General features: G+C 36.7%; 1 protein-coding gene across 1 annotated transcript; it reads right to left on the bottom strand.

Moving 5' to 3' along the window:
- Positions 1 to 22,798: 22,798 nt before the first annotated feature.
- Positions 22,799 to 53,822, bottom strand: LOC149064940 (uncharacterized). The gene is made up of 9 exons (XM_089254705.1): positions 53,643 to 53,822; positions 49,863 to 49,937; positions 45,842 to 46,403; positions 41,008 to 41,309; positions 39,809 to 39,994; positions 38,876 to 39,001; positions 33,301 to 33,390; positions 31,864 to 31,926; positions 22,799 to 26,314 (listed from the first exon to the last, which is right to left on the bottom strand). The coding sequence occupies exons 1-9, from the start codon at positions 53,643 to 53,645 to the stop codon at positions 23,153 to 23,155; spliced, it is 4,569 nt and encodes a 1,522-aa protein (XP_089110831.1). The 5' UTR covers positions 53,646 to 53,822; the 3' UTR covers positions 22,799 to 23,152.
- Between the last annotated feature and the right edge of the window lie 7,272 nt (positions 53,823 to 61,094).

Genomic DNA, 61,094 nt, shown 5'->3' with positions numbered 1-61,094 from the left:
TGAGGAAATGGAAGTAAAGAACGAAGAATGTGTCATTATACCCGAGGTCTTTCCGTTTTCTTCGACGTTATAAGTAAGGCTCAACAACGTCACATTCTCTATCTGAATCAGCCAATAACCCTAATTATTGGGGTTGTAGCTTATGTGCCGTTACAACAGAGATCGTTATAACCGAGTTTGACTGTATTTTTCCAACTTATGAATAATTATATTATGATATTATGTAATTATGGCACAAAAAAAAAAAGATATTCATTTCACATGCTTGTCATGTTTTAGGGTATTTCCCGTGAAAAATACATTTTAATTAGTAGTAGCACTTCATTTCTCGCCATTGGCGATTTCTCATTGATCTCGGTAATATTTGGCAGCTCTATATCTTTGGCAGCTCTCTTGCTATATCTTTGGCATATTGTTATCTCTCTTGCTATATTTTTCCCTATCTCTTGCCTATATCTTTGGCAACATTTTCGGAAACAACTGACACCGTCCCGTATTTTTCAGTACTAAAGATTCTAATTTTTCATGCTTTTCATTAGGAAATATGGTAATCTCATATAAAGTGGGAGTAAATCTTTTGAGCGCTATTTAACTTCAAGAACAGACAAGATAATATATAGTATTTCTACAGTTAACGGAACACTTTTGAGAGTATTTATGTGTCCAAAAGGGAAGACAATATGAAATATATTGTAAAACAATTTATTTCTACAGGTTAATTACTTGTTTTTTCCCCGTTCCCTTTTATTTTCATTAGCTGCTAAAAGCGATATATATTTTATAATAAATAAATAATTCTAATAATTATAGAAGTTATGTTTGATGTGACTGTGTCTGTAAACGTATCACAGAGATTCGTTTTCTCTCAGCAAACCGAATGCTAAATGAGACATAAGTATGTGAACTTGCGGAAAATTGCAGTGTCGACTCCATTGATGTGCTCCTGAACATCAATAGTTCCGTCGTGGAGCTAGGGGATGTGGGCCACGGGGAATGTTTATGCGGGCGCAAAATTTTAGGGGAAGAGAAAAAACGAAACCGTTATGAAATTATTTCGACAAAATCACGTTTAGACTCCCGAGAAAAGGAATAGTTACGCTCTTAGTTTTTCCCGGCCTTTCATACTTCAAGTGGGGCTCGGCTGATTGACCTTAAAAAAATTGACGTTATTCTTTTTTTTTCCATTTTTCAATGTATTCCCTCAACAGGTCGATTGCCCTGTTGACAAGTACTTTACTTGATTGAAGGTTAACATAAGCTTGCGTACTCCCAGAAATGCTTAAGAGCACGTTTTTCTGTGTCCCATAGATAGAGGTCTAAAAAGAGGTATGAGGTTTGTGTAACCCTAGAAAAAAAAAAGTCGTACGGCACACTTGTGGAAACTCCTAGAAATGCATAAAAATATACTTAGAAAAACATAACAGGGCTTGCTCACCCCTAGAAACGCGTAAGCATTGCTGTGTTTTTCTAAGTATGTTCTTATAATATTGTATGTTCTTTTTACTCCCAAGCTCTATTATTGAATCTCCAACTATCACTAGTTTTTTATCCAATATCAAACAATATCTTTGTCATTCTCAATCGCATCCTCTTATATAGGTCCAAGGGCCAACAATATTGTATAAATAAATGAATAAATAAATACACTCTTACGCATTACTAGGAGTTCATAGGTGTCGTAAGCCTTTCTAGGGTTACACAAGCCTCATAGGAAAGTCGCGGCGGAGCGATTGCTCTCCCAATCAAAATTTTCCTATTTCCCCTATCCCTCCCCCCCCCCCATATGACTTTTGATCTTTAAAAAACTTGATAAAAAAATTAAGTTTTTCACCTTCTACCTTCATTGACTAAAATGATGAGAGAGAAAAATTGAAAAAGAAATCTCCATTTATACTGTATATGCGCCTCTTGCAGTTCCACAGTGATTGGGTTTGTACTAGTCCTTTAAGAGAAGAAGAAAAGAAAGGAAGTGGAGGTTTTTTCATTATACCATTTTTGAAAATTGATCTCAAGCTCTTCATCTGGAAGTAGATTCAGATCAGCCTCTGTTCTCACCTTTATTACAGGACAATCTTGCCCGCTTCTTGCTGCAACTTTTCTTCCCTCGCTATTGGTCGTTCTCGGTAAAGCTCCTAGAGATATCTTTCATATGTGCCTCAGTTCTGAAGATATGGCGTTCACGCTCATTCTGTTCTCAAAGGCTTCCCAAGAGCTTTGACTAAGGCGCCTTCTGACGAAATTAGGCACAGGAACGTATTGTGGAGAGACCACTGAACCTATGAATTGAAGCTCCAAGAAATACCACCTTTTCTTTGGGCGACTTAGATATAGAACTTGATCTCCTAGAAATACCACCTTGTGTATAGGTAGGAAGGAGACTTGGCTAGATTTATAGAGTGCCTGGAAATGCTACTTTATCTGCAGGTGCCTTCACAAGAGCTACTAGCTTGTGTGTGGCAGTGTCAAAGACTAGGGACAGGTAGGAAAACACAAAAGGGGTTCTGGGAGAGTTTGTTTTAAGGTGGGTGTAATAAAAAACCTATAATCTTGGGTCAATAACGCTCTGAAATGCAGAAAATTATAGAGGAAATTATAGTCATTTTGTACGATAATATATTGTACTATACGTTGATAATGCATAATTTTGTGTTGAAATGTGACTTTTCAGAATTATTGTCTTTTTTCATGGTGTAGTTTCTCTTTTCTTTGACTCATCATTATGCAATACTGTATACAGTACTGTAATGAATCGGAGAAATTATTCCCTGGAAAAAGTTATGACCGATGTATTTGTTAACTCATGACACGTCCAATTGATCCAGTGTTTCTCAAGCTTTTGGCGTCCGTGGACCCCTGACTTCGTTATCGTTTACCCGCGGCTGCCCAAAATAGTAAAAAAAAACCACTTCAGGGAAATGAATAAGCACGCATCAATACACACCAACGCCCCTCAAAAAAGGTTGGCGACGAGCCACGAACGCGACACACACTTTGAGAATCCGTTGAATATTTCCGAAATAAAATAATATAAATGCACTATATATACCAGTGTTTCTCAACCACCGGGCCGCGGCCCAGTACCAGGCCCTAACTCTAGTCAAACCAGGCCGTGAGTGATTCGCCGTTTCATTTTTCCCATTAATATCTCGTTAATTGTGTGTATCACCGGGACTTTCACTTAAGCAAAAGAGATTTACAGAGCTGCGGGCTTTCGAAGGTTGAGAACCACTGATATATACTTATCGAATTTTAAAGCAGAATATTTTAGGTGTTATGCATTTTTATATTTCTCATAACAACACATTGGTGGTCTACGCAGCGCCGTCTTATGAGCATCAAAGGAATTTTTCAGAGCCCCCACCTGTTTAGAAATGCCTGCCTAACAGTTTACTCTCGAAAATTTTAACAAGATCTCATCTTCATGAAGTCCCTTTTGCACTTGAGACTCCTGGACAGCTGGTCTGGAATTGCTCATGTATTACTTGGGAAGTTTAAAAGTAACTGAAGATACATACGCTATTTCAGGAAAAACAAAAAGTTCCCGCGAAATGTTATCTACTCTTAAAAAATTATCTAGTGCTTTTCAATTGCACTTATCCGAGGGCTTACGACGCTTACTAATACCAACTTTGCCGTCGTGTGCAATACCAGAGAGTAAGAGTCTGGTCTTTTATTTACGCTGTCCCTACCACCCACCACGTAGGACTTTCAACTATAACAGAAGGACCAACACTATTCTCGGAAAGTTTACAGCGAACAGAATCTTACTGGAGCAATGAATGAAATGGTAGGGGGATATCAATGATTCACTTGATATCACCTGGTATATTCAGGCACTCGGAGCCTGTAAGAATTCAAAATAAAGAGCTCATGTTCAAGAAACGTTATACTCTGTGTTACTGAGTTTATATTTCATAAATTCCTTCGCAGTTGTGAATTTTCTCTGTAACTACCGTGAGAAGAAATTTCCATTGGCCATAACCGGGCTATATTCCATCCGGATACTTGATCACTGAAGGAGAATGTGTAGCAGCAATTTATCCCAATATGTAGGAAACACCGAAACATCGGCCAATAAAGACGTGTTACAGCTTTATATCTTCTTAAAGAAAAATTCCAAAATTGAGGAGAATGAAAAATGAGAAAATTTTATGGAACGGGTGTTGAAGCGTAACAATTGAAAATTCCAGTTTTTATTTGAGGTTAGAGTGTGTTTCGTATCCGATAATTTCGGTAGGGAACATGAAAGATTCCAAGATCCATACGTTACTTCTTTCAATGGCCAGAAGATGGCAATATCGGTTGGAAGGAAGACAAAATGACTTTTCCTTTCTTGTTATTGGATCGTTGGATTTATCCAATGGCCACCTGAGAAGGAGACAAAGGAAAAAATGGCTTCTCTTATCTTTTTTCCTTTTTCTTGTGACTTTGAGAAAGAGTTGCAAACATTCTTTGTTGAGATTCTTGTTAACCTAATTTATTATATGAAAAGATTTTACGGAAGTTTTCCCCCTTTTTTAAGTTTTCGTTTTCCTTCTTGCAATTTCTTATTAACTAAGTGGAATAATTGGATGTTAATTGGAAATATTTCCGTAAGAAATACTCAGCGGAGAACGAATCTCCTTCATGTTGAGAGAGATTTAGGGCTTCCACCGACGTTTTATTAATTGCAACAACGTGGTTAAACAGACAGAACAATTTGTCGCCAGATAGGAGAGAGAGAGAGTGAATCATCCCCAAATTGATGACCTGTTATAAGTAATCGGCAGTGCTGTCTTAACGCATGGGGTCTCAGAAAAATGAGAAGTAGTTGAATTTTTCGTAAATTTGCCAGTATGGACCTCAGAAAAATCACTTGGCCCGGAGGCCCCTTGCTCTTAAGACGGCCCTGGTAATTGGTGGATGAATATATATGTTTATACGTGTAGAGGTTATCATATTTTATCCACACTATAATCCAGTGTAGACTTTACTAACTTCTAGGTTAAAGGTGCTCACCCTTTTCGGGAGAAGCTAACCACTTCATTGGTTTGAAAACAAGTCACGGACCACTTAAGTGATCTGTAACTGTGCCGGGGATCATTAAAGGGATCTGTAAATACGTCGCGGACCACTGGAGTGCTCAGGCCACTGTAAACAATCACGGGTCACTTGAATTATCTGTAAATTTTTCACTTAAGAGATCTGTAAATGTTTCCGCGGGCTACTCGAATGATTTGTAAATGCATCATTGGCCACTGGATGGGCCATTTCCATGAAAAAGTCAGGACGGCTAAAATTACAGGAAAATACGGTATCTTTTTAAAAAAAAATACGGGTCATATGGTCGGAGGGCCCAGTGAAAAAAAATAGTGGAGCAAGAGACATCTTAACAATTTCGGGATTTTCACCTGATTTCGTGTATTCCGTGAGAGAGAGGGAGAAATCGTTTATCTAAAAACTCCTGCATTATTACAATCTTTTATATTTTAAATGAAAAATATACATCCAAGAAATATAAACAGAATTGAATATTTATTAACAAAAACAATTAATGAAAATTTCGAACTGAAGAAAATTTTAAATTGGCGAAATAAATCATTCCAAGACCAATTAGGAGCTAATGAAAGAAATTCTCTGAGAACTAATGAATATTCAACCTCCATGAATTAAAAAGGAGAAAAATAATTGCCAGAAGATCATTTATTAATTCCAGTAATAATTTCAGAACCCACGAGAATTCATAATGAATTAAAGAAATAATTCCAGAAATATTGCTTCCTAGATGGCAATGCAGAATTCCAGAATTATTTTTATCTAGAAGAAAATGAAGAGAAATCCCAGAATTGATGAAAATTCAAATTTTATGAAAGAAATTATTATTAAGTGCGTGCATATATTACATTAAGCGTGTACCCCGCCCCAAATAAAACGCGGGGTCCGCATTTGTCACACACCCCTATATGCGGCTCTGTATGCTCACTCTACTCCTGAACATGTTTTCCGGAACATTTTGAAATAGTCTAATAAATACGGGACGACTCGGCAAACCGAGTATATTTATAAAACCTCGAAATTATATCTCTCACCATTACCATTAATTAAGATGACGATATAATTCGATTGAGCTTCTTTAAACCAAAAGACGGAACATTTTTATCAAAAAGGGTCATGGAGGCCAAACGATGTGAAAAATACGGGTCATATGGTCACCTTATTTATGTGAAAAATTCTACTTTTTACTTAATGGAAAATTTTCGTCGCGATTTGCCGCATCAGCATAAAAGAACCCTTGCCAGAATAAGAAACCAATCAACTTTTTTTTAGTATGTAATCAAATTTGATCTTTCTCAGAAGAGCCAACAACAACGAAAATTGAAAACATTAATTCAGTTATGTGCAACGATTCGAATAAATAATTCAATAACATTCAGCTGCAACAAATGGGACTTGCTTAAGGCAATAAAACCGATAAGTTAGTCAAGAATGATTAAAGTAATAAATGACGTGATTATTGGAATAACGAGCACGTCCCAATTTACTTGAATTTTTGGAGAAACGGTTTATTAGGTCATAATTAATGTATTTGTAATAATTGAGTTAATCTGCGACTTGTTTTATTTAAGGAAAAAAGCTTTTTGCTTGATGAGTTCAATGTTTTTTGGAGGTGCCGATACGAGATGACCCGTATTTTACTGGAAATTTCCGTATTTTCCTCAAAATTTCATTAACTCGCCTTTCTTTTTCGTAAAAATGTCCCGTTTTTTCTCGTATTTTCAACGAAGCTGTCTCGAATTTTTATTCCAGGGCAATCACCAGTTGAAAACTCGGCATATAGTCGATCTAATTAAATTAATCAAGCAAAGTAATAAACTAATTAAACAGACTGATTTGTTTTCTAACAAACTAATTATTTCTTTACATAATGATCATTCGACCCGCCCTCTTGTATGACGCTTCAGCTTATATGGATGCCAAAAACGAAGGCGATTGGAATAACGATAATAGCAATATATATATATATTTCTAGTGGCTGTACCAAAAACTATAGCCTCTGGATTAGTCGCCTATTCAGTCGCTGAATATCTCTATTCCTGTTGCCTTACCAAAAACCATGTGCGTAAACTTGTATCCATCGGATGCTCCCCCCCCCCCCATTCACCACCGCCTTCGATTCTTCAGAAAAATAATTTGATTTTATTGAATCTTGGATTAGCGGAGAGAAAACGGGGACAAGCAGCAGTTCCGAGCGCATTTTTCTTGACATTGCATTAATTGGTCAAAATCCGCGGCTCTCTCTGGAAACCGGGACCCAAGCCTTGGATAAATAAAGAGCCGTACACGGATGGGGAAGGGGTGCTCAGGGAACCCGTGTCCCTTCCACCGTCCCCACGAAGCCGATCAAAAATTAGAAGGGAAAAAAAATTCGATGAAAAAAATTGAAATATTGAAAGAAGATATGCCCTTTACGTCAGGCAATCTTCAACAACCCGTTGCCCGCGAACACTTGATCAACGTTCCAATTAAAAACTTGTACAAATTAATTTAAAAAGTACAAATTATATTCCAGGATTAAAATTATCCTGATTTCATGGTTTCGTACGTCAAGCTTGCCGTAGGCGTGCTCTTATTTTGATGATGGGTACAGGCAGGCCCCCTCCCCTCCGTAAGGGATCGGCTGACAAGGCTCTAGCCCTGGGGCCCGGGAAGATTTTAATAATTTTTTTGTTTTTTCACGCTATAAATTCATCATATAGGGGGGGGGGGGGGGCCGTGGAAATCTGGTCGGGGGGCTCGTAAAAGATCCCAGCCTAGGGGCCCTGCTTCAGGATGTGGGGGCCATGGGTACAGGCAATGCTCGCGACTAGAAAAGGGTCGAAATCCTCTGCTTTACGTGCTTCAGTTACAAATTTTTGGGGGTTTTTTTTTTCAATTTAAATATTTTTTCATTTCATTTAAAGAATTTTTGAAAAGGATGCTAACTCACAATTTCTTGGGAAGAAAATTTTCGTGCCCCGTCAAAGGTCGATCCTGTTCTCTGGATAAATACCATCATTATTTTTACCAAAACTCAGAAAGTGTTAAAATTCATCGAGAAATGGCTGTAAAAAATCCTGGTTCATAGGCCCGATAATGATTCCAGCCTATGAGCCCAGATGCAGTATTTGAGGGTGAATGACCACACCGGGCTGTATTAGGATCTAAAAATATAGATCAAAATACACGTTGACTACACATTTGTATCATTGCTGCCAAAGAAGGAATTTCTGTGAAATTTCGCGCATTCGTGTAGGAACATTTGCATCATCTTCGATGAAAAATTAAAATATATCTATATATGTTACTGTGAAAGCCCGGAGTGCAGCTTATTCACGAAGTGGCCAAAGTTCGATGTGGTGATGTACGACGGACCGGTAGGAGCCAAATCCATTTTTTCCATCGCCAATGTGTGATACATGGCTATATATAGTAGCTGTATTGCATTAGGGTCATGTGACGAGAGGAAAAAAGAGAAATTTGAGAGGAGAAACTAAAAATAATATTATCACAAAAATGATAAACCCCGTGCATTTTGGACAATAGCCAGTAGTCCAGGGACAATAGTCCATCCTTGCTATACAGATTCACGGCAACTTCAATAACACTTTCGGAGCGCAAATAATGCAAACTACCGATGTTATCAAACTCCTGGAATGAACAAAAACTAGTGAGGAATTTAAAAATATATAGAAAAGGTGATTTTTTGATGCAAAATTTTACAAATGTTGCCATAGCATGAAACAAACTAATTCTAATTTAAGTTGTTATAGCAGTTTGAAATTCACTCAAAAATGTAATAGTGAATGTAAAAATGACTGTATATAGGCAACTGCAAACAAGGTTTAAAAAAAAGTATTGTTTCATTTAGATTCAGTTAGAAAACAATTTTCTAAGCATCGGAATCTACTAACCCCAATTGCAGTGCCATCTTAACGCATGGGACTCACCCGAGCAGGACCCGGGACCTCAAGAGCTGAGGAGGCCACGTGCAAATGAGATATGATCGAAAATTTCGAGGGAAAGCATGCAAATTTGTAGGCAGGCATTTCCAGCCAGGTTCGAGGGAGCCTCAGAGAAATCATTCAACACCTTCTCGAGTAGAACAGCTCTGATCTAGAAGGTGCTGAATCATTCCACACCCGGGGGCCCATGATGCTCTTACGACTGCCCCAACCACTTGGAAAACAATTGTGCTTTGTCGGTATAGTGTCACCATCTGGCATACGCATGTACACGTTGCTAAGGTTTCGCGCAAAGGAGTACTTCTAAGTGCTCGGATCTGGTACTCCTACTTTCATCGAAATCACGGAAACAATTCCAGCCTCATTTTCCCCGCAAGACAGATAAGAAAATATTTCTGGTATAAATTCCCCATACAAAAAAGGCGGTATGTAATTTGCGAGACGTTCGTCTTGTTACGTTAATGCACGGAAAATCACAATATACGACATTCACATGTTTCCCACCTCTAATTTATTTATTTTTTCACGTGATTTCTAATTAAGTTTTTAGTTGCGTGCAGCACCATTTCACAGAGAACCGTCTTCTTCACCACACCTTTTTCATAGACCTGAGCGCGCTCTACTGCTTCTTTTTCCTATTTTCCTTAATGGTATCTATTTTCACCGTAAAAACATTAGAAAAGATGAATACACGGGAGAGACGACCATTGTCCGAGTATAGATAATGACTGCGAAAAATCGATGATGATTATTTGGTTACGAGTGATGGAAAAATCATTTATTCGTCGCGCTTTTATTTCGGTAGATATTTATTGGTAGAGCCCGGGAGTTGTTTTTTCGGGCAAAATGCCATAAATGCCTATTTTTTAACTTTTTTTTAGTGAAAACGCCTTTTTTTGAATTTTTCATTCCATAAATGTCTAAGTATTTTAATATTGTTTTAATGTATCTGACTACGTTCAAAACGTCATTCTGGAAGAAATTATCGATTTCATTATTGTTTATGAAAGCCAAGTTTGTTTTTGTGATTCCAAAACAGTCCTTGTTTTGTTTATATGATGCTTAGAATCGAAGTCACGTCCACTTTAGTGTGGCGTTTTTACATCGAGTGATTCTGTAAATGAAACCGTTGAAGGTATTCCACGGAGAATGCTAGTTTTGACATTTTACTTGAGTTTGAAACATGATTTCCAAAAATCCATTCATTTCATCATTACGAAATTTTAATATGATATTCTGCTATATATTGTTGAGGTAATTAACCAAAATCTATGGACTATCGCATACATTTGTTTGATTACAGTGTCTTATAGACGATATGCAGGATGAAATTTCAAACATTGCACACGTACATTAACAGATTTGAGTGTAACTTATGAGCATTAATAAAATTAATAACCTGTGAAATAAAACATTCCGTTCATTGAATTTTTTGAGAATCGTGTTTCGAATATTGCACGAATTTTGCCTAAAATTTGACATAAAATTTCACTTTTTCTTCAGAAAATGACATAGATAGTCCAAACTTTATCATTGTTTTCTCCATTTTGGGACACTTTCTGTCAAAAAATGTTATTTAAGTTCACTCCAGTACCATTAAAAAAGTGACGCGAAAAGGTAGTCGGACACTTTAAGCTTGTTCGTGAATTTCACAGGCCGTATTCTGGAATCGTGTTTCTCAACCTTTATGAAAACAAAGACCATTAAAATGTCTGAAACAAAATGACGGACCTTGTGTCCCGTATTACGGGACATTCCTTTCATTTTCCGATTTTTTTTTTCAAACTTTTGTCCCGTTTTTCACCGATACTTATTTAAATCTGTAATAATTACTGAAGTCGTGAATACACAGCGTTTTCATGATGTAAATTATGTAATGATAATTATGGCAAAAATTATAAATATTCATCTCACAAATGTGTCAGTTTTACCGTTTTGTCCCCAATTTTTTTGGAATTTTAATAATTATTTGGGGTAATTTTGCCTACTTCTGTCTGACAAGACAAGGCTCCTCTGTGCTTTCAGGGATTTTATCCTCTTACCCAGCTGAAGTAGATTTTCTGTTGTTCCTTGTCTTTTTCTTCCTTCCTTAAAAAGTCTCGCCGCAGAGAGCAACGGGCCTACATCGGTATCATTACACTTCACGCATAGTTAGAAAAAAAAATGGATGGCAGATGGCAGCACTACACGTGACAAACATTAAACAGAAATAAACTTCACGGAAGGTTCACTACAAGTACACACACGCATTCCAACATGTACCAAGTAGAAGTTCCACAGAGGTATATGGACGAGGTGTATGTCTGGTTTAGTAGTAGTAGCCCTTTACCCAGTTGGGTTGGGCTATGTTGGGCAGCATAAAAATGTGCCTACTTCTAACAATGTTTTTGATTTCAATCGTTGATGTCCCGTATTTTGCAGAGTATTGAAGATCCCATTGTACCGAATTCCATTTTTCCCTCAATGAAATATGGTCATCTTATCATTTGAATATTATTTTCCCTTGACATACATTTTTGTTTTCCACGATTTGTTGCACCCTTCATTTCCACATACTTCAACAATTTTAGCAGCAATTAGCAAATTGCATTTAAAGCAATAAGTTGCAAGTTTTTTGGGGGAAATTTAGAAATATTCAGCGTTTAAGATCAAAATTTCCTGCATTTTTCTCTATGACGTAAATTTTAGTATGAAGGCATAGTGTTATTTGAACCCATACAGATATTAACAATATCAATAGTAACGGGTGAATAATTTTATCAAGTCTGCCTGCAGACCACCTGTGCCATCGTCGCGGACCAGAGTGGTCCATTAACCATAGGTTGAGAAACGCTGTTCTACAACTTTGATATTTTGAGCATGGAGAACTTCAAAAAAGACTTGATAATTTTAAAATCTCCAACTCTTAGTATTATTTAAGATTGGAGAGCCGCCGCCCCACAACTTTCCAGCCCCATTCAAACGCTAATGGGAGCAAGTGCTTATAAGATTTAAAAAAAAACACTTGGTGTTGCCCAGCATTAACTTTGCTTTAGCCAGGTGGTATTAGACACGAATGTTTTTGTTTCATACTATGTATGAGAGAAGCTGAAAAAAATTCAGAAATTTGTTTCTGCTTAAAACATATCTTGCTCATGCATTTGACAGAAATGTACAGTGGAACTTCGGTTAACGAACGGGTCGGTTAGCGAGCAATTCTCATAACGAGCAAAAATATTGGAAAAAAAATTGATTCGATCAACTTGCGATGATTCGCATTACGGGCAAAAATTTTGCTCTTTGTTTATTTATTGCCACGTTTTCACAACTAAGCTGACGATTTTTCGCTTTCCTGCAGACACTTACTGTGGAATTGTAGGTAATATTGTCCCCTACAATGTCCGGTCAGCGTGCCTCACTGGAAAAATTGAGTGTGACTATTATACGAAACTAGATGTCGCACTCTAATCGCGCTTCTATCTAATCTATTTCCGCTTGTGATGTGCGCTTGTTTTTTATATGAATTCTGCTTGGCCAGGAGTTAACCATAGACGAACTGATGGACCTCCATTGCATTCAACAGCAAGAGTTTATATGTATTTAAGGTATCTTTTTCTGAGGAAGAGAGAAGTGAGTTCTCACTTTTCATATGTGATTAGAGAGATGTGTAAAATGTGGGAATCCGTGCGAAATTCTGTATAAAAGTACCAATGAAATAGAAGCACCGTAAAGCAAGCAATAAATCTGCCCAACGGCAATGCAATTTCCCATCTCCAAGAAATCCTAAAAAGGACGCAAAAACGAAGTGTCATTGTATACGTTCTTTTTAAAATCACACAAAAAGAATAAGAATGCAAACAACAGCGAGTCCGTAAATCGTCCAACACGAGATAGTCCTCTACTCTCTCGTTGTTTAGATTAAGTTAATTTGTATACATTTCTTGTATCGCGTGTTTGTTTATGGCGTTATTACATTATATATATACTGTTCACTAAATCTTCATCACTATTTCTATGTGTGTGGCCCTTTAATCACTTGTCGTGGCTCCCCTTTCCACTTGTGGCCCCTTTCTATCTGTGGTCCTCTCTTTTAGAGTGTCCCAGGGCCACAAACGGGTCACATGGTATCAGGTTGCAAACTGCTGCACGCACAGTTATTATAGTATGACATGCAAAGAAAAATCATTTCACTGGAACTTTTGCTGGCATCTATCGAGTAAAACAGTTATAATTTTCTGATAGAAGTTGCTAATCGGCTTCTGAATAGCATAACAAAGTAATAAAAAAAATATCGTATCATATTGATAATATTTTATAAAACAATAATATATAAAAAATTATCAAATTTATGGAAAAAAATTTACCAGTTGACGTTTGTAACAGTAATATATTATGAGTAAATTTTGTCGTACGTGGTCGTCTTTCACTTCATTAAGTGATTGAAATTGAAAGTGATTGAAAGAGGACGTCATGTAACCAAGAACGACTTTAATTTGAAAATTTACTGATATGACTTTACTTTACAAAAATATCAACCGTTAAAGTTTTGAAGTAGATTTAAAAATTTTATAAATATTATTGTTCATAAAAATATTTTGTGGTATCATATTATAATATTTTTTAATATAACTAGCCATTTAAAAAACCTTTTACCGATGTCAATTAAAAAAATCATATTAGTTTTATTCGGTAGATGGCAGCAAATATTTCAAATTAATGATCTATGTTATTAACATGGTAGATTGCAGTGTTTCTTGGTGTCTGTCATATGGCCCTCTAGCGTCTCTGGGATATTCTGGAAGGGGGCACAGGTGAAAATCAGATGCAGGGAAACCATAACAAGTGCTGAACAGGGGCCCTCAGAGAGAAAGGTGATGGATTGGTACTATGATGAGATCCGGTACTACAATTTCTGGATGTGTGTAATTAATATGTAAGCTATTACTTCTCTCCAGCCAAGTACGGGTGCCAGAACACTTTGTCAGTGCAGTCTTCAAACGTGGGCCTACCCTGGAACGGCCCAGGCAGTGCAGGAATTGAGAGGGCTCCAGCCATGGGGCCCATTTTATTTTTTTATACCACAAATGCACTGCAAACAACCATGATAAGTTATTTTACGTATTTAGCATTCGATTGAATTGACTAGAGGCGCTTTCAGGGTCTTGTGACAGGCGCACTCGAAGGAGCTCCATTGTCATTTTCCTCTACGGGCTCCAGGGTCTGGCAAAGCTGGGTCCCTGGAATCAATATAATCCAGAGGGACCTCAAACATTTTAGTTTTTACAGGAAGTCAATTCAATTTTGAAAATAATGCAGTTATTGTAAGCTATGATTGAAACAATAAACGGAGTAAGTTCAACCAATTTTCGGCCAGTTTCTGTACACTTAATATCTAGGCTTTTAGTTGTCTTTGCTTTCTTGCAAGTAATTATAGATGCCTTTTTTAACGCCTACTTTGGGCATTTTTTTAGTGGTTTTTTTTTTTTTTGTCTACCTATTTTGACCATTTTTAGTGCCTAAACTTCTCGGCTCTATTAGATCTGGAGCTGGACATCCAGAATTGATTGAAGTTTTTGGAAACTGAGGGCAGAATCGTTCTTAACGTGAGAAAAATCACCCATAAATGAAGCATCCGTGGTACTGTCCGTACAAAAAATTCCCGTACAATTTTCGTGGGACTGTCTGTAATGCCACACAGTGACATATTTACGAGGAGGGGGAAAGCATAGCGGGCTATAGCCCAGGATGGCAAATCCGGAGGGCCGGCAAATTTGAACAATGACGGAAATTATTGGAATGGGGAAAAGTGCAGCGAAATTTGTAATGTCATAAATTCACTTCCGCCCAGAGAGCGAGCTCTTAAATAGCCCGAAACCCTAAGAGCTTTCAAAAAAAGAAAACTTTCTTGTAACTATTACCTGCAAAGCTGTTCTTTATTTCGAATTTCAACGAGAAGCTGCAAATCAAGGAAAGAAGCGTTTTCCATTGGTTTAAGCTGTTTCTCTCTCTCCCCAACTTTTTCCCCTCTCTACATATTTAAATTCAAATATCTCTGCGAATATTGCACTTAGAAACGTGGATTTTTTTTTTTTTTTTTTTTTTTGGCCTTAGGAGAGACAGGACAACTTCTTCCCAATTAGGTTTTTGAGGACAGGGTGCCCATATAAAAAGTGGTTTTATTATAACTATATAATCCCTTACAATACGAATGACGCGTCTGAAGTCTACATGGTAGTTGGATACTTTTTCCAATTGGAAGTACGCCTCTAGAAAAAACGGTTCACCAGTAAAGTGCGGCAAGGGGAATTACGTGTAATTACCCTCTATAATATACAAGTATATTATACATGTAAGAAATATCACTGAGAACTGAAACCACTGCTGTCACCTATCATATAAAAAATGCAAGTGTTGGGATTATTCGATTGAAATTGATGACCGGTTTTTGATTAATGCGCCGCATAGAAAAAATCAATATAGTATGACATTGATTAACATATTCTGAGCAATAATACAAGCCGAATTGTCAAGTTTGCTCAAAAAATTTTAACAGTGGTTGTTTGTGTGCGGTAAACTAACGTTAGTAAGTCGAGCAGGACTTTTTGTAATGGTAATCGAAAAAGATATAAACCAGAATTGAACTGGCTGGTGCGTATTCTTTCGTGATTATAATTTCGAAAAGCCAATGAGGATATTATGGACTACTGGTGATAGAAGTGAAAAAAATAATAATTATACATTATATAATACTGTATAGGCGGTAACAGCGCCTATGGTATTTTACTGGCGAACCGTTTATCCTAGAGACAATCTGAAAAAAGTATCCAAATAAGGCGTAGTACTCAGATGTGTGTCATTCATGTTTGCAAGGGGTCGTTTAGTTATTGAAATAAAAATGCTAACTTTTTATACGGACACCCAATAGTTAAAAATCCATTTGCAAAGTTTGTGTCCTGTCTTTCCGGATGCCCCCCCCCCCCGAAAAAAAAAATTCCACGTTACTAACAAGAAAAGTGTTCCAAGGTGTCGTCTTCAAAAAATTGTGAAAAAATTTAAGTATATGCCTAGAAACACATAAAAACAAAGAATACTGACAAATGCTACACTTAAAGCCGCAAAAGATTATTGAAATGACACCATTTGGCTACTCATCGCCTCTCGCACTTCTTCACGATATCTATAAAAAAAAATTCTTTTCACTGTTTTTAAAGATTTTTTCTATACCTCTCATTTTTTTCTCCTTTTTTTTTGTCTCTTTGTCCGTGCTGAACCCCACCATCTATGCAAGAAGGTCCCCTAGCAAAGCTTGCGACGTCACTGAAGAAAGTCATCTCTAGTATAGCCATTGGATACAGCAGGCCGACGCATGCACCATGTTACCCTTTTTTGTAGTACAGTATATCTAATGGCTATGGATGAAATGACCTTCAGTGACGTCACGAGCTTACCGCGAAAGCCTGCTATAATTGGTGTTGGCTGTACCTGATCTTGTGTTATTTGACGTCACTCTAGGATTAAATGACCTCTCTATTGGCGTTCAAAATATTAATTTTTCGATTTTTTTTTTCTGAGTGACCTATAATAAGTCCGCCGGATTTTTAGATGCATTTAAATGAGTAGAAACAGTGGTAATTTTTTTTTTTTCAAACTTCTCGAAGACGTCACCTCAGGACCCTTTCCTTGTAAGTGCAATATCCACTAAAATATTTGATTTCTAAACATGGTGGAAAGTTGAGGGAAAAAAAAGCGTTAAAAATGCGGCTAAACCGCATATTTAACGCTGCTTATTTCAATAATTAGGCAACACTTTGCACCATGCCTTTGATCGCTCACCGACGTGGTTCGCACCTCTTTAGATCACTCTTTTAATTACTCACTGACCTAATTAATTCTTCGCTTTCTAGGTCGCTCATATGCGTGCACACTCTCTAGGTCACTCTTTTAGTGTCTCACTAACCAGTCTTTTGCTCTTTAGGCATACCCTAATTCTGACCACTACTAAAATTAGACGCTCCTCCGAATTCGTCGCTCTGCTGCAATATAGCCCGGTTAAGCCGCCCCCCCCCTTCCCGTAAATACGCCACTCTGCACTTGTTCCATGCAGAAATCAAGCACTTCTGAACATACTGCCGAAAAGAACGAACGAGCATTTGGGAATTTTCAGCTTGGCAGATACTATTTTTTTGTTGTCCTGATTGGTAGTAGTGGATTTGTATATATAAATGTCTTCTTAGACACCTCTAAATAATGCCAGCCATTACGTTCAAAATGTCCCAGCATCAGCCATCTTCCCGTTAAAAAAAAGTCTCACCGTGGAGTGCAACAAGCCTAAAACGGTAAAATCTCCAGTCATTACACTTCTCATAATTAGAAAAATTGATGGCAGATGGCAAGCATAATACAGAAACAAACTTTACGTTAGGTACACAACACGGACACGCGCGTATTCCAACATGTACCAATTCGTTAGCAGTGCTGCAGAGTGATATGGACGAGGCACGTGTGTGGTTTAGTAGTAGTATCAGATGACTACAACACACGCTTTCTGTGGCATCTTTAACATACAAAGGATTTCCAAACACACAGTTTAAGAGAAATATAATTTTATTCAAAGTAAATTACTTAAAGGAACTCTCGCAAATGAATAAAATTCAACAAAAATTAATTAAAAACAAACAATTATTTTTAACATTTTCCGAATATGTACAATGTGGTTACTGACGCTTCAAACATGTATTCTTGACAGACACTCATTTTGGGCAGCATTATAAAACTTTCTTGCTTTTGCTAAGAAACCAATAATAATATTATTTGGACTGAATGCTGATTCTGTTGTGTCTGCCACTGATTAAAGGCCTTTAGGATCTTACAGCCTTCGACACATCACATTATATTGATTCTTCCAGAAAACTGTTCTACTTTGACAGACGCTACTCACAGCTGCGACCATTCTTGCATCATCTGACCCCGTAGGCAACCTGGTCCACGATTGTATAGGTGGTATGGCAGGTAGTTAAGGTGCCACTGAGAGAGAGAGATGTTAAAATAATTCAGATGTTAAGAAACGGAGCTTTCAAGTGAAATATGGAAAAGAGAAAAATGTGACTAATGTACTTCCAGAATCTATTACAAGGCATCGGCCCATACAGGCATGATTCCGGGGCCTCATGTCCGCAGGAAGCCTACACGATGACAACATTTGCAGTACCATAATTTTCGAGTAAAGTTTGTAGCTATGTAAGCTGTTACAATTCCAGCTCGGCACATGGCCCCAGAACATCACTTTGCAGGAGTGGGAGGCATGATGTTGAGATGGCCCTACAAGAGAGAAGCTCACAGAAATGAGCCAGAGGCCAACCTTATCTACTAAGTTTTTGTGTTAATTTTAAATTTAGTCAAAAAATCAATTTGATAAGTAAAAACGACCTTGCTCCTGGATGAGGTTAGGAGGCCCTGGATAACCCAGGGGGAACCATGGGAAGAAAAATGTCCTAAGAGGAACATAAGCCGTAAGGGTTAATAAACACTGACATACAGCCAAAAGATAGATCCCCAATTCCAACAAGGTGTCAAACTGTTTTCCTCTGATTTTCATAGACAAGGTTTCCGGAATTTCTCAGACAATTTTAGGGTCAGTCTGTGCTTGTCAGAGCATTCACAGTGTTAATTGTCATCTAGGAATCACTGGTAGGGCCATCTTACTGCATGGGGGCCACATGGCCATGACTTAAAGTACACATAGGAGCTTCAAGATGCTGTGATCCAGTACTACGATTTCCTAAAGTGTATAAATTAATTGGCCATTAGATACTTCCAGACTCATATTCAAAACATAACTTTGCCACAGGAAGGAGATCTATAATGTTGTCCATGTTCAGAACAAACATGCAACTTCCGAATCTGCCCCTTAGCCACAGTCACAGAAAGCCTTTATTGCCATTTCAAGTGCTTTGTCACAATTTTCAGGTAAAACTTCGCACAAGTCTGTATCTGATTTTAATTTTTTTCGGTAATTTTTAAAAAAGAATAAATACTGATAAATTTGTCATTTGTTGAAACAGAGCCGTGGGCCATGGTTAGGAGGAGTCAAATCAAGAAGCACACAAAATACTGCCACTTCAATCTCCAACAGATCTGGTCATTCGTCAACTGGTCTTGAGATACATCGTCTCAGCCAGCAACAAAAGGGGAATTATGATATTCATCAACAGTCAGTTGAAAGCGGAATGCATGGCCTTCACAGCAGCAACTAGGCCTAGATACATAAATATCTCAAAGTGTTTAACAAGCCAGATGCCAATACCTCAATCAAGATCCATGAAGGGGACCAACAAAGAAAAACTGGATTCTCGTTATAAAATAAAACATTTATATGGTTCCCTCCCTAGAGGAGTACAGTCTATCAAAACAAAATGGGCAGTTTTCTGATCTCACATTGTACTACTACTGTATGTTCAAAAAGTTGTGGAGCTTATTTTGTTACGGAAGAATTACAAATAGAACGTGTTTATTAGGTGTTTCCTTTAAAATAATTACCCTATGCAATTACGCATTTTTGCCATTGTTCATACAAAAGATATAAATGCAGATTGCAAGTCTTCTTTTGTCAAATATTTCAGTGCTTTCATCGCTGCACCTCTTCAGCAACTGAGAATCGTTACTTCTTAAGCAAATTCTTTATTTGAAGAAAAAGGAAAAATTCAAGTGAGGCAAGATCAGGGGAATAAGCTAGTTGTGGAAGTACCAGAATGTGATGTTTTGACAGTCAATCTGACACTAAGAAGGACCTGTGAGCAGGTGCATCATCATGATGGAGCACCCATGGCACCGCCTTCTGAAAATTTGGCTGCTTGTGTCTCACCAAGTTATGCCGACATTAAAGGACTCAGATTCCACCTGGTGTCAGATCACCTGTCAAAACATCACATTCCGATACTTCTACAACCAACGCTTATTTCCTTGATTTACCCCCCCCCCCCACCACTTGGCTTTTTCTTTTTTTCTAGGCAAAAGGATTTGCTAGATAAGCAACCTTTCTCTCTTGATTTGATAGAAGTAGGAGGTACTGGAGGCATGCAATCCACATTAACAATGTTGTATGAATGATGGCAAAAATGTCTAACTGCACAGGGTAGTTACTTCGAAGGAAACACCATATAAACAGGTTCTATCTGTATTCATTCTTCTATAACAAAGCAAGTTTCAGAACTTTTTGAACGTAGTAGTACATTGTTTAGTCACTGAAATGTCATTTCCGCTTGTGACTAGTTTTTGAATAAAATAAACTTTTGGGCCCTTCATATTACAAAACACATACAGATGTGAAACATTATTGCACCAAAATTAGGCGGGGGTGATGAAATTGATTATTTTTATAGTGGTGTACACTTAAACATTGGAGTAAATCATAATACAGTAGATGTCGTTTATTATAATCACATATGTTATCATTTAGGTATTGTTATCACTTTCATGAAGAACCTAACGGGCCAATATCATAACATGGGAAAAAATTTGATTTTTGTTATCAGTACTTCAGTTTGTTATAATTTTTTTCGGTCTGAAGTTTTTTGCACATTTCAAAGTTAAGGTTTAATCAAACTCCTCCCTGCAAATTATTATTATCCGACTGCAAGACTATGTAGAAGGCTATAGAAGTCTCTCCCTTATTAACAAAATTTCAGTGCTTAGTCGTAATCGTGCCGTAGCATTCGCGTGCTCCATGTCAAAAGGAAAAAAAAAACAGAATTATCCCATTTTACAAACGTCCATGGTCACAATGTATGGTCACCATACTTGCAAACAGGACTTTCTTCAGACATAGTTATCATTCTGTTATTATTACCAGAAACCGTGAGTCCCTATGTGATCACAATAAGCGGCGTAGACTGTATCATACCAATTTAAGTATGATATGTACAAAATATACAAATGTGAATCTTGACTTCATTATTAAAAAAATATAAACAAATTGCAATATTTCTATCCTCATTTCCCTCCTTATTTTCTATGACCAAATACATGTATAATCCAAATGAATATAGATAATTCAGCCTTTCAAGGATCATAAAAAATTGAGTCAGTAAATCCAGAGATCAGTTGAGCAACAAACAAAGAATATCGCAAATGAAAATATGACTACAACTGTTCATTGAATTTCATGATGAAATGGCATCCTAAAAGATTAATACAGTTACGTTCGGTTACCTTGTAATACAGAAACAAATAACAATGGAGAGAACAGATTTCCTAACAATAACAATTGTTCCTGATTCCCAAACACAGTAATATTCAACAATAGCCATATAGAGAACTGCGAATAATCTTCCAAACGAAAATGGGTGGAACATAAAACACCACACAGCAACACCCTATCCTATCTCTGATAGTATTCGAGTTATAGTGGAAAATAGGTTATGGAAGAAAAATGTGTCGTCTCAAAAAACCCAAATTTGTGAAGTTTCTAAAAGCCCTATACACAAACTAAGCACATATTTGAAAAGAGCATAAAAATCCTATAAAGTGACACCAATTTCATCGGAATATGTAGATTTTTATGGTGAGCTACACGTGCTGAAAGATTAGCAAAGTGCAAAATCAAATTGTCACCAAAATCTATAATAATTGCCTATTTCATAAACACCCTTCTAGCAACAATTAGTAAAATTTACCAAAAACATGTCTATTATACCAGCTTTCGAAAGAGTCTACAATAAACCATATCGGTATTCTGGTTCAAGAAAAACTTAGTGTTTTGTTTGCAATACATCATAGAAGTCTGTTTTTGTTGAAGTAGACATTTCAGTACCTTTTGGTGACAATTCAATTTGGCATTTTGCCATTCTCTGTCAGTGGTGCTTGTTATGCATTATGGTATTGCCAATCTCCCCATTAAAAAGTCTTCCCAGAGAAAAACAGGCCAACAACAGTACATCATTACACTTCACTCATAGTTAGAAAAATAGATGGCAGCACCACTCTAAAGCACGACACATAACAATCATTACACAGGAACAAACTTCATGTTAGGTTCACACCACATTTCCAGTATGTGCCAATTAATTAGAAATTCCGTAGAGCAATGTGCACAAGGTTCATGTATGGTTGAGTAGTAGTATGGTATTGCAAACAGAAGGCTAAATTTATCCTGAAATACAACACCAATGTTGTTTACTATAAGCTTTTTACAAAGATAGTGCAATGGAAAAGTTTCTGGTAAATTTGTCTGATTGTAGTTAGAAGGATGTTTTCAAAATAGCCAATTATAGGTTTTGGCGACAACTCAATTCTACACTTCACTAATCCTTGTAGCTTGCCCCATAAAAATCCAGATATTCTGACAGAAATGGAGTTCACCTCTTATAGGGTTTTTTCTTCTCTTTCCAAATAAGTACTTAGTTTGCATGTAGGTATTTCAGAAACTGCACAAATTCATGTCTTTTCAGACTTCAAACATTTTTCTTCCGTAATCTATTTCCCACCATAACTCAGAAATGATTAAAGATAGCACAGGGCTGTGCTATGGTTTTTTATGTTCCACTTGGGCTTGTCTGTCATCCATTTTCATCTGGTAGATTATTCACAGTTCACCATGTGCATATATATATTATACAAAAGAACAATAAAAATTCAATACTATCTGATTACAAACTATTTCATCCATTCCAACAGCCCACAATTATGATCTGCCGATAAGAAATTGAAAAATACTCTATGGTGTCATTGATAGGATGTAACACATCAAATACTTGAAGAAAGAACCATAGAAATTCGAGTTACACATCCCATGTGACAATTTTACTAGATTACAAAGGACATTTGACTATTTTTTTTTTTTTAGGCTCACAGGACCCAGGCGATTAAATACGCGAGGGTGTACAACCTGTAGATAAAGAGGGTGAGTTTTTAAAACAATTTTGGATAAACGAACAACATAACCAATCATCAAGGAAGGGGTGGGGGGAGCACCATATAATACAAACATAATCTTGCATCATGAACCCCAATTCATGAGAATACAACTTCCATGGAATTAGTCATTCATAAAATGTACTACACGTTTATGCTAATCAAAAAAGTTTTTACAATATTTATAAAAAAATGTTTCTGCAATGAGAAAATTGAACTTTCTTTTTGTACAGGATAAAATATTTACATATAATTAATCATACAATGCTCAAAACAAGATGAATTCATTCAACAACTACCTCACGAAGCTTCTCGTAGAGGATATCAATGCCACTATCGTCGTTATCACTCTCGTCAGATGAACCCAAAGTTATTACAGCAGTATCGTTGCCATTATTGCGGATGTTGTTGTAGCTGGCACAGCTGGACGTAAACGAGTTGGGCTGCCGTTGACGATTCTGAGATGGGTGCGAGATTGATGGATGACTGAATCGATGATTTGGCAATAGATTTTGTGACGTAACTGTCCTCCTTTTGGCAACAAAACTTTTGCTCTGTCTCTGAAATGGCGGTGATGATAATGATGAATAAGGACTGAATCTATGGTCAGGCAATCGATTTCTGGATGCATTTGTCCCTCGGCCAGCTGAAAAACCTTTTTCACACACCACCATTATATCGTCATCTTCAATAGCGGACCTCGGAAGAATCTGTTTGTGCCCGCTGCTTCTGGGAAATGCGCCACTCACAGTTTTTTCAGCTGGTTTCTCTGTTTGTGAAGTCTCTTTTGCTTTTCTGTTCTCGTTGCAATGGGTTTGAAGCACGGTAGACAAGAAATTTGCGGACAAAACTTGGGGAGTATCAAGACGAGCACCTTTGTTTCTTGAATCCAAGTTCTTTGAAGGTTCTGATGATGCTCTGTGGCTGAAGTTGGTTGGAGATTGATGTGAAATTGGAGGTGTGCTAGCTTCTACTTCAGTATTATCATTGTTAATGATCTCGATTGGGAAGCTTCTATCAGTTACAACAGAACTAATTTCACTAGGTTGAGTAGAATTATCACAGATTTTTTCCTCTGGTCTCTTATCATTCACAACTGTTGAGGCATTCACAGAGTCTGTGTTTGAATTTTCAGGAGTTAATATCTCCAAATCTTCTATTGTAATAGAATCATTCTGAACAGATGACATTATTTTATCTTGTAACTTCAATGATACACCACTATATAAATAATGTTCTACACTTTTTGGGTCTGGCAAAGAACTTGTATTACTTTGACACAACAACCGAGTCTCCACAGTTGGCAATTTCTTCTCTGAATACAAATCTGAATCTATAATAGAATAATCACACTCAACAGATGGCATTACTTTTTCATCTTGTAGCTTCAGCGATACACCACTATATAAATAATGTTTCACACTTTTCGAGTCAGCCTGAGAACTTCTATCATTTTGACACAACAACCGAGTCTCCTCGGTTGGCAATGGCTTCTCCGAATACAAATCTGAATCCATTAGTTCATTAATCATGCTGGAAGAACTATTACTATCAAAAGTTTTTGGTGAACCAGAGTATATAATTGCAGGTTTCGACATGACTGTGGCTGGTGATTCTGTGCCAGAAGCATGGATTTTGTCACAGTTTGAAGATACTTGTTCAACAATATGCTCTAGATCATCGGGTGGAACTTCACATTCAGTAGCCTTATGGGTTTGCACACTTACACCAGTAAAATAACAGGATTTTACAAATGGTTGCTCAATAGCTGGTGATTTGGTACGTTGTATACCTTCTGATGTTTCTTTGGGTTCCTCATCACAGTGATTATCTTCCATAATGTCTCGATCAGATGCAACACCAACTTCATTGGAGTCATTGGAATGACTGGAAGGAGTTGTTGCATGCTCTTGTTCATCAGTGAATGGTTCCTTGTCAAAATGATCATCTTCCATAATGTCTCGATCATAAGCATTGTCAACTTCACTGAAGTCATTGGAATGATTGGGAGGAGATGTTACATTCTTTTGTCCGTCAGTAAAATATTCCTTAGAAGCAACATCAACTTTACTGGAATCACTGGAACGACTGAGAGAAATTGTTGCACGCGCTTGCTCATCAGTGAATGAGTCCTTGTCAAAATGATCATCTTCTATATCATCTCGATCATAAGCATTGTTAACTTCACTGAAGTCATTGGAATGACTGAGAGGAGTTGTTACATGTTCTTGTGCATCAGTAAAAGATTCCCTAGAAGTGTCAACTTCATTGGAGTCACTGGAATGATGAGGAGTTTTTACATGCCCCTGTTCATCAGTGAATGGTTCTTCTTCAAAGCAATCATCTTCCATACTGTCTCGATCAGAAGCAACAACGTTCACTTCACTGGAGTCATTGGAATGGCTGGGAGTTGTTACATGCCCTTGTTCATCAGTAAATGATGGTTGTTTTTTGTATAGAAAATCATCAGTTGGATATGAATTTGAAATATGTTCCAACTTAAATGATTTTGTGACACATTCTGAAATGCCATCCATTTCTGTGACTTCATATTTGCGTTTAGTATCTTTCAAAGAATCTGATGCCATAAGGACAGGCAATGGCTTTACCTCATATTTAGGGTTCTCTGGTTCTGATGTTTCATAAACCACACCTGGATTTGCTACCAAATCGGATGCTGGAGAACTAAACTCATTATCTTCTTCCCTAGATAAATTTGACTCATATTCTTGCAAATCTTCTTGTTTCACCCATGTGTTATTGCTGTAAATATCCAAGGCCGTCTGAGAACGGAGTACCCGTGTAGCCTCTATGCTGGGTTCAAAAGTGCTTTGTTCAATTACCTCCTGTTTCACATGACTCAGTAGAGTTGTGAAATGCCCTTGCTCTTCTACGAACAATGACTGTTTTTCGGGTATGAAAGCAGAAGTTGGACATGAATTGGGGTTGTGTTCCAACTTGCATGTTTTCATTACACATTCTAGAATGTTAGTCATTCCTGTGACTTCATATTTACGTTTAAAATCTTCTGAAGAATCTGGTGTGATAGAAACAGGCAATGTTTTTCCCTCTGAGTCCACTGTTTCATAAACTGTATCTGTACTTTCAGTCAAAGTAGCTGATGGAAAATTAACCTGATCACCTTCACTTTTGTTAAAAACATCCAAGGGCCTCTGCATACACACTTCCTGTATGACATTTGTGCCAGATTTGAAGGAGCTTTGTTCAATTATTCCCTGTTTTACATGTTCATTCATAGCAGATACAAGTTTTGTAACATTAAAACTTTCTTTAGAACGACTATTTGAATTCCAGAGAAGGTCGGACCAATCATTTTCAGATTCTTCACTGGAGCGAGAATTGCATGCCTCTGTAGTTTTAGACTGTCTCTCAAAATCATCATCGGAATCACTTCTCTTCAAGTCAATTACAGCAATATCAGGGACCTATAGGTATCAGAATAGAGAATTATAAATTCTGTAACAACTAAAAACAAAATGAAATGTAAAATAATGTCAAGCCATGTTATAGTGAACTTCAAAGAACTGAAAAATCTGGCTCGCTATATGTCAGGGGCCTTGAATGTATGTCTTGTGGGCAACATTTGGCCTTTTGAGCTTTTTGTCCTGGCCAATCAATTATTTTTTGAAAATGGTTGGAAACATTGTGAAAACGATTAGTTCCGAAATTAATGAAAGAAATAATTCGGGAAAAAATGAAAAAAATAATTTTGGAATTAATGAAAGAATTCTAGAAATATTTAAAAAAAACCCGGAACAAATTGATGAAATCTAATAGGTGAAATAAATAATTCCAGAACAAATTCAGAATTACTGAAAGAAATAATTTTAACATTTTTGAAACAAATAATTTCAGAATTAATGAAAAAAATCTACTCTATAATATAAAATCACAAACTCGAAAAGAGCCCATTTCTAGGCAACAGAAATTAATGACGATTTTATGTAACAGAAGTCTGTGACATTTTTGTGATGAAAATCTGTTATGTTGTTTTTGTGGTACGGAAGTCGGCTACGATTTTGGGTCAAGTTTTCATTTAACTCTTGCATATCAGGACCCATTTGACCCCTCGGGACTAAGTTATGTGTATGTACCGAGAGGCTCCCACATCCTACAGCAGGGCATCTAGAATGGGAGAGATGACAGGCCCCTCTGTGGTTAATTTATAGTGTGAAAAATCAAAAAGTGATAAGAATTGTTCCGGCTCATGTCAGCTATGCCCTTGTGATCATGCCGAGAGGTATGTATATGTATAATATACGTATATCATCAGTGCTTCCAACACACAGGGACAGGGTACTTGGGGGAGGCACTGCACATATACCTTCATGCTAAAGTTAATTAAAAGGTTTCGTTTCCAGGGGCCCTTGATGGACCTCATTTTCTTGCTGCTTTAAAATCGAAAAATTTCCGATAGCGGAAGCCCAAGCTATATCCAGTCTAGGGCCCCATAAAAATCTACGAATTCAGTCCCAAGTAATTTCGTGGGGGAACTGGATTTTATTAGTTGGTAAAATGAATACTAATGAATATTTGCCGGGGCCTTCACAAGGGGAGGATACACAATAAGCTTCCGAGTTGGAGACCACGTTTAATTTCGGGGCCCAGGATGAATCTCATTCTTTTCTGGGTCCAGGGTAGTTGTTGGGGCCCTAGGTTTTATTGTTAATAAAATGAATGCAAATGAAAATTTTTTGTGGCACTCCAGCGGGGATGTCAGACAAGTTTCCACATTGGGGTAAATTGACAGGTTTCATTTTGGGGGCCCAGGATGAATCTCATTCTTTTCTGGGTCCGGGGTAGTTGTTGGGGCCATAGGTTTTATTGTTAATAAAATGAATGGAAATGAACATTTTTCGTGGCACTCCAGCGGGGATGTCTGACAAGTTTCCACATTGACAGGTTTCATTTTGGGGGCCCTGGATGAATCTCATCGTTTTCTGTTGTTTAACATTGTAGAATTTGCAGTCTGGGTCCCCATTAAAAATCTGTGTATCGGGTCCCCGCTACTGGATGTGGGGCCCTGGTTTTACTTGTTATAAAATTAATAAAAATTGAAAAGTTTTCATGGCCTTTCACAGGGGGATGCCCGACAAGCCTTCAGGTCAGGGCCCCCATGAAAAATTTGACATCAATTTCATGAGCCCCTGGATGAACCTTATATGTTTTTGTTGTTTAACATTGTAAAATTTTCAACATCCATAGCCCGAGATAAAGCCAGTTTGGGGGCCCCACTAAAATTATGTGAATTGGGTCCCGGGTAATTGGTTGGAGACCCTCGGTTTTATTCGTTGGTAAATGAATAGAAATAAAAATTTCCCATAGCACTCGCAGCAGGGGACATCAGACAAGCTTCCAAGTCAGGGGCCCATATGGAAATTGACAGGTTTCATTTTGGGGGTCCTGAATGAATGTCATTGTTTTCTGTTGTTTAAAATTGTGAAATTTTAAATGAAACTGAGTAGCCACAAACGTATGGATGACAGAATGAGACGGAGAATCATCAGTAGATTGGAGGCAGGACAAACACAAGTACAGGTGGCTATAGAGCTTGATGTTACGACCAGTGTCGTTCACAATTTGTGGAAACAGTTTTAGGACACTGGATCCATATAGAGAAGACCTGGACAAAGTCGGCAAACTGCCATGACGACCAATGAGGATCATTATTTGACACTTTCAGCGTGGCGCCACAGGACTGCTACAGCATCACAGCTCTCACGTGAGCTGCATGCAGCCACTGTAACTCGAGTTTCACAGTTTACTGTTGCCTGAAGGCTTCACGAGAGAGGGCTTTATGTCAGAAGACCCGCTGTTTGCATCCCACTAACTGCAGAGCACAAGAGAGCGTGTTTAGCATGGTGCAGACAACATCAGCTTTGGACCAGACTTCATGGAGCACCGTGCTCTTCATAGATGAGTCAAGATTCAGCCTGGACGCTGATTCTTGAATTACACTCATCTAGAGAGAGCTGATACCCCCCCCCCCCCACATCAGGGATATTGGACCACTATGGTGGTGGTGGTGTCATGGTCTGGGCAGGCATCATGTTGGACGGCAGCACACCCCTCCATGTGTATGGCAGAGGGTCTGTGACTGCTAGGAGGTATAAAGAGATCTTAGATCCTTATGTTCTACTTTTCGGTTCCTGTTCATGGATGACAATGCTCATCCACATCGGGCTCACTTGGTCAACGATTATCTGGAAAGTGAGAATATTCTGCGAATGGATTGGCCAGCCAGATCTTCTGACCTAAACCCTACAGAGCATGTCTGGGATGCTCTTGAGAAGGCAACTACATCTCACCATCCCCCTCCAGAACCATCCTGGAACTAAAAACTGCATTGTTGCAGGAGTAGGACCGATTGCTACAGGGACTTCTCAACTGCCTCGCGGCTAGTATGCCTTCACACTGTATGACCTTTCTGACTGTGAGAGGGGATCATACCCCATACTAGACTCATTTTCGGTTCAATCTCGCAACTTGGATTTTAGATATTACTGCAATGATGAGTTTTACTGAAAATCATGTGTGTGCACTATGACTTTCCTATGATACATCTCTTTCTCTGTTATAACTGTGTATTTGCACCAAATTTCATTAAAATCTTTCCACTAGTGTTTCAGAAATTCGACATAATGTGTCAATTCTCTTAATTTTGCACATGAGCGTATTGAGATGTCACTAACACATAGCTGCCAACTTTTGAAAATGAAAATTTGTGAGATTTTCGCGCAAACCCGTATTTTATGTTTAAACCACTCCCTAATAAATACAATAGGGATTTTTCCAAATGAAATAGGGATTTTCCAAACATAAAAGTTAAAGCATAGGTACGCTGCCCATATTTCCTCGAGAGAAATACGGGACATTGGGATTCCAAATACGGGAAAATACGGGCCATCGCCAATTATCGCCAAAAATGACGCCAAAACCGAACAAAGTCGCCAAATATTGTTGAAATAATGGAGAAATCACAATAGCAGGAAATGCAGCATTACTGCTAATTGCAGTGGATTAAAATGAATTCCACGAAAAAAAAAATCTCACTAAGACAAATGTGGGAGATTCATATACTCATTTATAGTTGTAGTTATCATAATATAATTTATAAGTTGAAAATAATTTCAATCTTTGACTTCAATAAAGAATAAAAATTCAAGTAGGCTTCGTGCAAAATATGGGAAAAACCGGGACACTTTTGCTAAAAAGTCGGGACAGCCAAAAAAACAGAAAATACCGGGACAGTCCCGGGAAATACGGGACGTATGGTGACCCTAAGCATAGGGAATAAAATCCCTACTCAAAAACTGAAGTCAAATTAAAATAGGGATTTTACACACAGGGAAGATAAACCCTTGGGAATAAAATTCCTATGCGAAAAACAAGTGAAATTGGAGGCCAAAACTTCAATGATGTAAAAATAAATATTGCGTTCAATCAGAAACGCTGTGAACAAACAGTCTGCACGAATGACCCCAAAATCATCGGAAGATGAAGGAAAGCACCGTCAATTTTTGAAGAACACTGACTTTATGTGACACTTGCTTGATTTTTTTTTTTCATTTCATGAGCGATGATGGCAGTCTTTCCATGACCGACGTTTATGTCCGTAACACAACTTGTACAAAAAGGAAAAGTTGGTCCTCTTCTGGAACGTTTGATGAAAGGAAATTCATTGGGGAATAAGTATATTTAAAATTGATTAAATATGTTTTTGCTTATCAGTATTCATGTTTTGTTATATCGCATGTACATAACTTCAAGAAAAGAAATTTTGACCGTATGCGCGTCACTATAATCTTCAATTATTATCCAGGACTATTGGCTGCTAAGTTATTTCCCTGCGCGATAAGACAAACAACTTTCTTGTTACCATCAGAGTAGGGTGACCATACGTCCCGTATTTCGAGGGACAGTCCACGACCACCTAAATTACACATTATCTAGGTGTAATTTAGGTGGTTATCTAGGTGGTCGTGGACAGTCCCGGTATTTTCTTGTTTTTTGGCCATCCCGACTTTTTGGCAAAAGTGTCCCAGTTTTTCCCGTATTTTACGCGAAGCCTACTTGAATTTTTATTCTTTATTGAAGTCAAAGATTGACATTATTTTTCAACTCATAAATTATTTTATGATAATTACAACTATATATGAGAATATTAATCTCCCACATTTGCCTTGGTGAATGTTCTTTCTTTTTTTTCGTGGAATACATTTTAATCCACTGCAATTTGCAGTAATGCATCATTTCTCGCCATTGTTATTTTTCCGTAATTTCAACAATATTTGGCAACTTTGTTTAGTTTTGGCGTCGTTTTTGGCAATAATTGACGATGTCCCGTATTTAGAATCCCAATGTCCCGTATTTCTCTCAAAGAAATATGGCCAGCCTACATCAGAGGGTTTGTAAAACTTCCTTACAAAGGGAATTTCCACATTTACAACGTGCGACGTCATTTCGGAAGGGAAAAAAAAAAGAGGCTTCATGCCACACAAGAAGTTCCTTAGCGATTGTTTTTATAAGCGGAGATTTTTTTTTAATGAAGTAGGAAATTTTTAGGGACAATTAGGGATTTTTTGTAGGGTCGAGCGATGAAGCTAAAATTCGGGAGACTTGGCAGCTATGCTAACATTACATGAGTTGATGGCCTACATGATTCGTAAGAAGTTTTAATTTGGCCTGCAATGTCTGAAAGATTGAAGATTTCTGCCCGAACTGAATCCACCCTGTGTATAATGTTTAGATATATTTTTCTAAAATGCTCATGAACCCTGATTAACTTTCTTTTAGCCCTAATTAGTTTATTAGATTGTGGATTTACTATCCAAGTCCAAAGGAGAAAATGGCATCACGAAGATGCTGGACTTCAGACATGGATTGTAGCATACATACAAAAAATATAAACTTTAAAAAATTTTCATATTCTACAACCACTTAATGGAAAATTACATGAAGACTTCATACATACTTCAGTTTTTGGAATATACATTAAAGTAGCTCTGTTTCTGACAGTAATGAACTGCAATTTGACCTGAAAAAGAAATAAAAAGATTATTTGATATACATCTTTGATATTCATCAGTTTAAAATTATCAAAATACAAATTAGAAAAAAAAAACAAGTGGAGGATTGGGGGAAACCGTTTCAGTCCAAAAAAAATTGAAATTAATGCTTTTGCGGTTTTGTATAGCTCAGTACCATCTCTTTAAACTCCGTGAAATATCAGAGGCAAAAATGCTTTCACTCCGCTGTAATAAAGGAAGAAAGATATGGCATAAGGGAGAACAACAATTTTTTAGTCAGTCACAGTGCACAGATGGAAAAACAATCAGAGTTCAGCATATACACATGTGCAGAAAATGATATTTGTGTGGTACATATTTGTTTTGATTTATTGATGCGCATTTCTTGTGTGTATTTGATGTGTATTGATGTTATTTTTATGATGTGTATGTGTGCTTATGAATTTGGAGTTAGTTAGTGTATCAAAGCATCACTGATTATAGATTTATGCTGTGTCCTACACAAACGTCCTATGTCGAGATTTCAGAGAAATGGATGGAAGTTATAAGAAGTGGTAGTGTAAAACCATCTCCTTTCATAATGATTGACTGTAAATAAGAAATTTTTAAAGCCTATGTACCAGAAAAAAAATGCTCACTGCCGACAAGGCTAGTCAGATGCCTTCATGCAGATATTTCTAAGCTACGTTTAGTGTACCACCATTCCAGTTTCTTTAGTAGTTACAACAGCCATGACTGTTAAAAACAAGCATAAAAGAAGAAAGGGCCATCAACAAGAGAAGGACATGCCAATCGAAGAATTAGAAGTTTTGTACAAGCCCCCCCCCCCCACCCAATCCCTCGTGCAAAGTACAATGACCTGCAAGCTTTAAGAGCTTTTACAACTCTTGACGTGGGATGGACATGAAAGCGATGAGCAGCATGATGATGTATACTTGGAATATATACACTGCAATGAAATGACTAAGGATTTAGTTTCACAAATCCTTAGTTTTAGTTTCATTTTTTTTCCACAAATCACTAATAATTTTTCATCTACTTTTAATTCATCATACCATGATCAAATATCATAATTATTCAAATTTTATGCAATATGTGTGTGTGTTTGGTTTCAGAATCCTTATCAAACTACACGTTGAGAATGGGGGGGGGGGGTGAAGAAAAGAAAAAAAATTTATACAACAATTTTTTATTTTATTAAATAGTTTGGTTTGAGTCTTACATAACATACACCACGGTATATAATTAAAATAAAATCCCTAACATTGTATTAAAATCAGATTTTTAAAGAAAAACTTCATTTTTCTGCCTCCTGAAAAAAATACTGTTTTATGGACTGAAACCACTTTTCCCTCCCTTCAATTAAAAAGTGAATGCTTTACCTGTGCATGAAGCAGATTGATAGACTGTTTTCCAAAACATTTCACATTCACCAACTGTTTTAATAAGACATTCAGCTCTTCCCGCAATGCCTAAGTTAGAGAAGGATAAAAAAAATATAGAGAAAAAAATTAGTTCGATTTCTTATTTTCACAATAAAAATTAATATGGGAAATTACTAAATGTTCATAAACAGTAGGGAATTATAGCTAAAAAAGGGAGCCTATATACTCAAAAAAGTAGACACATAAATGCAGTAGCATACACAGGATTTTCTCAGTAGTGGGGGGAAGGTGTCACTTCATTTTTTTTCTTTGGGGACGGCTGTATGTTTTTTACACTACAAAAATACATCATAATCTCTGCTAAACTTTGCTTATGTCAATGCACATATGTATGTAATTCAAAGGTAATGTCGGAAGATAACTAGCCTTAATTTCCCAGTTCCCAGAAGTTAACACACACAATGGTCATGATACAGTCAAACTCGGTAATTACAAGTGGAAAATCAAGCAATTGCTTGGGCCTGACACTCTCACTGTAACAAAAAATAATATTCTAGAGTTGAGTTAACTGAAGGCAGACAATAAACATTTGTTGATATTTCTGGCATATTATAGAGTCCCAAACCTCTCTCAGAGGTTTTTGCAATTGTTCGTTTTACGAAAAACCAGTTTACATAAACATGGCTTGTATTATCATTATAACACAATAAACATACAAGTATACAATGGATAGAAAATACGAATTATCAGCAATCAAACTCAAGACACTGGGAACCAAATCAAATGTAACCTAAAAGGTTATTTCATTGAACAGGAAACAAATTCAGCAGGTTATACAAATCATCATTGGTCATGCTAACCTAGCAAAACATTCACACAACTGTGGATGTATAAGGTTCGCATAACTGCACTATTCGCAGAGAAGACAAAACTCCACTTAATTATATGAAAAAATTTAGCCCACATTCATGACTTGGTAAATTTTGCTGCTAATACAGTGAAACCTGTCTACGATAGATTTATGAGATGAAAACCTGTTTTGCACAGAACAGAGAAATGGTCTTGTATCTTTTAATCTAATGACTGTATATACATGTGTATAAGCCAAGTTTTTTTGTGAAAAATTTTGTTCCTTAAGTGGGGGGGGGGGGGGGGGCGGAGGTTTGCTTATACTCTGGGTCAGTTTTTGATGAGAAAATATTGACCCCCCACAATCAGTAGTCATTTTTGTAACTATAAATGTTGCTGATGATTAGCAGCGATAGATGGCATTGTGAATCATCAGGGTGATTTTTGTAGCTATAGATGGCAGTTGTGTTAGTACTTTCCAAGTTAAATCCATGTGGTCATTTTTTACCGGGTCAGTACAAGTCATGATCACCCACATAAAAATCATTGATCTACTGTTGTATCAGTAAGTATCAATGATCAAAAACGGAGAAAGCAAAAAGATATGCATATCATGCGTCTTTCAAACTGAAAGTGATCAAATTCGCCAAAGAAAACAATAAGTGTGCTGCAGCTCAGACATATAAAATCAATGAGAAACAAGTGAGAGAATGGCGGAAAATGAAAGAGAAAATTCCACCGATGCGGAAGACAAGAAAGGCTCTTCGAGGAAAAAAATATCTGTGTTTCCTGAACTTGAGATTGAATTGAATGAATGGGTGCTACACCTCAGACTGAAAGGTATGATCTTGACAAGGATAGCCATTTGCCTGAAAGCATCGAAACTAGCCGAGAGTGTAAAATTCAAAGACCCAAAACCAGAAAAGTTCTATGCACCCCAGGTTGGTGCACTCAGTTCATGAACCATTTCGACCTGTGCTTACGCCAGTGAACAAAGATCACACAAAAACTCCCAGAAGAATTGGAAAGCAGAATTGAATCTTTCCAGAAGTTCATAATTGAACTGCGAAAAAGACATGGATTTGAACTGTTACAAATCAGTAATATGGGTGAAGCCCCAGTTACTTTCAATTTTCCAAGCATAGAACTTTTTTTTTTCAAACCGAGCACATCTCAGGTCTATCGCCATGGACAATTTACTACCTAGTGAGTTATGCCAGAAGTGTAAGTGTGTGTACCAAACAGTCTGATTGCACATCTAGTCCTGTGTGTGATTTTTCAGTGCTGCCATCTATATTTCAGAAGTTAAGTGAGTGAAGTGTAATGTCTGACTACTTGTACTGTTTGTAGAACTGTTGCTCTCTGTGGTGAGACTTATTTTGAAGGGGAGATTGGCTCGCATTTGCACCTTGAAGTTGGGAACCACAGAAAACCAACTTCAGCCGACCCCCACTGTGGTGATGGTGGGGTTCGAACCTGGGTCCTCACGATGCGAGTCTGCACTATGACCACTTGACCACCACAGCGGCCAAGCAATAGAACTGTTGATGAATTCAGAAAAAAAAAAATCTTTGTTAGAACAACTGGGCACGAAAAAACATGATTTATGGCCGATGGAAAGAAATTGCCTCCACTTGTGATTTTCAAAAGGAAGAAAATTCCTCTAAAAATGAAATTCTCACCAAGAATAATTGTGAAAGGCCAGGAAAAGGGCTGGATGTATGAAGAGGGCTGGATGAATTAAAAGGGTGTTCTAGAATGGATCCAAGAAATATGGAACAAAAGGCCTGGCGCAGTGTTCGAGAAACCGGCATTATTGGTATGATATGTTCACACCCCACAGAACAGACAATGTCAAAGGAGAGGCAAAGAAATCGAAAACATCATTGGTTTTGATACCAGGCGGGCTAACGTTGATTGTATAGCCTTTAGATTTCAGCATCAACAAGCCTTTCAAAAACTATTTCAGGAATTGGTGGATCGAATGGAGTTCCGATGATAAAGAAACTACAAAAAGTGATACCTTTGAACAAACCTGACACTAGCCTAGTGCGCCAATGGTTGTACAAAACGGGGAATTCTGTTTCAAACGAAAATATCATCCGATCCTTCAAAAAGTGTTGCATCAGCAATGTAATGGATGGAACTGAAGATGATATCCTCTTGGAAGTGGAAATGGTGATGACAGCCCAGATGAAGATAAAAACGAAGATGCTGCACCCCATATGATGAGCTGATGGATTACAATGAGCTTGGAGACTCAGAAGAAACAGATTAAAATGTTTGAATCATTTTCTATTGTAAATTTCCATAAGCTATTCATTTTGCATGAAAATATAACAATTTTCTTTTCCTGAAATGCAGGGATTTTTTGGGGTCGGCTTATACACAGGTTTTCAATTTATTGCGGTTTTAGTGGTCCTGAAGTGGAGGGGTGGGTCAGCTTATACGCGAGTATATACAGTAATGCTTTTTCAACCATGGGAAAGCTTTTTAAGATGAAGACTGTCTAATGCGGAAACAGAAGGCATATTTAGTTTGTTTTAAGATTTAAAAAAACCTGCTGAAACTGAAAGAAGTTTTGTCCTTTGAATAGGAAAAAATGAAGTTGTACTGATCCCCTTTTTGTTAGGGAAGTCTTTTACTTCTTGGAAAAACTACAAATATTTACTATTGTATTTGAACTGGTTCTGGAAGTAAGTAATTGGGTTTGGATAGGAGCTGATTTTTACAACCTAAAATTTAGTAAAAGCCTGTATAGTGTTCCATTCATAATGAAAATGATTACTTTTGTTAGAAAATAACTGTTTCTTGGAAAACTTGATAATTTCCATTTAAACAAATTTAGGAGAGGAATATAGTAGGGGGGACTGAATTTATTATTCACAATTTTAGTGATGCCATGTTTTAGCATTTCGTTCTGTGTAGAGATGGCCACCAGCTGCAAGAAACAAGTCTTGGATTCAACACAAAATTGCAGGTAATAGACGCTACAGAAAAGCAAAATTTAAGTGTTACAGAGAGATGCAGAATCTTTCTTTCAAAAAAGTCATTGCTCGTTCATCTAATTGTGACTATTTTTTAGAAAAGGTATGCAATTTCCCACTTTTTTATTTTATTTCAAATATTAAAAATTTTTCGCTTCTGACAAAAGTAAGTGCTCATCCTATTGCTATTCAGGAAAATGTTTTAAACTGAATTTTAACTAGCAAACTAAATATGAAATTTGAAACAATAAATATGAAAAAATTCAAAATAATAATATGCATGTTTCTGTTTAATAATCATTGCTTTATAGTAGTCGGGTGATATTCTCAAAATTTAAGTTTCACAAAACGATAGCAATAAATCATTGCATTTCGTGTGCACCCTCACAAAATGGAAAATAATTTCAGTCTCTTGGCATTCAGTTTTACACAGGTTTCACTGCACTGTAACACCTTAATTCATGGTGAATATCAATTCTCTGCTTTGATTAAGTTCTCATGTGTTGTTGCTTGATAACTACATTTTGAGTTTCAGGCCGTACTTTTAGGACAGGGCTTGACAAATCCTGGGCAACAGGTCGCAATGGCGACTGTATACTTGAGATTGGTGCCAAAATTTTCTCTGTGTGATTATTGAGAAGAAGTCTGGGAACAACACTAAGATTTTTGGAATTTATATCAGCATGTATTTCAATTCGAAAAGGGGGAGTCAACAAAAATGGGAGAGGGGTCAAAAAAAATATTATTTGGGTTCTTTTCATTTGAAAAACAATTTTCAACAGGTATAATAGGTTAATTAATAAAATTCAGTTAGTTGTATCACTAGGTAAAACAGTTTATAGCACAATACTTTTCGCGTACTACAACAAAAAGTAGCTTCATAGTATTAATTTGAAAGCGTACCATCTGACAGAGCTAACACACATTAGCGCTTTCAGAAGGTAGATAGTGCAAAATACTGATAAGAACAAAGCCTGTTGAGGAATTTTAAAAATCAATAGAGAGTGATTTTGAGTGATATATAAAAAGAATCATTGTAGCAGTTTCAAAATATCTTTAAAAATATCAATATAGAGGGATTTATCGTAGAAAATGAATATTTTTGCACCAAAAGTTTGATATAAGACTGTAGGCTAGGGGTTCTCAAACTTTTTCTCCCCTTAAGCACCCCCTTTCCCTATTCAATGCTTTTCCGCAATTTCAGCAGACTTCCCAGAGCCATTTAACAAAAAGTATTTTTGAAAAACAGTTTTCATGGTGAAAGCTCCACGGCACCTCTGACAAATGTTGGAGGCACACCAGGGTGCTGCGAAAAACAATTTGAGAGCCCCTGCTATCAGCAATTCCAAACAAGATTTTAAAAAATATTGTTGTAGAGGGATTTATTGTTATACCCATTATCATTATAGCGAAGTTTCACTGTATTATTATTAATATTATTTCCTAACAGAAGGAAGCTTACTTTTGTCAGATAAAGTTTATTCACAGTAAGTCGAAAATATTTGCCAGTAAAAACTAAGCTTCTTATTTGGGCCCCCCTGAAAAGTGTGAAATTTGTTATGCTAATAGATACCTAAGAAAACGATGATTTTGGAAATGCCCACATCAGAAAAAGTCTTATATAAAATGAGTTTAACTATAGCTATTAATGTTTGAAAATTGTGAAGCGAACACATTGTGAATAATTTTTTTTCTGCATCTAATATCAAGAAATTATGACTGGGCAATATACAAACCTGAGGCACTTCCTCTTCAACATATCCAACACAATAATCAATGATGCAACCATAAATAAGTAAACTCATTACACTACAGTTGGGTGCGAGATGAATCAAATTTTTCATGATATCTATTAACCCAGGCTGAAAAAAAAAGAAAAAAGAGGGAGAATAGTTAGATCAGAATTCATAGAAAATTACTCCATTGTTCATCTCACTATCGAAGCTGTCAAATTTGAAGGATGAAAATTAGAGATTTTCATGCAGATCTAAATTCTGTATGGTAATAAATATAAAAGGGATTGTCTTTTTAAAAATATTACATGGATTTTTCATTAATAAAAAGGATTCCCCCCCCCCTTCTACAAAAACATGACAGCATGCAAGCCATTGTGATTAGCACCATGATGTCGCCAATCATTGCCAACCAGTAGATAAATTGTTTGGTAATTACTGTCATTACTACTCACAAATCAAATCTTTCTAACAAAACAATCACCATTGGGCCCAAAACAAGACATATAGACACAAGATAAATGATCAAAGCAGATGCAAGTCATCTTGCCGATTCTGGATGTCAAAATAAGACGTCATTAATGCTAGCTGTTTGGCAATGTTACCCCCCCCCCCCCCACATGAAATATTTTTTGTGATTTGATGGAATGGCGGTAATTTGCATCATGCTTGTGATGCCATTTAAGAGATAAAAATTGAAAGCAACTGCCTTTTTTTCAGAGTAAATTCTTTAACAATGATTTTTTCCCCCAAAAAACATGGTTTTTTTTCACAATCAGGGTCAAAATCCAGGAGATATAAGAATTTTTTCTTGAGTCTAAGAGAAGGGGTTAAAATCCGGGAGACGTGACAGCTATGCTGTATTAACGCATTTAAAATTTTACACATAAGAGCAAATACAAAATATAAGTATATATAAATAAGTATATGACTTACCAGTGAACATGACTCCGAATCTTCTATGCCTAGGCATCTCCGCAATACCTGGTAACAGGTTTCCCTCTGTACAATTCTCCCTCTCTTAGTCATAACAGGAAGTAACTGAACGACCTGAAGAAACCCATGGTTGTCTCCTTCCATAGATGGGGAAAACCTCTTCATTGCTTGGATAAGATTCTGCAACTGAGATACATTTATAAATGAAAATGGGTTACTGGAAAAATGAGTGACTACTGCACCACACTGTGTGAAAAACATGGCTACTGCACTACACCCAACAATGAAATACAGTTGATGCTCGATTTTACAAACCTCCAATTTACGAACATGTTTTATTTTAGGAACTGGTCTTCTATCACGAACGGCATGCCACAGACCTGCCAACCTTCAAAACTTAGAAATCCTGTAACTTTCTTCCAAAAATCCAGAAAAAGCACCTTTGAAGGTTTAAAATTTTTCTTTGGCATAATAAGAATCAAATTAAGTAATACATAAGGCGAACATATAACCCATATTTTGCAAAACATAGCTGCATTATCTGTTATCATTTGGTGTCAGACTATTCTAAAGAAAAATTTAGTTTCTCAATGATACTTCCATGAATTTATGATATTTTCTGAGCATTTGCGTTGCGTTAACCCCCTCCCCTAAAATCATCATAATTGATTAAGGTTTGTAGAAGTCTTTGATTTTCAAAATTTTTTAGCAATAAATTAAGAATTTTGCCCACAACTGGTGCAGTATTCCGGTGTATAGATTTATATTTTTTTGTAATTTCCACTTTGAACAAATATAAATACATAACGAAAATTTGGTGTATCATTTAAGAGCCGTTTTACATTAAACATGTATATAAAGAAACGTTTTGAATGTGGACGGACCTAAATGTTTGTTTACGTTCATAGATTAAGATGGCTTTGACCACCTTTCATACAGGCTACTGCATGTGGAGTCTGAGAGGTGCGATGTCGCAAGAGCTTTTTCATGTAATGGGGAGTTGCTTCCAAAAAATAACAACATAAAATAGTGTATGTTGATTTTTTTACCACTGTGGCCAAAATAACAGCCACCGGTCATTCTAGTGTTAAAAAATGATTTCCAACTGTACCATAATTAGATATAATACAACTACAACTAATATTTTTTGGTTACATGTTCATAGAATCACATACCAGAAAAATCGAATCCACACTAACCTCACAATCCCAAGCAGCTTCTGGAATCTTCTCTAAAATAAGAGCAATGCAACGCTTGATTCTGTTGACATTCTCTTTCCTCTGGGCGATGCCAAAGTCTATCCCTACCCACAACAGAACGAGCATCAGCTCTGTTAGATGAGAAACACTGAAGCGACAGAACTTGATGGCACTATGTAGGACTGAAAATGATGACCGCTGGTTATATTGTGACCATCTGAACAACACTCCATTCTTTTTCCCCACGGACTTTTTCATCTCTGGCAAAGCATCAAAGACTGGACACAAACTCATATCAAGTCCTGAAATTTTGAAAAATATCTTAGCGAAATGAAAAAAGAAACATGATTAATGAAAAAACTGTGACAAGTTGAATAGAAGCAGTTGTATAAGTAGGGTTGCTTAAAAGCATGGGCCAACAGCAGCAGGTATTAAATATTGAATGCTGATATTGAAATACAGTCGAGCCTGCTTATAAGAAAATTGGATACAATGAGGTATAACAATTTTTTTTCTTTGACCCAATGAACCCACAATACTAGTATAGTGCTCACAACATGTTGCAATATATATGAATAATTATAGGATATAATAATTTTTTTTTTCAGCAAGAATGAATTTTGTTTTTTCTTTTTCATAGTAATTTGCTCCATAAAATCAGAAATTCTCTTTCAGAAACAAAGTTTGAATTCGAAGTACAATAGCACAATTGCTAGAAAGGCTATGGATGTGTTCTGTCAGAGCCATCTACAGCTAGAAGTAGCTATAGATAGCAATGATTCTGTTCATTCCCAGAACAGCCAGGATAAAGAGGGATCACCATAGCTACAGTTTTGTTTAGTCACGAGTGTTTCCTTCTTTGTAAACTGCCCGCTATGATGGTCGAGTGGTCATAGTGACGGACTAGCATCGCGAGGACTTGGGTTCAAACCCCACTGGTGATACAGTGGTAGTCGGCTGAAGTTGGTTTTCTGTGGTTCCCAACTTCAAGGCGCAAATGTGAGATGTTCTCGATGCTTAAGTGTCTCGTCACAGAGAGAAGCAGGCCTACAAACAGTACAAATTTTACATCATCACACTTCACTCATAGTTCGAAAAATGTATGGCAGATGGCAGCACCATCACCGAAACAAAGTTTACATTAGGTTCACAACACATACACATTCCAACATGCACATATTCTTTAGACATCCCACAGAGCAGGGTATGAAAAAATTTTGATTTAAAAAAAAACTAATCACATTTTTAAAATTAAAATTGGATTTTTTAAAATTAAGATTAATTGACTGCTTATCACAAATCTTGTTAGTCATTGAGGATGGAAAATGGAAGACAGATGGCAGCATGAACACTAACGAGCGCAACTCAACAACATAAATACGTTAGGGCCACACATACACTCACACACATTCTCTGGCATGTGTTGATTCGTTAGAAATTCAGCAGAGGAATGTGTACGAGATGCAGAGAGCAGCAGGCCTACAAACAGTACAAATTTTACATCATCACACTTCACTCATAGTTCGAAAAATGTATGGCAGATGGCAGCACCATCACCGAAACAAAGTAGTAGTAGTTAAGGATGCATATTTTCATATCATTTATATATACCTGCTTTTTTCACCTAATCACTCAAATTTAATTCAGCATTAATAAATAAACAAACAAACAAACAGCAATCAAAAAATGAACAGCAAAAAAAATCTGTTTATGTAACATGAAAGGTCGTTGAGTCCAAATTAACTTCATGGATTAACATTTTTCTTGTAAAGAAAAGTGCTTGTATTCATGAGATCTCCCCTCCCCCTAAAGTGAATGCCTGGTGGCAACTCAACATCACACATATGTGGTGCACTGTCTCTCGATGTACAACCAAAGGGCCATCCAGCATCAACTAAATAAACAAATTCTATTGACAAGATTGTTTCTTGCACAACTAATGAATGCGTTTATGATGATGTGTTTCCAACTTGCATGATGTTGCTTAATAATTTACACATTTTTATTCTCTCACAGATTTAATGAGTTATGGTAAAAAAGCGAGCAAACTCAAAATTTTAATATGAAAAGTAAAGGAGTCTAAAGCCTAACAATATTTATGTTTGTACAATATATCTTATAATTATAAATCAGCAATTGGGGCATAAAATTCAAGGCTTTACATAAAAAATAATTTCTCTGTTTTCTTTTAATCTGGGGAACCCTAGTGTCACATTTTGATGCATTGAAAGTTTGTGATTAAAAGAAATAAAGAACTTTGGGGTAAATATATACTTGAACTCATTGGCATACACAAGGGGGGGGGGGCAAGAGTATAGTGTTATTTTGTAGGAAAAAACTCAAAAAACCCCCTTCGGAAAGGAAAAAATCTAACCCCCCCCCCCTCGGGAAAAGTCTGCATAGGCCTATGCTTGAACTCAATCCCTAGATACAGTGCAGAAGAAAAGCTGGCCTATTTTGTGTGCAGAAAAACATATGGAGTTAAACTTAGATGTATAACTTACACTATATAAGTATATATACAGTATATATAAACTTAGTGCAGTATATTAGTGCATATATATTAAGTAGGTATATATACTTCGTGCAGTTATATATCAGGCCAGCTTTTTTTCTGCACTGTATCTAGGGATTGAGTTCAAGTATATATTTACCCCAAAGATCTTCATCTATTTTAATCACAAACTTTACTACATATTAATAACAAGCCTACCATACCAGGTTATCTTTCCTTTAGTATAATTATATTTGTGTAAAGGAAAAAAAGAAAATTTAAATTTTCTGATTTAAATCAATAATTTGAAAAAAAAATTTAAATTGTGATTTTAATCATGATTTAAATCGCCATCTCCTGCCACAGAGGAATTCTATTTGGCAAAGGGGAAAAAAAATGAAAATGATGGTGATGTACTCGTCCAACACAAAGGAAATTTGCTCGCAGAATGGAAACGATAGCCAGTTGGGCAAAATGTCAATTTAATTAGCGTCATACAATTTCATAACTCATAAAAACATCATAAAAATGAAAAATGAAGGCATTAAACAAACTATGACCTGCACAGGAAATGCTCCTTATATTATCCACTGTATTCTGCTACAAGGTGGCATTAAAAAAATAGTTATTCACCAACAGATCGGTGTGGATGGAGGAGTGTGTAGTTAGTGGGGGCATGATATGAGATCCCTGATAAGGCTACAGATGACTCTGAAAAGTGACTGCACACCCTTTTCTACCACTTAAGCCCCCGTTCACATGGGAAATAGAAAAAGCAGGTTTAAAACACGCTTCAAGAATTTTCACCAATGACTACTTCCCATCTCTTTCCTTACGAAGGAAAAAAGTCTTCAAGCAGGTGCTAGAACTCCCAATGCCATTACAATATTTGTACATGTGAACAAGGCTTTACATTCATGTCCTGTGTGCATTCCTACAGGGTTAGGTGATTCCAACAGGACAATGCAACATCACACACACACATCAGGAGTTACCATCAAGGATAAGCTTAAGGCAGTGTTTCTCATCCACAGGGCATTAACATCAGTCAAACTGGACCATGGGCGATTTAGTTTAATTTTTCCTATTTATTTGTTATTAGTTGACTGTATGACCGGGCAAGGTACAACTAGGTACTTTTTCAGCCAGGAAAAGAACTCATTTTGCTGCCCCATGTAAGGATCAGTGAAAGCAGGTATTCTTAAATTATGGGTTGCAGGGACTTCAGAGATGGGTCGTGTAAATCTACTTACAGCCTGGGATTCTTGAGCTATGGGTCATGAACAAAACTCAATTTGCATGGATCTCTAAAATGGATTGTACAAATCCACTCATCACATCACTAATTTTGAAAAACAGTTTCATAGATTGCAAAGCTGATCTTGTTGCTGATAGTGGGTCACAGCTGAAAAGGGTTAGAACCCCCTGAGTTAAAGAGTGAATTCAGCGCTAACTCTCTGGTCCATTGCCGGGACATCAGACCTACTTGCTTCAGCCCAGTTGTGACCCTGTGACCGGGCCTTCCACTTACAAAAAAAAATTTTAAAAATCAACCAGGCTGCAGGCTTCTAAAGGTTGAGAACCACTGGCTTTTTACGCTCTTCTAACTTCAGCATTCTCTATTGGTCACCACCTAAATCCCTAGGCATGAGCATTATTGAGCATACATGGGATACTTTTCAATGTGCTCTACAAAAGAGATCTCTATCACCTCACACCATCAGATTATGGAATTTCGGACTGCCCTGCAATCACAAATCAAGGTGTGAATTGCCTCAAGGATATCTCACACATTAGTAGAGCACGGCTGGACAAATCTCAGACACCAGGTCACCATGGCAGAAAAATAAAATGATATTGGTGACTAAAATTTATTTTGTATAGTTACTCAATTGCAGGCACTCAGAGCAGCACAAAATGTTTGGAATTTATAGCAGCATAGCTGCAAAACATGAAAGAGGGTCACTATGCCCTGAAAAAGTCAAAAGCAGCATTTTTTCTTCAGGTAAAAATTTTGTTGGGGCATAAAAAATTGTTGTGGCACCTAGCTTTTTTTCCGATATGTCCAACCCTGTAAAACAGTCCATATCACATTGTGTTACAGAAGTTCTGTGTGCTTGAGGGAGACCTACAGAATATTGAGTATGTGTACCAATTTTTCTGTATTAACACTATTTTCATAGTGTATTAACACTATGAAAAGTACACCAAGACCAGAGAGAGAGTGTGTGTGATATCGTTGAATAGATTATCGTTACATCAAATTTTCACTGTATAATAAAAATAGTCACATTTTACATTTAAGATCTAGTTCTCAAATTTAAATGAGTGAATGCTCACCAACGTTAATAAATGCCTCATAGATGTCTTCGATTGTGAGGGTGGCACTGAAGGTACTCTGTTTGAGTAATCGTTCCATCGTTCTATGAGCAGCCTGTACAGACTTTGCATCAGGGTTCATAACTACATTCTTCCATAGGAAAAGTAAAAATGCACGAGGGTTTGAAATATGTGAGGATGAACAAACCCTTAGCGAAACCCTAAGATTTGTCAATGGAGAAATATTGTGATGCATTTGTGATAAAGACCGCTCAAAAGAAGTCATTTCCGGCGAGAAACTCGAGGAAGGATCATCATGTCGCAAACTCAAGAAAGACACTGTAGCACTGACATCAGCAGGATGGAAATTATAAAATTTTCTCGAAATATTCAGGGTCCTCTCTATAATTTCATTCCCATCGTCTCCATCATCTTTGTTCCCTTCTTCGATGGTGGGAGGCTTTTCCGATGAGCTTTCAGCCAGAAACTTTTCAGCTGTTATACTGATGTGTCTTTTTTCTACGATTTTAGTTATTTCTTCTAAGCCAAGTTTTGATTTTGGGTTATCTTCCAAGTCTTTGGCCTATAAATGATAGAAAATAAGCAAAAAAAAAAAAAAATTGATTGCATGTGAAATGTTAAGATGAATATGTAGCAGGGTTTAAGCTAGATAAAAAATTCATTTAGCAAAAAAAGCAAAAATGGGAGGAAAAGCTTTAGCAAATGCCATGATGCTAATGATTTATTGTTAGATGTCTTCTCGTTTCGTACCTCTTGTTAGCATATTTGCAAAAGTGTGGCTACTACTTCTTTCGCATTCTACAATTTCCTTTCGCATTTGGCGAAAAATATGACCATAGTTTAAGTCCTGGCATGTGGGTGTTTTATAGGACAGGATGTATGTAATTAGGGTTGTATCGATTTAAACTGGCCTGATCTATATTAGTTTTGGCCAGTTTCTACCACTTCAAGTGGTCAAAACTAAAACTTCACAAAATTACTTCCTATTAATTCTTAAAAAGTAGTTACATGATACTGCCTTAATGACTGAAGAAATGAGGTATGAATATTTCACAAAAACAGGACTTCAAGCTTGACAAGATTGTCAATGAAACATTAAGCACAAAAATCAAATGGCACTTTCATATAGGCACATTTCAGATTGAGACAGTTGATTACTTGACGTTCTATAGTAACATGTTAGTTTGAAAGAAAAAATATAATTGATTTTCACTTCAACGTTTTGGACAATCAAGAGCTAGGTTCCTAGCTAGGTTAGCTGTTCCTTTTCCAGAATAAAATTCAAGATTACAGGGGTGGGAAATAGAAATTTGATTTTCGTAGAAGGAAAAAATATTTTTGTAGCAGCAAAAATGTTGTTTTCGCAGCAGCATTTACCAGTTTTGTAGCACTTTAAAATTTTGGCAGTAAATAAAATACAGTTTTTATATACAAGTAGCATACACAGGATTTTTACTTTCAAAAAAAAAATATGTCATCTCAGCTCAGAGAAAAGGGGTGCTCCCCCCCAAGATGCAAAATACATAGAGAGTTCCTCTCAAAGAAATATATATATTTTTTAATCATAAAAAATTTTAAAGAGGCTTCTTGATATTTAAAATTTTTTACATTCTCTACAATATCAGAGAGGCTAACATGTGGTATTTCAGATTTCAAAAATTTGAAAATGAGTGTTTTTGGATTTACCGTAAACTTGGCAATCACTAATTAAATAAAATCACTACAAGAGAGACTTAAAACACTCATTACAAAAGTAATAATTATTTTTTGTTTTTGCCACTGATCCAAGTTTAAAAGTTGTGCTTTTGTTCTCTTCAGTTTCAAGCATTGTTGAACATTTGATCTACCTTCTTTTACCATAATTTACCCATCTCATATTTAAAATGATAAGTGTTTTGAGTTCGCTCAATTACCTCAGTTTGATTCACGTACTTCGAGATAACTTCTTTTGCTGGGTCATTCTTAAAATAGTTATCAGAAAATCAGCGTAATTAAAAAAATAATTAAAGTAAGGAGCGCATAAATCGAAGGAATAAACTTTTTTCATAAAAAAAAGCTGGAAACAGTGATTGAAGTTTTTTTTTTTTCGTTTTTCTGCAGATAAGCAGCAATTTGTATAGTTTGACCCTATTTTATACATTGTCAGAAGCCTGAGCGCCAAATTCTGGGGAGGAGGTCCTCAAGCTAATTTTATTTGTCGCCCCAAGAAATAAAATTGTGGGGAGGACAAATGTTATCAAAAAGGCTGCTTCTATTGTGGCATAACTTCAAAGTTTCTTAGGGAAAATTTTCTTTTTGGCGCAAGATGACGCAGAATTGAAGAATTTCAGCGTTTTTTTTAGCAAAATGTAACAAACGGCTAGAAATTTTAGCAAAATGTAGCAGATGTCTGAAATTGTAGCAGCTTGTAGAAAATTTTCCACCCCTGAAGATTATTATTTAAAATAGAGGGAGAGTTGGGACATTTTGACCAAGCTAAAAATGGTTATAGCAATCCAGATATCATCAAATATGGTTTTGAAACTGATGCATTGTTAATTCCCAAAATCCAGTTTTCCCTGTGTATGCATACTTTGAGGTGGTAACAATAATAAACCATTCTCACAAAAAATGGCAATCATTTGCTCATAAGTATTTTTCTACTTGTATTCAACCTCTCAACCCAGTTGTTGATAAGTTCTTCAATGCATTAAAACATTTTCAGGCTACTTCACAAGCCACAAGTTTGAATTACTTTTTTATTGTCTCATGACTGAAAGAACATCTACCAAAGGATATTACAACAGAATTAATCAATTAAGTTCACCTAGCTGTGTCTGTGGCAAACACGTGTAAATCTAACAGTCACTTCTTATTTACGTGTCCTAAATGGTCAATTTCTAGATCCTTTCTGAAGAATATAGGACTTGGTAATAATCAGACATCTGGCTGGCATTTACTCATTGAAGTGCCTCCATGTACTTACTTCAGTTGTAGAATTCAAATCTTTCTTAAAAAATGCAATAGATTTTGATGTATATCTGCTGCCTTTTACTTTTCTCTTGCACTGAGATATTTTTGTGATTCCCCCCTCCCCAGATTAACAGTTTTTCTTCAATTGCTTGATGAAGAGACTGTTTCTATACTGTACCTCTTTGTGTTCTGCACAGTTCGGTCCTATTTGATCACCTTAGCTACTGTTTTGTTCAACATCATACCCTGAAGATATGAACTAAAGCAGTCCCACAGCCCTCAGCGGGCATAGAGAAAGCTAATCTGTAAGCTATCTATCTGTAACTTACACGTTAATGATTTTAAATGTTTTTCTACAATTATTTTTATTTAATTAAAATGGCCAATAAATAATTTTGTGATAATTAAGTGAATTTAAATAGGCTACTAGTTGTAAAACCTGCAGTCAGAGCTTGCAACTAGAAACAAAAATTTACTCTGTCATCTGGGGATAGAGTCTATTTCGATGCTGCTCCTGTAATTTTGAATGGAAAAACAGTATACTCAGCACCCTTCCTGATATACTGCCCGGGGCACTAGAACTCCCTCCCTTGCCCTCTACCAGTTACAGTCTTGCTTGCTGTGGGAAGAGGGTGGCACAATGCCATGGCAGGTCTATAAGAAAATACTTGTTTAAAAAAATAATAATGGAAAATTTGGTTGATGTTTCTTTCGACCCTTTGAAGTTCTATATTTTCTACACAAGTAAACCATTCAAAATGATAAAAACTGATAATCAACCACAACAGTCGAAACAGGTTTTCTGCATGGTTAGAACCACACCTAGTCAAAGTGGATGCAAGCCCGTTTAAAAAAAAAAAACCATATTCTGATGATTGTTAAAATTGAAAACTGATCCTTGTTTGAAATTTGATGAGGAAGAAAATAGTTGAAACTACTACTTTACGTTAGTTTAAGAACATTTCAATGTATTTGACTACTTTTGGCCAGTGGCTTGGTGAAAACCACAGTAACTTACATGAAGAATTATATGTAAATGATATATAAATACACCAATATCTAGTCTTACCTCATTAGCATCATCCGTAAGACAACTGAAGAGATCAGGAAGATCATCATCATCATCCTTCATGTCGTCCATCATCTTCAATGTGTGTGAAATAGGATTGGAAGGAGACAGTAAATTAAACATTTTTAAATGTATGAATATAAAAGCTACAGTATATATTAAGACATATATTAAGCCTATTGAAGATAATACGGACCTGAAAAACCTCAGATAATCCCAAACTTAGAATTTTAAAGTTGAATGAAACAAGGTAAAGTCATAAATGATCAAATGATAGAAAGATCTCGTTTTGTGGAGCATCTACCATCTTCCTGATCCATTTTAGCACCTTCCAAGAGGGTAATATCACCCATTTGGGGGGGGGGGTGGCATTCATAACCCATGGAGCTCTTGCAGACGCTGTACTACTCCTCATTCTGTATGCGAGTTTGCCAGGACCTCAAGCGTTTAGTATGTCATTTTATCAAACTTAATTTTATATATGAATCTAAGAAAAGTACCCAAAACTTGATTAATTGAGGCTTGGATAATTAAGGTCTTACTGCATTGCTAAATTTGTTGAAAAATTATAATGGGTTGGAAATGAAAAACTACTGTGCATTGCATTTGGCATGATCCCGACAGAGTTGGACATTTTCTTCTGAAGCAGAAAAAACTGGCCGGAAGAAACTAGTTTTCCTTCAGTGACTTATCATTTAAGTTAGAATTTATGCTTTAGATATAGCAAATATACATTTTTTTATAATATTAAGTAAATCTATAGTTTCACTAATTTACTTATGTATGCAAATTAATAACTGCGCCAGTCTTTTGCAGAGTTGGAAGAAACTGTCCTGCAACAAAATAACCTTGCTTCTTCCCAGCAGAAGAAACTAGTCTTTTTTTCATATTCATCATTTACACTTAAAATGTAAAAATTTATGTCGGTCTTTTGATCAAGGTTGCCTATCTAGATGAAGCTTTTCATTAGATTTGGAGAAATTTCATTGAAAGTTTTAAATTGGGATTGAAATTATCTAATTTTAATCTAAAAAACACAATCTCTCAACCCTAAAAAACAAGTTTTTGATAGTTGAATGCTGTAATCGATTTCAGAGCTAACAAAGAATGAATGCAAAAACACAAGAGAACAGAAAACAAGAAACAAAACAGTTTTCCAGGATTAAAACAGCAACATTGATTACGAAATAATCAAAACAAAATATCTTCCCATAAATGCATGCGTGTTTTTTTTAAAACATTTTCATGTGTCAAACTGACTGGCGACTTTGCTACTGGCCGTGTGGACCACCATAATTTTTTTCTCTGTGGTCCAATTGTTGGATCACTGGTGTTGGGCCAGAGGGCCACCAACGATTTTGAATGATGATGTGTGATAACTATCAGGTTGAAAACATTTGTAAATAGGATGACAAAGGCTAATGCTATGGTTGTTGCTAGCTCAGTGTTTGAAATCATTGGTGGTCTGCGGACAGTGATTAAAATCATTGGTGGTCTGCGGACAGTGATTAAAATCATTGGTGGTCTGTGGACAGTGATTAAAATCATTGGTGGTCTGCGGACAGTGATTAAAATCATTGGTGGTCTGCGGACAGTGATTAAACAATCAGACCACGGAGACAAAAGTTATACCAGTAGCGAAAAATGTTGCTAGTCATTTTGACATCTAAAAAAGTTCTAATTGATTTTTATGGCTTTTTGCACCCCTTGTTAGTATATCACTAGGTCGTAAATGACAATATATTTAGGAAAATGCGTTATTATCAGAAGAGATTTTTCATTTAGCAGACTACTCATAATGTCTGACGACCAGTAGGTTCTCATATTCACTAGTCCATGAGACAATTGACTTTCATTTTTCAATTCTAATGCTGTAGCTCATAAGACAGTTAAAAAATTTGCTGCTGGGGTGAAAGGGTAAACCGGACAAATAACCTATGATCTGTATTGAATAAGTGAATAATGTGGAAGTTCTGTGTATGTGGATACTTTCTTCGCTTTTCAGCATGCAGAATCAGTAGAACAGTGAGGGAGTAAATGAAAAGACCATAAACATATAGAGATACTTGCTGTAAGGAATCATTTGATAGACGTTGGAATGTGCGTGTACATGATGTGAGCCTACTGCAAAGTTTGTTTCGGTGTAATGTTTGTTATGTGTAGTGCTGCCTTCTGCCATCAAATTTTCCAACTATGTGTGAGTGTGTGAGTGAATGATTGAATATTTGTACTGGTGCTCTCTGTTGTGAGACTTTTTAACTGGGAGATCGGCTCACATTTGCGCCTTGAAGTTAGGGACCAGGCATTGTGTTAGTACTGGAAAATGTGCTTTTGAGTATTTAGTCACTGCAAAATATTTTAATTGATTAGCCGATAAAAGAAATTCAGTTACATGCATTACTCTGTATAAGGATTTATCGCAATACACTTTGGTATGCACAAAACACTTTCTGTGATGCCCACTGATGATATTATTAAACGTCCTCGGAAGAACTGAAATATACGAGATGAGTTAATAAAATATGCCGAAGGATATTTTTTGAGTGAGAAATAAACAAAAATAATGTTGTAGCGATTTCAAAATCCTCCTAAGAAATATTGTTATACAAGGGTTCATCATAGTAATGAGAGAAGCTTACCATATGTGTTCCATTTTTTTGATATAACAACCCTCCCAATATAACAAATTTTTGACAGGACGAAGCCAGCCAATTGTTATATCAAGAGTTGACTGTATACTGCACATCCTGGTATGATATTTATAATTGAATGTTTAAAATAATATTGTTCTTAAAACTTATTCGATATCATTTCATAACCAATGAGGTGAAATAACAAGCATTAATTATATGTACTTAAACAATAATTAGAGCACATTCTTATTTTCTTCCACTGTCCCAGAAGAAATAGGTTTCTTCTCGGACAGGTTCAATAGGTTTTTTGTGGAAAAACTCAACCCTCTGCCTAAGATATCTTTAAATGTACTGCAGGCCACTTAATTGATCTGAAAGTGCCCGAGGTCACTTACCTGATCTCTTAGTGAGTGGTGTGTAAGTGTGCTGTGCGGGTCACTCACCTAATAGATCTTTAAAAGAGCTGTGGGGAAGAGGACACTTAAGTGGGTTTGAACAGTGCCCCAACTCACTTGAGTGATCAGTAGGTCAATTAGGTGATCTTTAGTTGAGTGATCTGTACATTAGGTCACCTCATGGGCGGTGATACGGGGGGGGGCGTGAGGGGGCACTGCCCCCCCCCCCCCCAGCGTCAAAAGTGGAGTGGGCAGATCTAATGCATATGTGTATATAGCCTATGAATTGACATCATCATCACCGTGTCCCCTCCCAGACTTCCAAGTCTATCTCCGCCTATGGGTCACCTAATATATGTTTTAATAATCTATGGGCTACTAATGTCTGGGAATGTGTCCACTAAGTTCGTTTTTACAAAGCTAGGTTTCTTTAGGTCACGGGCCACATCAGATGACTCCGAGGGCCACATTTGTCCCGCTGCCCATGGTTTTGGTATGCATGTTCTAGCACATTAATAATGGGGAAAAAACCATAATTTCCGGATACTCACGATAGAGCCCAATCAACATACGTTTGTGGGGGGGGGGGACAAAGAAAACGTTCAAACAAATATTTCAACCATCTTTGAATTAAAACGCACATCAGATGCTTTCCCGGATGCATTTCTTATCTCCCCATATCTTATTTAATGCGCATCTATCGGATGACACTCGCAATGATAATAAGTCATCTATCTCTACAACACACATACCATGATATTAGCATCCAATCAAGCATGAGCACTTCTCGAATATGTCCAGGAGTGATGGATGTTGCTCATTTATTTACAAAATAAAAAATCAACCATTTCTAATCAACAAGTTTCAGTTCGAGCCGAGATGATCAAAACAATGATTACATGTGAATCAGATCCAAACCCCCAACCACAACTATGGAAGCGTTGCCATATTCTGATACCAAATTCAAAAATAAATAAAGAGCAAGTTAAGACTGTAATCGCACACATGACCATAATTTCTCGAAAATAATACGGGACATCGAGATTTCAAATGCAGTGATACCTTGGCCTAGAATCACCATACGTCCCGTATTTCCCTGGACAGTCCCGGTATTTTCTGTTTTTTTGGCTGTCCCGACTTTTTAGCAAAAGTGTCCCGGTTTTTCCCGTATTTTGCATGAAACCTACTTGAAGTTTTATTCTTTATTGAAGAAAAGATTGAAATTATTTTCAACTTATAAATTATATTATGATAACTACAACTATAAATGAGTATATGAATCTCCCATATTTGTCTTAGTGAAAATTTTTTTTCGGGGAATTCATCCACTGCAATTAGCAGTAATGCTGCATTTCCCGCCATTGTGATTTCTCCGTTATTTTAACAATATTTGGCGACTTTGTTTGGTTTTGGCGTCATTTTTGGCGGTAATTGGCGATGTCCCGTATTTTCCCGTATTTGGAATCCCAATGTCCCGTATTTCCGTCGAGGAAATATGGTCAGCCTACCTCGGCCGAAACGATTATGATTCGTTCCGGAATGAGGTTCATTGGCAAAAACAGGCCTTAAGCTAAGCTGACCATATTTCCTCGCGAGAAATACGGGACATTGGGATTCCAATACGGGACATCGCCAATTATCGCCAAAAATGACGCTAAAACCGAAACAAGTCGCCAAATATTGTTGAAATAACGGAGAAATCACAATGGCGGGAAATGCAGCATTACTGCTAATTGCAGTGGATTAAAATGAATTTCACGAAAAAAATTTGCACTAAGACAAATGTGGGAGATTCATATACTTATTTATAGTTGCAGTTATCATAATATAATTTATAAGTTAAAAATAATTTCAATCTTTGACTTCAATAAAGAATAAAAATTCAAGTAGGCTTCGTGCAAAATACGGGAAAAACCGGGACACTTTTGCTAAAAAGTCGGGACAGCCAAAAAAACAGAAAATACCGGGACTGTCCCGGGAAATACGGGACGTATGGTCACCCTACTTAGGACCATCCAGCTTATATTACTGGATAGTGTATGACGTCAGCTATCTCAGCCTTGGCAGTGCTGAGAACGGCATCCCTCAACATCTCCGTCGGAAGATCACGTGACTCGGTGAAAACAAACACGATCGCAATACAAATCAATGTTAAAATTTATGACATGAATGTCGCTCTCCACTTGTTAATACAAGATATACAGAAGATTGGATGTTGTGAAGATATTTATTATTTGAGATGTTAATTTTTTAAGGAAGGAAAAAACTCATCTCTGCCTCTACCGGGAGGCAGGGACACGGGTTCGTCTCCCGGTAGAGGCAGAGATGAGTTTTTTCCTTCCTTAAAAAATTAACATCTCAAATAATAAATATCTTCACAACATCCAGTCTTCTGTATATCTTGAATGTTAAAATTGCCCATTTCACCATAGAAATGCGGAAATTTAGTGGGGTTTTCCGCCACATCAATAATTTTGAAAATTGAATTGAATTTTTGATTTCCGAAATATTGTGTTCGCTTAGAAATACGAATCCAAGAAAATTAAATATAAAATAATGAGCCAGACCCCCACTTTAGAGGTGGATATCCAATGAATAACATTAATTTCAACTTTTTATTTATATCTTCTCAAGCACAAAAATGTGTCTTCGTATTGTCTTATATTATCCAATTGCTTCTCAATCTATATAGTTTAGGATGTTTTGAAATTAGTTATGTGCCCATTTGAAGGAATTCCGCAGCTTTAATCAAGCATATTTAATTAATTAATAATTCCAGAATAAATTAAAGACAATTCCAGAATAAATGAAAGAAATACTATCAGCATTGACGAAATTGATAATTTAAAAATTAATGAAAGTGATAATTCCGGAATTAATGAAAGATAATTCCAGTATTAATGGAAGATAATTCCGGAATTAATGAAAGATAATTCCAGCATCAATGAAAGATAATTCCAGAATAAATGAAAGAAAAATTTTAGTTTTAATGAAACAGATAATTTCAGTTCCAAAATAAATGAAAGCGATAATTCCAGCATTAATGAAAGATAATTTCAGCATTGATAGAAGGGATAATTCCAGAATTAATGAAAGAGATAATTTCAGCATTGATGAAAGATAATTCCAGAATTAAGGAAAAGAAATCATTTCAGCATTGATGAAAGTGATAATTCCAAAATTAATGAAAGAGATAATTACAAAATTAATGAAAGAGATAGTTACAAAATTAATGAAAGAGATAATTCCAAAATTAATGAAAGAGATAATTCCAGAATTAATAATTTCAGAATCAATGAAAGAAATAATTTCAGAATCAATGAAAGAAATAATTTCAGAATCAATGAAAGAAATAATTTCAGAATCAATGAAAGAAATAATTTCAGCATTTATAATGAAAAAGAAACAAATCCAAAATTGAATGAAAGCAATTATTGGAGAAGTAAAGAAAGAAATAATAATTAATAAACGAAAATATTAAAGAATTAATGAAAGAAAATTCCAGAATTAATGAAAGAAAATTCCAGAATTAATGAAGGAAAATTCAAGAATTGATGAAAGAAATTCTTCAGCAGTAACGAAAGAAACGATTCCAGTATTAATGAAATAAATAATTTGATCTTTTTTCCTCTTTAGATGAGTTCTCTATCCTTTTCTAAATCTTTAAAACCTAAATATTTAGAGACCGAACTGTACATTTCTATCTGCAAACGAACTTTGTTTTCACTGAGTCACGTGATTACCTTGCATTCGATGTAGCTCCCGTCGCGGCGGCTGGATGCTCCCTCCAGTATTATATAAACTCGATGCCGAAGACAGAAATTTCGTTTAGGAAGGTGGATTTGCTCTATAGACCATACGTCCCGTATTTCTTGAGACAATCCAGTCCTTCCCAAGGAAAACCACATTTCGAGGATTTGACTTACCAGTGATTAAAGATAGAGAGAGAAATGCTTTATATTCTCTATAGCAGATAAACACGGTCGATGGTAGCAGCATAGCATTCGACTCTTTGTTATATATATTCAATGTTTAATTCATATCTCAACACGCCTTCCTTTCTTGCACTTCCAAAAAAGTACCACCTATCTCTAGAATCTAGAGAAGCTAGTTTCTGAAGAAAAAAATATTAAGTTTTTTTCCTTTTTTGTTAAGGATTTTTTCGCGCTTTATCAAAATTTTTCAATTGACTTTCTTTTCTTTAGTTGAATCTTTCATTACAAGTTTGGATTCCTTGTTCATCTTCCGACAAATGCCTCAGCCAACACCATAATAGAAGAATCTCTAGTGTGATGCTGTTTCGACTCTGGAATGTTTCATTCCTCCGGACTGCCCATTTTTCAATACTGTACCTATATCTGTTCTTTATATCTGGGGTTTCCAACGCAAAGTTTCTACCGGAACCTTCGATAGCAATGAATCTATTCTACAGAACTCGAACAAATACTTGGATATTTATCCAAAAATCGTGTGTCCCTACTGCCGTCCCAACAATATCATAGCCCATGAAAGAGGGCCTAATCAGCACCACTTAGTTTAAATATTTATTATCATAAATCATTGTGCCAGATCTTATCATGGATTCCCCCATTCAACTGAGTCCCCTGCATGACCCCCTCCAGGATGGAGGAGGAGGTCATGATGAGCACCGCGATATCTGTGCGTAATGGCAAAATAACATGCTGCCTTACGTAACATAGAGAATTTTTTTCTTCTTAGCAAAAAAAAAAAAAAACCCCACTGTACACTGAAGCATTCTCAGACTCTAAACATCTTAAGTTTGTAAACTTTTTCCCCATGAAAAAAGGTGCCTTTCTCAGGCACTTTTGTCTTTAACCAATAAACAGGTAAAAATAAAATTTAAGCAGCAAAAATATGCCTTCTAAAAAAATATTGAAAGCAATTATTATACAGCACGTTATTATATTACATGTGAGAAAGACATCAATGATTCAGAACCCCATGCGCCATCTATCAAATAACACTGTTATAATTCTTCGATTGAAATTAGCGGCATGAATGAATGAACGCCAGAACTTTGCCACTGGACTTATCCCGTTGCCGAGATCTCTTCCAGCCCAGTCTGGAACACTTTATTTTGTGTCAAAAAAAAAAATATATATATACAAAATTTATTTTTACAACATATTTTCCCCGGACTATTGGGTACTGTCGCGATAAACAGATTTTTTGGTGATACTAGATTGAATACGATTTTCCTTCAAATTATTTTTAGTAAATTTTATGCAGTTTTAATGCGTTATATTTAAGGCTAAATAGCTCAATTAATTCCTTGAAGGGCAGACATTTTTCCAAAACCCAGAGGAAAAAATATAAACAGGTGCACGCACTATGGGACCACCCTCCCAAGGCCATAGTGGGGGAGGGACCTTGGGGTCTGCCCCCCCTTAAATGTGAGAAGTGAGACATTGCATAAAAAGAAGGGGAAAAAGATTATCAGATCTATTGTTCTATCGCTTTGGTCCCCTTCAGAACGAAATTTCTGGCTACGGGACTGCACCCTCCTCCTTCAAAGAATTATTATTATATTTATTAGATATATTTACTCTCATCAGGACGTTTTTAATTAGAAAATTCTCACGCGAAATCTTAAATCATGAATGTTACCACCCCCCCCCCCCCCAAAGGGTCATGACAAAAACTTTGATGTAACAAGGTAATAGAGGTGAAGAAAGAGTAGACAGTCCAGACAGTCGTATCTTGAGGACAGCAAAATATTATTCGTCTCAGGCGGCAGAATTTCTAGGACCGGCCTTGGTCCAGATAGTGAAGAGTGTAGGTCCTACACAAAATAGGGCGAACTAGTTACGGCCTAGAGGGGCTCGGGACACTGATATCGTTAATACACAATTGCTATCGGTTTTTTGTAATCACTAATCACTGTCGTCATTGCAGCCACTGATAACGTTGTCCACTTCATTGATATTGTTACATATAAACGACAATCATCAATAGGCCTTTTTTTTCCTTTGAGGCCGTTCAAGTATTACGTCATCATCGATGGGGGTAAGGGGGTTTCCGATTTGCTGATTTTTGATGACAAGGTGGAGGGGGGTTTGGATAACGCTTACGTAATCAACCACCCTTTGTGAAAATATGAGTTAGGATTCAGAGGGGCAGAGCTGATGACGAAATTTTGCTGACAAGGGGGGGGGGGAAGGGGGTCAAAAGTGGCTATATATTTGCTTACGTAATACTTGAACGGCCCCTTTATATCAATGCAAATGCAGGGCCCCTCTCGAGCTCAGAGCCCAGTGCGACCACACCTGCCAGCCCCCCTTTCGCCCCAGGGCAGCTCTGCTGACAGGGCGTTAGCTATGATGAAACTAGTGCTGCCCTTAAGGGACGTGCGATAGGGGCGTTCGCAATGAGTATCGAGATCTGTGAGGCCCCGCATTCACGGTAAATTTATTATTGGAGGCTTTCGCCAATTTTTAAATCATTTATTGCATTAATTCTGAATTTTCATGAATTCTGGAAATTTTTATATTATACCACTAATCTTACATTTTCATCAGTTCTAGAATTTTTGTTCCTGTTAATTCTGAATTTTTTCCAAAGACATAACATTTTTTTCCGTCAATTTTGATAAAAATTCATAATAATTAAGAAATTCATCAAATCCCGATTTTTTTTTATCCCGTTTACTCTGAATTTACATAAATTCTATAATTTTTTCTATTAATTCTGAATCTTCATTAAATTTAGAATTTTTTCCCATTATTTGTGAAAAAATTGTCATTAATTCCAAAAACGTTTTTCTCCCGTGAATTCTTAATTTTCATCAGTCACTTTTGCATATCAACGAATCATGCAGGTGTTTAAGGACTCACAGATCCCTCCTGGTGTGAGATTACCTGTCAAAAAACCTCACATTCCGATACTTCTACAGCCAGCTTATTCCCCTGATCTTGCCCCATGTGGCTTTTTCCCTTTTTTCCCCGGATAAAGGATTTCGTTTAGTCTTTACGTGACGTGGCTTTTGAAATTTTCCTTATATCTGCATTATAACCGCCGCATTTGCAATTGTGCAACCTTCACAAATTGCCACCTATTATCAAGAATTTTTTTTTTTGCTACAGCGAGAGAGCGAGAGAGGGGGGGGGGGGAGTTCATAAATGCATCCCCTCCCGCAACAAGTAAATTTACTTCGCCGATCGCTTTTATTTCCCTCACTATGATACAAAAACACCTGCCATGACGTGTGTGGGTTTTTAGGAAGATAATTTTTTTTGGAAAAAATATCTTTTTGTATTTATTGTTCATACTGCGTGAATATTTCTCTAGAGTGCTGAAAGAAAAGGGGGAAAAACACACAGTTAGTCTATATTTTTTTCTCTCCTTCTCTTATCTAACCTTGAAAAAGAGCAGACTCCGCTAACTGGCAGTTGATTGATTGGGGGGGTAGGGGGAGGGTTGGTGGAAAACATGTTTTACTGTAACAACAACTTCAAGGCGTTTTTAGAAGCCGAGATATTACGGGGTGGCAGAAAAAAAGCAGATCAAATTTTACGAGATATCTCAGGATAGCAGCTAAAATGGGTAAGAGGAAACGACTCACACGTTCCGAAGAAGTACAGCGAGCAGCGACGGAAGATGTGATAAAAAAAGGCTTGCAATCCGCATTTGCATCTTTTTATGAACAATGTCAAAAATGCAAAATTGCACATTGAAGTTACTTAAAATTAAACACAAAATAAACAGGTTATACCTGTGTTCATTTTTCCGTAATAAAATAATTTCCGGAATTTTTTGAGCGTAGTAGTATATTATAGCAGTAACGATTAGCGGTATTAATAATCCTTATCAATTTCGGGTGGCAGATGGTGCGAAATATGTTATGATATGGTGCGATGGTATTAAAAACGTCCTCTTCCCTAATGGCCCCCTCTTCCTAGGCCATTGATGCTGCCGACAGCCTGGGCGCGTGGTAGCCCAGGTCGATAAGATACTCGCCTAAAGTATTAAAGGATGTTTACAGGTGTCGCGAGTTCTCGATACCCGGTTCGTTCCTGTCAGAAACTTTCCTGTCACAGTGGTGCAACAGAAACGGCGACATGACCAAAGAAAAAGATTGCTACTGCAGGGAGTCCAACATCGAGGGGTTAGCGCACCAACCTCTCGGTGAGCGTAAAAAAAAACTTGCTGTTCATAATCGGCAATAAATTGTAGCCCCCGGTCTG

Source organism: Pholcus phalangioides, unplaced genomic scaffold, assembly GCF_987345545.1.
Source record: "Pholcus phalangioides strain wild (caught in Gottingen) unplaced genomic scaffold, Ppha-v1.0 ptg000042l_1, whole genome shotgun sequence".
Taxonomy (NCBI): Eukaryota; Metazoa; Arthropoda; class Arachnida; order Araneae; family Pholcidae; genus Pholcus; species Pholcus phalangioides.
Note: the sequence above shows the minus strand (reverse complement) of the source record. Positions and strands in the feature narration are given on the sequence as shown.

Bases quoted from the DNA above. Each gene is read 5' to 3' on its own strand.
- LOC149064940 (XM_089254705.1), bottom strand. The intron at 39,002-39,808 runs GTAAGTCATATA...TTTTTTTTTCAG, and splicing joins ATTCGGAGTCATGTTCACTG to CCTGGGTTAATAGATATCAT. The intron at 33,391-38,875 runs GTTTGTATATTG...TCTCTAACTTAG, and splicing joins TTGAAGAGGAAGTGCCTCAG to GCATTGCGGGAAGAGCTGAA.